Below are 60,948 nucleotides of genomic sequence, written 5' to 3' on the forward strand. Positions count from 1 at the left end.
GTAGGCACTTGGTTCAAGAGGCAGCAGTCCTCCTTGGCCATAGCTTTGCCCTGCGATTAACAATGGGGCTACTCACTTTACCACCAACCAAAAGGTCAGCGGTAAGGAAAAGGCATTTGTGTAGGGCGCGCAGCCCTCCACGAGCACCCTGGATCCTGCAGATCCTCCTCCCACCCGCCCCCAGCACGCCTCCTCCCCGCCCTCTCTCCGCTCCTTCTGGCCTCCTCCAACCTGGAACGCCTCCTCCCCGCCCCCGTCCACACCCCCGCCTCCTGTTCCGCTGCTCTGCAGTCCGGGAGACCGCCCCGCACTAGCCCAGCACTGGCAGGAGCCCGGCGGTGAGCCCCTTACGGCAGGTTTGCGACTGTGGTCAGCAGCACGGCTCCATGCCGCTGACCACAGGATTGGGCTCTAAGGTCGGGATTGTTGAAGAGAGGAATGTGGTCAGCTGATTTGGTTGGGGCATAAGCGAGAAGGGAAAGAAGGAGGAGGGAACTTCATTGTTAGCCAGGAGGATGATCTTTCCTTGGTTTGGAACTGGCAGGTGAAAATGTGCTTCTCTTGTATTATTTTCAACTGCCTTTCTGTGAATTTGGAATGTGGGGGGATTTATTATTGGTTGAATAAATTGGGAGTTATTATGCAACCCTTATTGGTTGTTTTTTCATTTGTATGAAGGAACTGACCACTCCCTTCCCCATCCAGCCCTTCTCTCCCTTCTTTGTGAAGGGAGTTTAAGGTCCGTAACCTGGGAGATGGGTCTAGGACCATCACAAGTCCCCAGAACCTTCCGCAGACATGCAGGAGTCTTGAGAAATGTGCTTTGGGGCTTCTTAGTGGACAGGTCAATGTGGAGTATTGGCTGCATGTGCAAAGCCTGAACGATGCGGACACAGGACATCCAGAACTCCATACTGATAGAGGGTGCAGAGCTCAATGGAAATTGAAGGATTGCCTGGCTGCACTGTTTCCATCTGAGAATAACTGGGTGAGCAGTAAAAAAACCAATTGGAAAGGAATGGGATTGAAGTCCGTTGGTGACCTCCGCCAGACAGCTGCCTGACTGTAGAAGGGTTGATAGTCATATTTGTTATCATTTCTAAGTGACCTTGATATAATTAAGTTCCTCTTTCAACAGCAGGTTTTAATCTCCTGTGTTGGTATCAGTGCTTGCCTGGGTACGTGGCCTCTGCTGGAATTAAGATGAATAGCACCAGATGTGAAGCAGTCCTGAGCAGTGATACAGCCACTAATTTAGTTTTCTGTGGAATTTACAAAGCCAGGTGACTTTTGCCTGCTGCAAAGCAATTATGAGTAATATTTATGTAAGGTGGAGCGTAGTTTGCACACCCAATTTTGTTTTACAGGCCGAAATGTTCTGCTGGCAAGGAAGACTCTTTTCCTCCTTGCTGTGCTGAAAGGTAAATAATGTCTCTCTATGAACAATAAATGGCACTGCCAAGTTTTGTCCCACTGAGTGTCAACACTGATCTTTGTGGTCTTTGCGTCCTCCTCTGCCAGAAATAGAGCCACAGGACCCACATCAATTTTCAGCTGCAGTGCTCCATAGAGCACCTGCAGACCTTTCGCAGCACACTGGTGTGCCACATCAAACTGGTTGAAAATTGCTGCTTGCACGGCATCATTTGTGCACCTGATGGTGACAGTAAGTTAAACAGGCTGACAGTCCAATCCTAATCAGGTCTACTCCAAAGGAAATTCCATTGAGTTCAGTAGGAACTACTCCTAGATAAGTGTGCCAAGGATGTCAGCCTTGGGTTTTTAAACATCAGTGATTGAAAGTTGGTTGCCTTGAACTCATTGGTCCTTACTTCTGAGTCACAAGGGCAGGATCACATTGTTCATTTGAACTGAAGATACGAAAGCAGGGTGGGGGGAGGGGGCGAGAGAGAGAGAGAGAGAGAGAGAGAGAGTTAGTTGTAGGAAGGCCGTAGCCTTCGACCTGGGATTTCCGGGTTCAAATCTCCTCTCAATCACGGAAAGATTGGATGCTCTTAAGCCAGTTTCACTCCTTCTGCTCCTCATTTACAGGAGGACTGCAGTGCATATCTATCTCTGATAAGTTCTGAGGAATAAGCCCAGGCTCAGGCCTTGAAGTCCTCTGCACTCTGATTTAGGAGCTGCCTAGTTCTCTTCAACAGTTCAGATGTAACCAACAAGCCAAAACTGTCTGTGCCCAGCCAGAAGCTGCGATACTGAAACATTGTATTGCACTAAAGAAATGTCAGCCATCTGAGCCACCTGCCCATGTTTGTAGGGAGACATGAAACATGATTTTCTCCATAGTTGGACTCCTGCCTGCTTCACCTTCCCAGACACCACACTTCTTCTTGCTAGCCACTGATCAAAGCCACAACCAGTACAAGTGTGCTACCAGAACTCACGCCTTTTATTATTGTGGTTATATGTATCGGGCCATCATCCATTCTCACGACATGACCGAGCCAACGCAAGCGTCTCTGTTTAAGCAGTGCATACATGCTAGGGATTCCAGCACGTTCCAGGACTGTGTTGTTTGGAACCTTGTCCTGCCAGGTGATGCCGAGAATGCATCGGAGGCAGTGCATGTGGAAAGCGTTCAGTTTCCTCTCCTGTTGTGAGCGAAGAGTCCATGACTCGCTGCAGTAGAGAAGTGTACTCAGGACATAAGCTCTGTAGACCTGGATCTTGGTATATTCCGTCAGCTTCTTGTTGGACCAGACTCTCTTTGTGAGTCTGGAAAAAAATGGTAGCTGCTCCTTTACCCAAAGGATCTCCTCTATGGAGAACTCGTGCAAGGAAAGCACCCTACAGGTAGACCACAGCTGCGATACAAGGACATCTGCAAGAGGGATCTGAAGGCCTTAGGAGTGGACCTCAACAGGTGGGAAACCCTGGCCTTTGAGCGGCCCGCTTGGAGGCAGGCTGTGCAGCATGGCCTCTTCCAGTTTGAAAAGACACTTGCCCAACAGACTGAGGCAAAGAGGCAAAGAAGGAAGGCCCACAGCCAGGGAGACAGACCAGGGACAGACTGCACTTGCTCCCGGTGTGGAAGGGATTGTCACTCCTGAATCGGCCTTTTCAGCCACACTAGACGCTGTTTCAGAACCACCTTTCAGAGCGCGATACCAGAGTCTCTCGAGACTGAAGGTTGCCAACTGTAGGCTGTATTATATGTATATCGGGGAACAAAAGGGCCTGTCCTAAAATTAAAACAATACAAAAATTAAAAAGAAGATCAGGAGCTGGTCACAGCACGTACCAGTATTCTCACAAAAACACGTACGTACATACAGAAAACTGCACGTATGACCTCATGTATGAATACCTTGTTCCTGTTTTCCCTGTGCAACAGAATGGATTTTATTCTTTAGATGCCTTCCAGCTATAATGTCTCCTCCACTTTTTCCATTAATTGTCCTGTTTGTAGCGTGAGTTGTCCATTCTATGAAAGGAGCAAATTGTGGTAGCCATTTTTTATTTTTGGGAGAAAGCTCCTTTCTTCTTTAGTGCTTCAGGGGCTAATTAAAAAGGTGGTTGCTAAGAGATGACGATGGAGAGCACCCTTGAGGTGTACTCTTATGTGCTCTCTGTCTTTGATATGCAGTTTTGTGGCAGATCTGAAGACCACATGGGATGGCAGCCTCCCAAAATGGTTCTGTGCTTAGAGCTATGAAGGCGGACAAGCGGAAAAAGGGCCATGCTCTTCATGGGACTCAGGAGAGGGGCCCGGCAGCAGGTGAAGAAGACTCAGAAGTGCAGCTGGAGATGCTGAAGAAAGCGCAGGAGTTCTTCCAGCTCTGTGATGTGGAAGGCAGGGGCTTCATCGCTCGCCATGACATGCAGGTACAAGCTCCCCTTGTGGTTTGTCAGGAGTTTTGTGTTCTTCAGTGGATAAATTATGTGAGACAATTGGCATGCTTGAAATTTTTCCAGATACACTACAATAAGCAACAACATGCAAAGTCTCCCTTAGAAGTGTTGCAAGTTTTATGGGGACTCTTTTTATTTCCCTCAGAATCCCACAGTTGTTTCTCTTGAGCAAGAACATCCAAATTTGCTTCCAAATTCTAACTTGAGGAGAAAATGCTCCAGCCCAGATCTGATCCACTAGCCCACTGGGTGGAAATTTCTCCATCACCTCCAGGCAGCTAAGGAGAGACAGAGAACAGCACACATGGATTGAGTCAACCTGCATCATTTTTTCAGTGGCTCTTGGTGGGAACGTGCAAACAGAACTATTGCTTGCCTTATCAGGCCTCAGTTTTTGCTTCCCTTGAAATGTCTCCACTGTTTTGTGTGAGCAGGAATTGCTTTGAAGTTTTGCTTAAGGTGAAATTCAGCAGCAATTGAATAATGAGAGCTACTAATATAAAAGTACCTGCCATTGATACAAGGAATATTTGGTGGAAGTAGAAATGCAAAATAAGAGTTCAGGCTCAGAGTCCAAGGGAAAGTGTCAGTGTGTAAGGATTTGTTTGACACTGTCAAAAGTTTTCACTGCTTTCATATGGTGGGGAAGTTCAGATGGGCATTTGAATGGACTCTCCATGCTTTTTAATGCATGAATGGATTTCTAAGGGTGCAGTCCTGTAAATACTTGCGAGGGAGTAAGTGCAAGCATAGTCCCATGCAAATCTATTCAGGTGTAAGCACCACTGAATTTAATGGGACTTGCTCCCAGGTAAGTGTGCATAAGATTGCAGCCTGCATGACTTAACCCTTCTCTTGAATGGAAGAAGTTTTTTTAAAAAAATTCTTGTAAAATCAATAAATTCAGTCATGCGCTTCTGTTTGTCAAGTGGATCAAGTGACTCTGTCCTGCTACCAACATCCCGTTCCAACGATTCCCACCTCTTTTGTAAACCAGACTTTTATTCAAGTTGCTGCAAAAGTTCAGGGAACTGATGAGGATGACTTTTGGAGTCCACAGTAAACATGATGTTGCTTTCTTTCAGGTTAGTAGCAGATCCCCTGGTCAGGCGCTGCATCAGACTGGCTAGATTAACCCTGTCTTGTGTTTGAGCCAATAATTTCATGTAGATCTTCCTTATAGTATTCAAGTGATGCATGGAAAACATTGTCTAAAATGCACAAGTCAGTTCATTCTTACAAGCAAATTGTGAAAGTGTTGTGTCTATTGTAGAACAGCAATGCTCTGAAAACTTTAATCTGCTGAACTGTTGACACTTTCCATTTTTGATATTTTCTTCCATGTGCACTATTGTGATAACATTTCCATATATTACTGAAACTTTGGAAAACTTGTGGGGAGGGTTGATTGCCCCCCCCCCCAAAAAAAAACACCCAGGAATTCTGCACCAAAGTGATTTATTATTCACATTTTTTATACTACTCTTCCTCCAAGGAGTGCAGGGTGCTGTACATGGTTCCTTCCTTTCTTTTGCCCTCACAACAACCCTGTGAGGTAGGTGAAGCTGAGAGATGGTGACTGGCCCGAGGTCACCCAGGAAGCTTCGTGGCTGGGCAGGCATTTGAACCTGGATCTTCCAGGTCGAAGTTCAACCTCCCAACCACTACACCAATGTGGTTCTGGTGATGGGGCTGAGCAAGGATGGAAAATTCCTGTCTGTAATCTGTATACATTACTCCAGTGTGTTTCCCAAACTGTGGAAACTGATTGTTGGTGGTTCCTGAAGCTGACAAGCTTGATAGCTTACAAGGAAAATGTATTGAGCACGGAAGGCCCCTCTCCAAGCACTGACTGTTGGATGTTCACTGGAGACCTTGTTCAGCCCCCATTTGGAGTGCTGAGATTTCGGCACACGGTCCATGTCCTTTTTGGACATGGAGATGGACCTTATCCGCCATGAGGGGTAGAAATGGGCTCTCCCCTCATCTATTAATAGTGGGTGAACTGGGGATCCAGCAAAGAGCCAGGTCAGATATTTGACCTGCAGTGCAATGCACCATGATGGGACGCAGGCCTGTGCTTGGAAAGCTGTGCTCTCACCATTTCAGGAGTGGTGTCTCTTATGAGCTGGGCATTTCTGTACAAGTGTACGTCCACTAGGGCTGTGATCTCCCCTTCTGAGATACAGGATTGCAGAAGTCAGCCAGATCATACATATATTTGTTGACCCAAATGCTCAGCATACATGTGAGGTGAGCTATTCAAGAGTCATTCTCTATTGCTCCAGCCAGTCTAACCAGACATAATCATGGCTGGACCCGATCTGGTGGGGGGATGACAGTATCCTAGCATCAGCACCTCATAAAGTTCCAGCCCTTAGTGGGGAGATGAACTGGAGGGGGACTAACTTGAGGGGGGCAGATGCTCAATGCTTGTTTTTCGCCCAACCCAGCAATGGGGAGCACAGGAAAGAGCGTCAGCAGACAGCTGCGTGCTGGAGGCCTGGGCCCTGCCTCTCAAAGTGCAAAGCAAGCAGAGGGAAGCTTCCAGGATGAGTACAAAGACCACCTTTGGAAGGGTGCCTGGCAAATGATTTCTTCTTCTTCTTCTTCTTCGCTTCTGTCCCGTGTGGTGGCAGGGTCTGCTACACAGAAGACGACATCAGTAAACAAACACAGTGCTTGTTGCACGAGAGTTGGTCTTCCATCAGGGGAAATGGATATGTCTAGATTAGAAGATATTATTTTAGATCAACTGTGTACAAACCGAAAAAGCAGGCACTCTTCGATTAATCTGAATACTTAGACCTCCAGCCTGGTTCTCCAGGGTTTTAAATTGTCCTTATCATTTCCATGCTCGTTCATGTAGTAGATCATCTGTGTGACTGAAGAATGACTTGCTATTTCAGAGGCTTCATGGGGAGTTGCCCCTTAGCCTGGAAGAGCTGGAGAGAGTCTTCGATACTCTGGATGCTGACGGCAATGGTTCGCTGACCCCGGAGGAGTTCACCACGGGATTCAGTGAGTGCTGAAATGCAAATGGAGTGCAGCACCTTCTGGCTGACAGTCATGGTCCCTTCCTCTGGGCCCCTCACAGGCGCAGGGACCTTGCTTGATTTCTTATCACTTAACTCTGCGGTCTTCAAACTCTCCAGGAGTTTGAAACCCGCAGTAAGTTCTTGCAAGGGAGGGGAGGGAAGCAGCGGGGCGGGGGGGGGGAAGGCAGTGACGTGATCCCCAAGATCGTGCTGCTCAGGGGGGCTGCAGGGACTGGGGTGCACCCACCAGTCCCTGCAGCAGCCTTCCTGGGGTGCGGGGAGCCCTGTGTGAGCACCTGCAGGGCTCCCCAGGTCAGGGAAAGTGAAAGTGGCACGATCGCACTCTGCCTCTGCAAAACCAGAAGCGGAGCGCTCTGCAGTGCTCGCGCAGGGCTCCCCGCACCCCGGGAAGGCTGCTGCAGGGACTGGTGGGTGCACCCCAGTCCCTGCAACCCCGTCAGAAGGGAAAGTGGAGCGATCATGTGATCGCCCTGCTTTCACTTTGGAAGCATCGGAGGGAGTAACCAGGGAGTAAGCAGGGAGTAACCTCTCCCTGGACGCCATGATCCGGATCTCACACCAACACACACACACACATCCCCTGTGGCTATTTAGGTTTGGAGGGCCAGTGTTTAATATAACATTTGGTTTGGCCCTTTAGCACTACATTATAATGGTTTTCTGACAAGCATTATGGGAAATGCCTGGTCTATTTCCAGGGCATGTTATTCATTTGCTTGTTGCAGTTTGCCAGGGTGGTAAGTATTTAATTATGCGGGACATTGTATTTGCAGGACGGTTGTGTGCGTCATTAGTCTGTCTCTGCTGCTCCATCCCCTCCGTGTCCCACTCCAGAAATCCTGGGCTGATTAACACTTCTGAGAACCAGCTGCAGATTTGGAAGCTCACGGAACCCAAAGCCCAGTCTGAGGGCCACCCACAGCTAAATCCTGTTGATTTTGCAACTGGGATGAAAAGCCCTTTCTTGCATTTGTAAGAGAAAGTTAAGCAAATGTTAGTCGGGTGAACTGCAGAAGCTGGATTTTCAAAGTAGGTCGACCAAGTGGCTCCCAGTTCTGGGCCGCAGCTATCGCGTCCTCACCATGATTCGTAGATAGACTGTTCACTCCCGTCCATGTTGCTTAATCTTCTGAAAAGCTAAGCAGAGGCCCAGGTAACATGTGGCCTCTCACAGCATATCCATTTGCTGGTGTTTTTTTTTGTGGTCCAAGCAAGTTCCCCAATTGCTGAACAGAAGGGCGGCTTCCGAAAACAGGCAACAAGTTGACCCTTCTGGACACTTCCCACCACAGCAATTGTCAGTGTTTTTTCTTCCCGCTTTCTGGTCTTCTCTGTGGTCTCCGCCTCCTGTGAGGTCACTTCCAGCTTCCAGGAGACTCTGACTGCCTGTCCCTCAGGCAGAGCCTCCCTCAGCAGAGGAAGAGAGACAGACAATTTGTCGCTACAGACAGTTGCCCTTGAAACAGAGCCTCAGAGCCCAGAAGAGTTTTGTTTTCCAGCCATTTTCAACAGCAGTGCTCCAAACTTCTGCTGCGCACTGTGGACTTTTTGTGGCCCACTGGTTGAGAGGCCCTGGACCACAGTCACCACTCTTTCACCTGTGTCCTTGCTTTCCCCAAGATGCCACCAGTTCTGGCTCTGAAATCCACTTTCTTTTTGATTGGCACAAATGTTGTGCTAGGTGCACCAGTCAGTCTTTTCTTGTTGGCTCTGAGCCATCGTCACGCAACCTCAAGGACCATCTTCTCCCGTACGAACCTGCCTGGCAATGGCAGCGTCTGACTGGCCCTCCGAGAGGGAGGGGTGCTACTGGAAATGAAACATTCTCAGTGGTGGAGCTCACTTCCTAAACACACACACCTGGGCTGTCACCATCTTTATGCATTTTAGGAAGACGTGCAGAGGGGTCCTTTATGTGTCAACTCAAAAGTAAACGTTTTCATGCGAAAACTGGAAGTGTGCTTCAATCCCCAAACGGAATTATTCTTAGTGTCAGGGAGGCCCGCAGAGGGGCTATGAACTCTCCCCAAGGCCAGTGGGCCCCCCAGGGATAACCACTGGGTCCCTGCTGCGCTGCAATCGCTGTTGCACCATAGGGTCACCATTACTGGACCACTTCCCTTAAGGGAGAATGGCCCAGTTTTGGTTCCCAATGCTGGGCTGCAACTTACCACTTAACCACTGTCTTGGAGGATGAGTTGATCTATCTGAGAGAAGGCGGGCTTCAGATGCTGTTAAGGGCTTTGAAGTTTAGAACAGCACCTAGAATTGGGCCCAGGAATGAACTGGCAGCCAATGCAGTTACTGGAGCAACAGCCCAACAGAGTCAAATTGCCCAGCTCTTGTGACCATAAGAGGGCAGCAACTGTCACCCTGCACGTGCCTGATCTTGTCTGATCTCTGAAGCTAAGCAGGGTCAGGCCTGGTTAGTACTTGGATGGGAGACCGCCTGGGAATAGCGGGTGCTGTAGGCTTATACCAGAGTCTTTCGAGACTGAAGGTTGCCAATCAAGAGGGCCACTGTGTCTTGTACCAACTACAATTCCAGAATGCCTTCAGGGGCAGCCCCATTCAGAGTACATTTCAGTAGTCTAATTATGATATCACCAAGCCATGGGCCACAGTGGCCACGTCAGAATGATACTAGTATAGTTGCCACTGGTGCGCCAACTAAAGCTGGGCATAGACCTCCCCTTCTTAATTTTAATGCTGGTCTTAGTTTCTGGTTTTATTAGCTTTCTTTGTTGTTTTAGGGCCCAGTACTATCCAACTTGCCAGCACCGCAATGCAGCCCCATGGTAAGGGAACAAATGTTCCAAAACCTTGAAGAGGCCTCCAGGACTGTCCCCCCCACCACAGGATGCAGTGCATGCCCCATTGGCACAGCTGCACCGGCAATGGAAAATTGGATAGGATTGGGCCCTAAAGCTGCTTGCATTTATTGTTTTTCTATTTTATTTTATCTTTTGTGGTAAACTGCCTTGGGCCTAGTTTGTAAAAGATGAGCTTAAAAAAACCCTCTAAATTAATGAATTATAAGCAATGATCACATGCACAGCACATTTTTAATGTTATGCTAGATAGGTAGCAAAATATATATTTTTATATATAAAGCATAATGATATAAAGATAGCAATAGATTTATAATCATCAGTGAGGATCACCATAAATATTGGCAGCAACTGTTACCCTGCACATGCCTGATCTTGTCTGATCTCGGAAGCTAAGCAGGGTCAGGCCTGGTTAGTACTTGGATGGGAGACCACCTGGGAATACCGGGTGCTGTAGGCTTATACCATAGTCTTTCGAGACTGAAGGTTGCCAACCATCATCATAAACATTAAACAAAATAAATAAAAACACACCAATGAATATGTACAATTGTGCAGGATATAATTTGCAAGGTATTTGCTGTTAAATACAGATTATACAAAATACAGCCAACATGTAATTACATCATGTAGAGCAGTGATATACTAAATGGGCCCTTTGCATTCAGGCATTGCCTCAAGTTCATGCTTGTTTAACTTCAGTAATGCTTATAGCATCAGAGGCACCCAAGCCATACCTGGGACCGCATAAGGCATGTGCTCCAAAATCCTTCTTCATTTATCTTGAAAAGCATGAATGCCAAGAATTTCCTCCATTCCTTCTGGAAGGAATCACCGCAGACACTCGCCTATAAGTTGATCTCATAGATAAGTCAAGGGCAGGCTCTTATGCCAAAATCATGGAATTTTCTATGACCCTCAGCCTCAGATAAGTCAGGGGTTAAACTTGGGGGGTGTCTGAGTATAGTTTTGTCTGATTTTACCTGAGGTCAGATCCTGAAAAATGACCTACCAGTAATTGTTACCTAAGAACTGTACAGTTTCTAATTTATTAAAAAATATAGTAAAAGATCATAAGATACATTTTTATTCTTTAACTTTTAAAATTCTGATCTTCACAACCTTTTTGTCAGTGGTGTAGCTAAGGTGGTGCAGGGGGTAGCAGTTGCACCGGGCATCAAGCTTTAGGGGGGTAACAAGCTGAGCTTGACACTAGTGACTAAAATTGTGAAAAAATTTAGTATATATAATTAATACCATCATGTTATATATCATTGGAAAGGTAATTTAATGCAGAATGCAATGAAACAAGCTGCATTGGAATATCTGTATTCTATCAAAAGTTATGGTCAATTAACCAGAAAATGAAAACACAACTACCTTATGGAACAAAAAGTGGATTTTCTTAACTCAAAACCGACCTATGAGACTGATTGTTCTGAGAGCCAGTGACATATTATTATGTTATTGACACGTTGCAACGACATATTATCATGATACACAGCATGAAACCAATAAGTTGTTAATATGAGTCAGCTCTCATTTCCATGTACATTGTACATTTCCATGTACATTTCCATGTACCCCTGCTAACTGGGTAAAAGGCACTTTTTCAAGAGTGAAATATTTAGCAAGGGGAGAATAATCATCCTTCTTCACCCCAGCACAGTGTCTTGAACCTATCTGGGGCACACTTTTTATTTATTTACTTTATTAATTTGATTTTGCCGGGGGGGGGCAAATCTTCTTTGACTCCAGGTAGCAGATAGATGCCTTAGCTATGCCACTGACTGGGGGGAGGCAGCAGAACAAGTAGGTGGCAAGCTGCTGGGGGGAGGAGGTGGGTTCCTCCCAATTTTCACTTTTAAAAAAGCCCAGTTGTGATGTCACTTCCAGTTGTGACATCACTTCTGGGGCAACATTTTGAGCTTGGCACCAGGCTACATGATCATTAGCTATGCCACTGCTTTTTGTAAACACTGTCAGAATAAGTGCACTGTAAACAGCATACCAGTAGAACAGTGGCTCCCAACCTGGAGTACAAGTACCCCTGGGGCACACAACAGGACCTTCAGGAGTGCTTGAAAAAGAATTGAATAATGGCAGAAAAAGGCAGGTCCTGCTCCAGAATGCCTTGCAGGGCCAGCAAGGCATGAAGGGAGGTAGCTGGTTGGCTGTGAAAGCCCCACCAATAGCTAAGTTTTGGTGATCAATGCATGTATGAACCAGTGATTGAAAACCAGCACAGTAAAAAAGCTGAAACATAATATGGAAAGTGATCAGTCACCCAGAATTTCTCAGCACACTTCTGGTGCAAAACAGTGCAAAGGCAGAGTCGTCTGTTCTTCAAACAGATAAAAAGAGAAAACACTGTGATGAAAACATGAAGTCTGGGCTTTCATATAGAGAAGATGAGGGCTTGTATTATTACAGACATTTTGCTAATATGAAAGGTACAATTTATGGAAATGGGCTGCCTGCCAAGGGATATGCAAGTGAAAAAGGTTGGGAACCCCTGCCGGAGAACCAGGAATCAAATCCACCTTTAAGGTGTCTGGTGTGTTAAGCCAGAAGCTCTACGTACAACATACAACCCATAACTGGGAGTGTGCAATTCAATTCACAGCAGAGAGATGAGCAAGTGCAGCTGCATAGAATTGCAACCCTTTTTACTCAGAGGTAGACCCACTGCTTTCCATGATGTTATTCTGAAGTAAGGGTGCACTGAAATGTAGCCTGGAACTTTGTTTCAAATGAAAGTGAGGATGACTTCCTGGTGTTTAAAAAAACAACAGACCTCTGCCAAATGCCAGCATTTGTAAAAGGGCTGCAGCAGGCTCTGGAAACTTAAACTGAATTGGCTGGCTTCAATTCAGTGGAATTCAGGGGAAGTCTCAAGAGCAATGAAAAGGTTAACTTTGGCTGCAGCTTTCCAGCCTGGGAAATTAACTCCGCATAGCTGGTGCTGCTTGAAAAGCTGAGTTGAAAAGTTCTGCCCCCTGAATGACCTTAGAGATAAGGTGAGGTGATGATCTATGCTGGATTTCTTGGCAAAAATTTAGTATCTACAGGCTGATGTTGGGGAATAAGAATATTGGGAAGGGCCTTGGCTCACTGGTGGCGCACTTGCTTGTGTGCCTCTGAATTCAGTCCATGGCATCTCCAGGGCAGGGTGCAGACTCTTCTCTGCCTGAAATCATGGAGCTGGCAGTGTAGGCAATGCTGGGCAAGTTGAACCAATGCTTGCCTCATAACAAGGCAGCACCACTGAATGTTCAGGAATAAGAGGGGTTACAGTGTTCCTAGAGTAGCAAGCCCCTTTTTCACAAAGTGTGGGAAAGAAGCAGATTTTCCACTACAGAGCAGAGTTTTGTGCACTGCGAGTGTAGCCTTAGGGGCTCTTCAGTCTAGATACATGAGGGGGGGCATGATTGACAATATAATCCTTTGCATGTCTACTTAGAAGTAAGCTCCATTTTGCTTAATGGAGCTCAAGAAAGGGTGTATAGCAGTGGTTCTCAAACTTTTAGCACCGGGACCCACTTTTCAGATTAAGAATCTGCCAGGACCAGTTATGTCATGACCAAGTTTTAACAATCCTAGGCTGCAATCCTACCCTCACTTACCCAGGAATAAACCCCATTGACTATCATTGTTAAAAGCATACACATAGTAACTTGTTAAAAGAACAGATATGTTACATTTCCCCAAACGCAGTCACATATCATGGTAGCATCCAGCCTAATATATTAAAAATAAAATATTGAAAGGAATGGACACCTATCTGCAATTGGTTTGTGACCTACCTAGTGGGTCCTGACCCACAGTTTAAGAAACATTGGTGTATAGGATTACAGCCTGATAAATATACACTTATTCAAGGGACGGACAGAGGGATGCTCTTTTCTTTCTTGCACAATACCGGAACCAAGGGATAGCCACTAAAATTGATTGGCAGGAGAGTTAAAACAAAGAAAAGGAAACATTTCTTCACTTAGCAAGTAATTAATCTGCGGAACTCCTTGCCACAGGATGTGGCGATGGCATCTGGCCTAGATGCTTTTAAGAGGGGATTGGACAAATTTCTAGAAGAAAAGTCCATCAAAGGTTACAAGCAGTGACGGGTATGTGCAGCCTCCTGATTTTAGAAGTGGGCTGCCTCAGAATTCCAGAACTTGCAATGAACTTGAGTACAGACCGTGCCTCATCATCAGTGGATTTTGCATCCGTGGATTTATCCCATCCTCTGCTCTAAAGATTAAAGACCCACCCCCAGCGGTGCTGCTGTGAAGCGATTGGCTGAGACCAGCCGCTCTCTATAGCTGCTTGAGTAGGTAAAATAAAAGTCCCTTTAAGAACAGTTAAACAAGGAAAAAACGTTCCTGCTTCCTTGGTGTGGCAGCAGCAGCAGTGGCACTTATCAGTGTGTGTCATGGGGTCCAGGGAAGCTTTGTGGCTGCCTGCTTCCTCTTTCAGGACTGGAGGAACCAGATCCAGGCCCCTGGGTGGAGGCCACTGGGACAGCATGTGTCAAGATGAAGCAGCCAGCCTGGTGTTTGTACCATGTGTGGCGGACCCCATGAGGGGCGCAGAGCAGCAGTGGCGCGGGGGGAATGAGGCCGTAGCGCTTGAGAAAAGCGTGGACTGTTGTGTGTGTTTGTCCAGCAGAAACCAAGGCAGCTGCTCTGTGAAGGGTCAGGCAGCTCATTCGGTGGGGTAGCTTCCATGCAGGATCAAGGGAGGGGGGAGAGGGCTCAGTGCAATAGCTTCCTGAGAGCACCATAGACTGCACTGCACCCCCTGCTTGCTGCGCAAGGTCAGGGAAACGTTTTCTTTTTGTTTTATAGGCTTACATGTTCCCAAAGGGCCTTTTAAAACCATGGCTTTACATGACTTCTGGACAAACATCACTTCCAGTTCCAACTGGGCCACCCTGGATTCTTGCTACTGTGGGGATCAGGGGAACCAAACCCCTGCTGATAATGAGGCACAGCCTGTAATAATATATTTTCTTAGGCCAAAAACATTTGTTTTTAACTTCCAGGCCAGTTTTTGTTTGGGAAGAAGAGCTCCGTTTCTGAGACACAAGAGGGTGGAGCCAACAGCGCCTGTCCGTCCAGCTGGAAAGGCAGTGACGGGAAAGGTGACGTGGACGAGGAGGAGGATGAAGACAGCCAGTTCTCCACCTTCATGGAGAGGCTGGGAGCTGGCAAAGTCCTGGAAGAGTGAGTACTCCCAGAAGTTCCTGCAGGCAAACAGGGGGCTTGCACAGTGCAGCTCTTGCCGGCCTGCACCATCTCAGCCTGCAGCGGGTGCGGGGGTCTCGTGCTCTGTTGCAGAACAGCTGAACTGTGGAAAAGACAACTGGCTGCAGGGCTTGTGGAAAGGAGCCAGGGCAGCCGAGGGCAGCAGTAGTTTCGGCTTGCCAGTCGCTTCGCAACCCCGACTCCAGACAGATTTTGAAATCTTCCCAGGGTGGTGGCTCCGTTCGCCTGTCCTGGCCTGGCTCTTTGCCTCCTTTCTTCGCTGTATTTTTAAAAGCGGTCGGAACTGCTCTCAAGCATCAACTCTTCAATGCTACACTTTCCGTTGGCCTGTGAAAAAAGAATAAGTTGTACGTTACCCAGTAGATGAAAACAAGAAATTGAATAACACAATCATGTGAATTATTTCAACAAATAGCTCCCAGTTCCCAAAAATAATAATAGTTTCCATAATGAGTTTCAGTGAGAGGTATAGAATTCAGGTCCATGAATTCAATAATGACTCTTTTTCCTTCTGAATTCAGTCACTTGTGTCCAACAATCAGAAGAAAGTATTCATCACTTTATAATAATAATGATGTAATTATAGTAGTAATGCACTAGGCTCTCTCTTTTTTTGCTGTTTTACAACTTGTTTGCGCAGCCTTCTCAAAGTGTGTAGCTGAAATATGTTCACTGTGAACAAGGTTGTGCCTCTTGCAACTTAAATTCCATATCAGCATCTGAAACGGTACTTGAGGCAACGTCTGTGTCAGTCAAATGTGCTCAGATGAGCTCACTTTGCTTCTCTCAAGGATGCAGACAAGACACTTGGAGAAGTCCAGGCAGTTGAGTGTTGGGAGAGTTAGGACAGACAAAAGAGAATATTTCTTTACTCAGCATGTAGTTGGTCTGTGGAACTCCTTGCCACAGGATGTGGTGTTGGCACCTGACCTGGATGCCTTTCAAAAGGGGATTGGACAAGTTTCTGGAGGAAAAGTCACGGATTACAAGCCATGATGTGTATGTGCAACCTCCTGATTTTAGAAATGGGCTATGTCAGAATGCCAGCTGCAAGGGAGGGCACCAGGATGCAGGTCTCTTGCTGTCTTGTGTGCTCCCTGAGGCATTTGGTGGGCCGCTGTGAGACATGGGAAGCTGGACTAGAGGGGCCTTTGGCCTGATCCAGCGGGGCTGTTCTTAAAGGTATCCACACAACTGCTGGATCCTCACCCTACTCATCTTCCTTCTGTGTGGAATGATTTTATTCTCCCCATAAGGAGCAAATCCTGAGGTTCCTATAAAAAAAAAGAATCCAGAAACTTTTATTGGATCAAACCGATTTGGGGAATAATAAGCCAGTTGATTTATTTTAAGATGTAAACCACTTTCTGCACTACACCAGTTGAAAAGTGGTGTTAACGTTAATGTTAGTGTTATAATGTATAGGACTGTTGCCTGACGGGGAGCTGCAGCCAATGGTCAAGGGAGCCACCGGTCGAAAATGTTTGGGGACCTGCCTTTAGGAGTGAACATATTTTTGAAATGTGGGCAGCTCAAAGGCCTCATGGTTTAAATGCTCCATGCCAAATGTCATACTGATAGCACAAATTATCTTGATATTGTAAGACACAGAATTACCAGGCGTTATAATATTCTTCTTCTTCATCATCATCATCATCATCAATGGCAGAGCATCCCAGAAGCCAGAACTCCACAGCCGCTCTGACTGGTGGCTGTGAAATTACTGCCGTATCGAAAGCGCTTGCAGTCAACCAGGTTCGGGTCTGCTGCGGTGATCAGCTTTTTGCTTTGCGGCTGTTTCAAGGCTGTGTTGTAACGTTTGCCGCTGTTGCCACTTGGAATTCCGGGCACACAACAAGCATTTCCTTTTCTTTCCTCAGCGAGAGTGATGTCAAGAAACTCTGGTCGCAGCTGAGAAAAGATGAGCCCCAATTACTTTCCAATTTGGAAGAGTTCCTGGCCAGAGTTTTCTCCCAGCTCCAAGAAGCTGATAATGAAAAGAATGAGCTGGAATGTGCCCTGAGAAAGTGAGTGCTGCTTTTCTGCTTGCTTGCCTTCCGAGGGACAGCGGTTCTGACACCTCCTGTGCTCTTGAACCCACTGTGCTGCTGAACCCACAAATATGCTGTTAGTTGTGGAGCTTTCCTGGGCAACAGATCAATACCAGGTCCAGTGAATTGGTGTTTTAAGGGGAAAATTAACACAATGACGTAAAAAGAATTGCTTTGTTTGAAACAAGAATGAGCAGTGCAATGCTGCAAATATTGACTCAGAAGTAAATCCCCCTGTATTCAATGTAGATCACCACCCAGTAAGTGTGTTTAGGATTGCAGCATTCATTTACTACACTTATATTTCTCCATTATGACTGACAGTGCAATCTTACGCATGTCCACTCAGAAGGAGGTTCCATTGTGTTCAGCGATGCTTATTCCCTGGAAAGTGTGTATAGGATTGTAGTTTATGATTGGGATTTGACTATTTTTCCCATGCACACACACCCAACAACCCTGAAAGATGCAGGAGGCTGGACTGGATGGGCTCCTGGCCTAATCAGCAGGACTCTTTTGCTGTTGCTATGAGACCCAGCCTTAATGACCACCATACAATGGTTTTGTCCTGGGATCACTGGGATGGATACCTGAGGTGCAACAGAGAGGACCTCTCACTCAATCAGGCAGTTAAACAAACCCAGGTATCACATAACTTACCAAGTCCCCATGAAATACAGGTGTAAGTGAGCCCGGCTTCCAGTCTGGAAATGGGCATCCAAGACTTTCTCATGTATTCTTCACAGGTGGAATAAGTGCTCCTAGGTGGGGGGGCAGTGTTGTGTTAGCAAGCTCCATCCCTGTCCTCCACATGTTTGTTTCACTGTCTGAAGGCTCAGTTGTCAGTGGGTGACCCTACGTGAAATTTCCAAGACCCGAGGGATGAGAGCCCGGTGTCTCTGATCCTGGGGATGATGTGGCTGACACATCTGTCAGTGTTTAGAAACACAGCTGTGACTTGACCAGCCTCCCTCAGGCTTCCATCCTGTTCCCCATCAGGGAACACGGGACCCTAGAACAACCATTAGGTTCAGTGAGGATCCTGCCATCAGCAGCACCAGGGGTGGAAGAATCTTCCCAGCGCTGCCCCCTTTGTTGTTTCTCTGGTTTGCTCTGTGCCCCCCCCCCATCTCTCTGCTCCTGCATTTTGGCATAACAAAGGTAGTTTTTAAAACTGAGATTTATTTTCATCAGTTTCTAATGTGACTATTGTTTTGTTTTTTAAAAAACAAACCCATGCTTTGGGTGGCCATCAATTACAGTATTTCTTTGTTCTAAGAGGGATAATTGATTAGTATTAGAAGAATAGTATGCTCATTGCATATGGTGCTTAACAAAGTAACATGAGTGGTTCCTGCCCTAAGGAGCATACAGTCTAAATCTCAGTGGAGAAAGTGCGCAGCCCAACGCTAATGATCTGCTATACTGGTGGAATTGGTGTTCCACCAGCACTGGCTGTTGTAAGGCCGCTGTAAAGTGTGCTCTAGAACCATGTGCTGCTGAAGCACCAGCAGGAAGTCTGAAAACTTCCTGCCTGCTGGAATAGGTGAGCCAGGACAGGACAGGGCAGGGGGAGGGTGGAATGGGCTGAGGAGGGGCATAAATGGGCAGGGAGAGGAAAGTAATGGGGCAGGGAGGCTGTGGGAGGGGAGGGGAGGGGAGGGGTGGATCCAGTGATGATGACACATGCTGGATCCTATCCTCCATTTTGCTGTCTCCCTCCCTCCTCTCTCTCTTTGAACTTGTGCCAGCAATATCACTGGTGCAAATCCGAGGAGACCCATTGCAGGGCAGGAGGCTTACAGAGGGAAAAGGGGCCTTCTGAAGCTTCCTGTTCTGCCCCCATTGTATACATCATGTGCCTTTTGGCACGGCTGCACCAGTGGAGGGAGGGATTGTGCCATTAAGCTGCAATTCTCTGCACACTTTCCTGGACGTAAGCCCTCTTGAACATGATGGAGCTTACTTCTGAGTAGACATGCCTAGGATTGCATGGTTAGAGGAGATGGGGAGGGGAAGGAGAAAAGAGGAGCAGTGGAAAGAGAGGCGCAGGTGCAGCTGCAAATTAGTTAGACTTAGTTTCAGGAAAGCAATTATATGCAGTCAACCAGTTACATGTCAGTGGAGGAAGATATCAAAACACTTCAGAAATTGAGATGTAAAACAGAATTTTCAGCCTCATTTGCAGGAGACAGTTTGTGTCCCTGCAGGAACAAGATATGAAATTCAGTGCACCCCTTCGGACCCTCTCGGTCAGAACAAGGAACACGGAACAAATGCAGCATTCAAGACGCTTTCTGGAGTTCATAAAAGCAGGGAAATTCTGCTATGGTTCTCATGGCAACCTCCACCGCCAGCCTGTGCACCAGGGGACATATAGGACTGCCAAGACTCTTGTGTTGTCTGGTTAACCTATCCCCGGCCAGCATGACATGCTGTTCATCCTCGAGCCTGAGAAGTGCAACATGGTTTTGCAACCCCGTTCCTAATGTATTAAGAGAGCACTCCCACTTCCTACCCTTGTGGATTTTTAGATGAGAAATCATGGGGTCAGCTGAACACCTGACCATTCAGACATTCAAAAAGAAAAGGGAAGGCACTTTCTCACACCAGTGTTTGCAAAGTATCCTCAGAGATGGAGCTGGACACTGATCTTGCCAGAGAAAGATCAGCAGGGCGTAAAAGGGTGTTTTGGGACAAGACCTGCCACCAGCTCACACACATCTCCGTCCCTGGCCAAATGGGCGTGTTGTGCCTGCAATGCCCATTTCTAATCCAACAAGTAGCGTTGCAGGCACGTCCTGGGATTCTAAATGCTAAAATCTCATCCATCAGTTCTGGGTCAGGGAGTAGAAGGTTAGAGTAGGAGCCCAATCCTATTATTTTCCCCCACTGCCAATGCAGTGGCACAAAATGGTGACAGTGCATCCTATGGTGGGGGGGGGCAGCTGCAGAGTCTCCTCTGGGGAAGGGAACATTCATTCCTTTACCTGGGGGGCGGCATCCGCAGCATGAGGGGATCTACGCAGACTTTCGCTAGCTGAATAGCTGGGGCAGGTCCATGTGGACCCACTCCACAACATTGGGTCAGGGAAGGGGAACTGGACTTGGCGGGCACCACTACTGCAGAAGGGCCACTACTACCACCCCCTTTCTGAACCTGATCCAGCGTTCCCCGCCCTGTTACTGCCCTCCTCCACCCCGTTCTGCCTCCCCTTCCACTTTACTTCCATCAGTGGCATCTCCACGCTACTCTAGAGCACACAGGGAGGTTCCAACCTTCCCACTGGCACTCCAGCAGCACACAACTTTGCCACTGCAGAGTGCCTTTTACAACTGGTGCTAACTGCTTTATGGCCGTTGGTGCCAGTGGAAGAGGTGCTCTGACGGCAGCTGGCCCAGGAAGGACTGGGCCATTCATTTCTCTTTTTCCTCTTCTCCACCCAATGGCTAATCAGTGGAATTTTTCTTAAAAGCAAATTAACAGCTGTGCACAGCCACGACTGCTCTGCTTGCTCCCAGCTGGACTGGAGCCTGGGTGGGCTTAAAAAACACTCAGAGTAAAAAGTGTCTGATCCACTTGCAGGTATGATCACACTTGCACCTACTGCTGTGTGTTCTTCCTTCCTCAGGCTTTATGAAGGGCTCCACTAACAACACACAGCAAGCTACTTTCATATATTTTGCAGGAGCTTTTCAGATGCCAGCTGCTCAGTCTTCTCCTGATCACTGCTTTTACTGCTGGCGGCCCAGGAGGGACAGCTTTGCCTTTGATATGTAATGTTGACCTTCCCTCTCAGAAATCCTTTTCCTGCCCCCTCCCCCCAGTACTCAGAGGCAGAAATGCAGGTCAGGCCTCTTGTATTTGACTCCTGGCTCTCTTCACTGCCAGTTCCAGTGTCCCAGATGCAGTACTTTTCTCTTTCTGACTAGGAAAATTGCTGCCTATGATGAAGAAATCCAGCACCTCTACGAGGAGATGGAGCAGCAGATCAAAAACGAGAAGGAGAAATTTCTCTTGAAGGTGAGCATCCTGGGAATGTGATTCTTCCTTGCTGACAACATTTTGACATATGGTGGTAGTTAATCATGATTAGTAGCAAAGGGATAGCCCTAAGAGCAGTAGTAGAAAGAGAGCTGGAGTAGCGCAGAATTTCATCCCTGCCATGGATTCTTCTCACTGGTGATCTCTGGCAAGCCGCTGCATCTCAGCGTCAGCTGCAGTCTGTGGAGAAGACTGGCTTAGTGTACAAGGTTGTTGGAAGGATAACATCAAGAATTACACGCATGAAGCACTTTGCACATTTGGAAAGGACCAGATAAACGCCAAGTATATTATTAAAAATAAACCCTTATAGCTCTTGAGCATTCAAAAGAAGGGAAAAACTGTGCATTACTTTAAACATGTGGTTGTTGCTGAAAATCACAGTCACACACATCTCATTGTCCCTTTGTAGCTTGTTGTTCAACTTACCTTGTGTCACTGTTGTTGGCATCCTTCAGTCTCAGAAGACTCTGGTGTCGTGCTCTGAATGGTGGTTCTGGAACAGCGTCTAGTGTGGCTGGAAAGGCCCATTCAGGAGTGACAATCCCTTCCACACTGAGAGCATCCCTCTTGCAGATATCCTTGAATTGCAGCTATGGTCTACCTGTAGGGCTCTTTCCCTGCACTAGTTCTCCATAATCCTTTGGGATCTGGCCATCGTCCATTCTCACGACATGACCAAGTCAATGAAGGCGCCTCTGTTTCAGTTCTTGTGTCCTTGTCCAAGCCAATGCAGGTATCCTTGTGTCACAATAACACCAGAACCAGGGGACATCCACTAAAATTGAGTGTTGGGAGAGTTAGAACAGACAAAAGAAAATATTTCTTTACTCAGCGTGTGGTTGGTCTGTGGAACTCCTTGCCACAGGATGTGGTGATGGTGTCTGGCCTGGACGCCTTTAAAAGGGGATTGAACAAGTTTCTGGAGGAAAAGTCCATTATGGGTTACAGGCCATGATGTATATGTGCAGCCTCCTGATTTTAGAAATGGGTTATGTCAGATTCCAGATGCAAGGGAGGGCACCAGGATGAGGTCTCTTGTTATCTGGTGTGCTCCCTGGGGCATTTGGTGGGCCGCTGTGAGATGCAGGAAGCTGGACTAGATGGGCCTATGGCCCGATCCAGTGGGGCTGTTCTTATATTCTTATGTTCTTAATTATTGGCAAATAGGTACAATGCCACCTACAGTACACGGGGGGGGGGGCAGAGTAGCTCAGACACTTAGTCCACAGGACTAAGAAGCCATCTGTCCCAAATGCCTTGCCATCTTTAACCTGTGGGGCTGTATCAGTGGCATAGCTAAAGGGGGGGCAAAGCACTAAGTTTTGCAGAGAGCCTTACTGCAGTGTGCAAGGGGTCCCTTCCCCTCCCCTTCAAAGCCATTCTAGGCAGTGGGAAAAAAACAGGGGCATATGCCTTCTCGGAGTGTTCCAAGGAGGCCTTCTGGACATACATCTCTGTTTTGCCCCCACTGCTGGAATGGCTTTGAAGGGGAGGGGGAGGGGCCCCTTGCACACTACAGTGAGCTCCCTGCAAAACTTAGTGCTTTGCACACCCTCCAGCTATGCCACTGGGCTCTCTACTGGATTTCTTCCCCTCCTCTCTCTCTCCTTCTGATCCTTCTCCAAGCATGCAGTCTTCTTTCCATGAGTTCTGACCAGTTGTATGGAGGCCACCATCCAACAAGTTCTCACATAGCTGTGGTCTTGGATACAGTTTGTAGTACTGCACAGATCAGTCCATGACTGATGTTAGGAGGTGCTTAGTGAGAAAAACTGGATTTCTGTCACTCCTGTAATGATCAAGGAAATCTACTGTGTAACTGGGGGGGAAGAAAAACCCTGCAAAAATTTCTGTAGTCACAGAAATGGAGATGTCAAAGGTTGAAAAAATAGCGCTACGTCAATGACAAGGTGATTCTGCACAGTGCTGGCTTCTCTGCAAATTTAGATGTCATCCAGCAGCTGCATCCTGTGCATGTCTTCTTGAAAGGGAGTCCCTCTGGGTTCAGTGGGGTTTGCTGGCAGGTAATGGTGCCCAGGATTGCAGCCTCCCTTCCACATTTCCAAACCCTGAAACATTCAGGGTCCAAGGCTCAGTTTATACCAGCTGCAGCCCTTAAGAATTTAACATCAGTCCCAGGGGACAGCAGTGCATGATTGCAGCAAAATATATGCCTGTTCAGGTGGCCCCAGGAATAGATGGAGATCAGAGCAACCCCAGAAAACACAAATGTTGCCCATTTTTTATTACCAGTGTAGGTCTCAATCAAAATTGATAAGACTTGCCTAGAAAATACAATGCAGTATTTATGTTAGCATATTACCACAGTACTTTTTATAAAAGCAACTGAACCAAGGCAGGGAGAAGAGAATTCAGATCAGGACCATGGTGTGAACAGAGTGTTGCCTTTGACTCGCCTAAAGGCAGCATGAGGTTCATTTCCCGGAGTACTACATCCCAATTTAACACTCCGAGGGAAGGCATAGCGGAAAACAGCTTGTTTATTGCTGGTAACAAAGCAAGGCAGCAAGGAGGCCACGGCCTCAGATCATGCGCAAGTGTAGCTAAACACAGCTAGCTTTTTACACTCAGTTCAAACACAGACAAGCATAGGTCTTGTAAAATTCCATCCCTGCCACACTCAAACACCCCCTTTACCCCTCCTATTAGTTGTTGCTTTGGCAAGATAACGCAGACCAGCTCTGCCTGGTCTTCAAGGACTAGGGCACTAGAGAGCCAGGCACCGGGTCAGGGGTGGCTCACAGTTTCTTGCTAACGAGCATTTTAGGCTCACAAGCATTTTAGGACCAGAGTCAGAACTGATGTTAAAATGGTGTTACTTTGGTCAGAGTCTAGTGAGAGTTCTAGAGAGTTCTAGTGTCTAGCATCAGGAGGGTTTTTTTTATTTGAATCATGCCCCCAAACTGCCACTTATCCTGGGAAGAAAGCTGCTAAGGATCCAAACAGCAGATTCTTCTTTGGGGGCAAATAACAGGTTTAGGCGCTCAGTTTGGATGAAGACAATGGAGAGGGGAGAGGTTTAAACACTCCCTACCCCTGTGCTGTGCTCCCACTCTAGATCAGCCCCCCCCCCACAAGGCTGCCTTTTTAAAGTAAAAAAATTGATGCATTTAATGACACATCTAATTTATTCCCCCAATTAGTTAGGATGCGGACTTGAAAATGTTTTCTTGCTTGCTGTAACTAATTTGGTTTTGTTTGTTTTATGCACACTTGACTTTAGATCCTCTCCTTAATGAACAGCTCACTAAAAGCACAAACTAATGATACCATGTGGGACGGGGGCGGCGCACTTAAACAAATCTTTCAGAGCACTGCAGCACATGAAAGCAAGAGTTTTAAAGACTATTTTGATAGCCTATTGGCAGAGCACCAGATTAAAGGAATGGTGATGATGCTGATTTGCTGGACTATAATAATACTGTATTATGCATAACACTAAAGAAGAAGAAGGATGGTATTATGCATGGCAAGGTGTGTGTGTGTGTGGGGGGGGAATTAACCTTCTCCATTAAATATATATACAGAGAAGATGGAACACTATGCACAGCTATGTTTGTACCAATGCTTTGGTCATTGTAACTGAAGTTTTCTTCCCAAGGGGTTAAGGACTTGCTCCTGAAGAGGAGGAAAACAGCAGTGGGAGGTTATTCTGGGTTAAGATCCTATTAATGCCTCTGTCTACAAAGCAGTTGTGTGGACCCAGAAATCACCAGAAGGCTGAAAATGCCAGCATGCTAAAGGAAGGGTAATGGGTGCATTTGCACCACCAGTTCCTTGACGAACGGGAACTGCAGTCCAGCCCTGCAATCCCCACCTCCTTGTCCCAGAATGCTCAGCTGCTCTTCTTTGTGTGTCTAGAATTTGTCTGCAGAAAGCAGCGTCAGGACACTCAGGAGTCATTCTGGCCCGGGCTGCTGCTCCTGTGCAGGTCTCCCGCTGGGCTTTTGCATGACAAACATGCTACCCCACCTGGGCTTCAGCCTTTGCAAGGCTCCTGGCTGCTATCCTCATAGGAACCATCATGTCAAGGGTCAGGCTCTCCTTCTACCACTTGGAACTAGTCAGATTTGCCAGTACTGTATGCAGCAGATCTCACTGCTAGGCTGTGCTACAAAGAGCCAACTTGTCTCGCCTGGATCAAGATTCTTTCCCCTGTTGCAACTCCACTAGACCTGGACTCTTTTGGAAAGTGCACCACACGTCCTGATGAGCTGGTTTGTGGCGTTGTGTCTGTGTGGCTGACAGGAGACTCCCCCAACAGTTTCGCTGCTCTCTTTCTTGGCTTTTGTGCTGCTCACCTGATGCTCTCCTGATCTTGTCAATGTCCTTCGGCTCCTTTTGCAGGACACAGAGAGATTTCAGTCCTGGAATCAAGACCTGGAGCGTAAACTGGTTGCGAAGGAGCAGGAACTGGAGCAACTGGCTCAGAAGCAGAAAAACGTAAGTGAGCCCCGTGATGCGGCAAGGGCTGGAACTCCTGTGGGAAATGGGACGTTGTGGGGGGTGCAGCAAGGATTTGGGCCAGGGCAGGGGACTTCATGGAAGTGCAAATGTCCCTTGGCCGGCCCAGTTCATGCACCGGGACTTGCAGGTGTTCTAAGTGAATGAGCATCTCTTAATGGGGATTGCTGGCAAAATCTCCCAAGCAGCCGTGCCTGCTTCCTCCTCTGCGTTCCCTTCAGCCTTGGAGCCCCCAGAAACCTGCCTTAGAGGAAATGCGGAAGTTGTGGTGTTGGTGGCAGCAGCAGGCCTGGGCACTCCGAGGCCCTCTGCCGCTTTCCTGCCCCCTTTTCCCTTCCCAAAAGTGCCCAGAAACCCACCTTGGATTGGGGGCGGGGATGCAGCATTAGCGGAGCCGGAGCCCGCCGTGGGTGGGTGCCCCAGTCCTTCACCCAGGAGCTGACAGGGAAGACGTCCAGTCCCAGGGTTCCTGGAAGAACATTGAGCTCTGCGTATGAAATTGATGAGAAGAAGGTGACAAAAATCTTTGCACTGAGCACGTTGGGGGCTGAGTGCCCCCATTACTGCTGCTGCTGCAGCAAAGTCTGACTTGGGAAAAGAGAGGAGGGATGAGTTTCCAGCTGCAGGGAAGGCCAGAGAGGGCTGACGAGGAATCCTCTGGAGAGGGACTGGCCTTTCTGAGCCAACTCTGAACTTTTCCCAAATATGCTCTGGAAAGTTGAGGAGGAAGGATCATCTTCTGAATGGAAAGGGCGGAGTTTGCCTGCCTGCAAGCACCAACTGTCTTCATCAGGGCTGCCTGAGCAAGTGCTGCAGGTCTGGAATGGAGCCACTTGCTTTAATACAGATGGATCCCTAAATTGAAACAGGCAGGCTGCACAGAGTACAATTTCATTCTTCCCAGCAATGTGTTCTCCAGTGCGGGATGGAGCAATGTGGAACTCGCCAAATCAAAGTCAGTCCTCCAGCCATGCAGTCTGACTTGTCAGGTGCTTGGCAGTCTTTGCAAAGAACTGTTCTGTGCATGCAGGGGTAAAAACCAACCCATTCTTCAGGGCCAACATGACAATAATTCTTGTCATGCCTATGTGGCAGACAAGCCAAATGCAGCCCCTCGGTCAGAGAGGACAGATTCCAAAGCTTGACAGCTCCATCCCCTTCTCTTGGCAGACTGGGGCAGGAGGCCAAAAAAGGAGGGTTCTTGAGCCTCTGGTGTGTCACCATCCATGCCTGGTGGGCTGAGTTGTGACAACTTGTAAGTTCTCTAGCAATGGTTGCAGATGGTTTAGAAGCCTCAGTTTGCGATCCCTCCTCCCTCCCGGGGCCTTAGAACCACAGAGGAGCATGTGATGAACACGCTGTATGTTGGAGGGTTGTGCTGCAGATGAGGAGGTCAGCTTAGTGGACTTTAAAAATGACTGCTCCTGTTTTTCCCAACCAGTTGGAGGGACAGTATAAGGAGCTGCACAATGACAAGCAGGAGACCAAAGTTGAAAATGCCCAGTTGAAGCTCACCAACCAGGAGCTGCACAAGGAACTGGAGAGGACCTCCCAGGAGTTGCACCTGGCCCAGCAGCAGTTACAGATGCTGCAGGACGAGGCCAAAATGCTGCAGGAGGAAAAGGAAATGTGAGTGGCCTCTGAAGTTTCCTCACAGTGGGCATGAGGGGGGCTCCCGACTGCCACGATGTCACCTGCAGTCTTCTCTTTTCAAGGCCTTCAGTGTTTGGGCAGATGATCTTCTGGAGAACAGGCCATTGCTTTTTTCAAAGGTGTTTGCAGAGGCCTTGTTTCCTGCAGTTAGCTGCGCACCCAGCCTCAGTATGGGTTTTGCAGTGCTTTTGGTAGTAATGGTGAAACCCACAAGAAGTGTTTTCATTTTTATCAGAGAGGACAGGAGGATGAAATAACTGAGCACACATTGCAGATAACAGCAGCCCCCTTGTACCACCATCAGTACTCTCTCTCTCTCTCTCTCTCTCTCTCTCTCTCTCTCTCTCTCGCCTGAGGGGTTTATATGGGCCTCTACCCCAAGATGTAGCCAGAGGAAATGAAAGAGAAAATTGCATCAAAGCAGCAGAGGATATGGGGGGGGGGGATGGTAGTGAATATGTTCAAAACAAGGCGACTATTCTCATGATGAAGAGGTTGGGATGAGGAACGTTTATACATCTGACAAGCCCTCTGGACTCTGGAACCAAAGCACGTCCAGTGCAGCTCACACTGACCCAGTTTTGAGGATACTTTTAATATTCTACATTTGAATTTGGCTTTCTGTAGAGGAAATGGAATATTATTATTCTTGTGTTTCAACCAGAGTTGTTCACAAAGTGGTTTACATAGTAAAACAAATCACTCATTGGCTCCCTCTCCCAAAGGGCTCACAGTTCACAAAATACAAAAATGACACTGGCAACAGCCACTAGAAAAGATGCCCTGCTGGGCTGAAGAGGGACAGTTGCTCTCCCCCTGCTAAATGTAAGAGGAGCCCCATTTTCAAAGGTCCCTCTTGGCCCAAGTAGGAGAAACGTCATTTTGGCACCCACTGCAACCACTAATATGTTAAGCACTTTGAAACCAAAGGTATCCCATCAATGGTCCCTCAAAACAGCCACAGTGCCAGAGGATTGGAGGATAGCAAATGTCACACCGATCTTTGCAAAGGGAAAGAGGGGGGACCTGGGAAACTATAGGAGAGTCAGCTTAACATCTATACTGGGTAAGATTATTATTATTATTATTATTAACAGTATTTATATACCGCTTTTCAACTAAAAGTTCACAAAGCGGTTTACAGAGAAAAATCAAATAACTAAATGGCTCCCTGTCCCAAAAGGGCTCACAGTCTAAAAAGATGCAAATGAATACCAGCAGACAGCCACTAGAACAGACAGTGCTGGGGTGAGGTGGGCCAGTTACTCTCCCCCTGCTAAAAAAAGGAGCACCCACTTGAAAAAGTGCCTCTTACCCAATTAGCAGGGGTAAGATGGTGGAATGCCTCATCAAGGATAGGATCTCAAAACACATAGACGAACAGGCCTTGCTGAGGGAGAGTCAGCATGGCTTCTGTAAGGGTAAGTCTTGCCTCACGAACCTTATAGAATTCTTTGAAAAGGTCAACAGGCATGTGGATGTGGGAGAACCCGTGGACATTATATATTTGGACTTTCAGAAGGCGTTCGACACGGTCCCTCACCAAAGGCTATTGAAAAAATTCCACAGTCAGGGAATTAGAGGACAGGTCCTCTCCTGGATTGAGACCTGGTTAAAGACCAGGAAACACAGAGTGGGTGTCAATGGGCAATTTTCACAATGGAGAGAGGTGAAAAGCGGTGTGCCCCAAGGATCTGTCCTGGGACTGGTGCTCTTCAACCTCTTCATAAATGACCAGGAGACAGGGTTGAGCAGTGAGGTGGCTAAGTTTGCAGACGACACCAAACTTTTCAAAGTGGTGAAGACCAGAAGTGATTGTGAGGAGCTCCAGAAGGATCTCTCCAAACTGGCAGAATGGGCAGCAAAATGGCAGATTCTTTTCAATGTCAGTAAGTGTAAAGTCATGCACATTGGGACCAAAAATCAAAACTTCACATGTAGGCTAATGAGTTCTGAGCTATCTGTGACAGATCAGGAGAGAGATCTTGGGGTGGTGGTGGACGGGTCAATGAAAGTGTCGACCCAATGTGTGGCGGTAGTAAAGAAGGCTAATTCTATGCTGGGGATCATTAGAAAGGTATTGAGAACAAAATGGCTAGTATTATAATGCTGTTGTACAAATCGATGCTGAGGCCACACCTGGAGTATTGTGTCCAGTTCTGGTTGCCGCATCTCGAAAAGGATATAGTGGAAATAGAAAAGGCACAAAAGAGGGCAACTAAGATGATTGCTGGGCTGGGGCATCTTATGAGGAATGGCTACGGCATTTGGGTCTCTTCAGCCTAGAAAAGAGACGCCTGAGGGGGACATGATTGAGACATACAAAATTATGCATGGGAAGGATAAAGTAGATAAAGAGATGCTCTTTACACTCTCACATAACACCAGAACCAGGGGACATCCACTAAAATTGAGTGTTGGGAGGGTTAGGACTGACAAAAGAAAATATTTCTTTACTCAGCGTGTGGTCAGTCTGTGGAACTCCTTGCCACAGGATGTGGTGACGGCGTCTGGCCTGGATGCCTTTAAAAGGGGATTGGACAAGTTTCTGGAGGAAAAATCCATTATGGGTTACAAGCCATGATGTGTATGTGCAACCTCCTGATTTTAGAAATGGGTTATGTCAGAATGCCAGATTTAAGGGAGGGCACCAGGATGAGGTCTCTTGTTATCTGGTGTGCTCCCTGGGGCATTTGGTGGGCAGCTGTGAGATACAGGAAGCTGGACTAGATGGGCCTATGGCCTGATCCAGTGGGGCTGTTCTTATGTTCTTATGTCAGTGTAGTTGCTGCAGCAAAAGCTCCTGTAGTAGGTACCAGCACAGATTCTGGTGAAGTTTTCTCTGTACAAAAAGGAAAAAAGGTGCCTGTTGGTCATTGTATTATGTTTCTCATCTAGTGAGGTGTACAGAGTGACAGAAACTTTGCAGAGGGAGAAGTCTGGACTCTTGAAGCAGCTGGATTTCTTGAGGTAAGAAGGCATGGTTGGCTTTGAGTCGTGATTTGGAAGGGTTCCAAATCACCCTTGGAACCATGGGTTGCACCATGTCCTGAGAGGCAGTTCCGTGACTCTGGGACAGGAGGATGAGCATCACATGAAAGACAATATTGTGTCGTGTGCCATGGTGGTGGTGGGGAATTGGCAGCCTGCCAGCAGAGGAATGCGGTAAGCTCCAGCCCAGCACAATGTCCAGTCTCCAAACATGCTATTGACACAATTTCACATACCGTGTCTGTCTTGATGCTGCTGCCAGATGTTTGGTGCCACGTCAGCATAAAAGATGAGGCGCCCACCACAGGTGCTTGAAACTGGTGCTGGCAAGCAAAGGTTGCAGTCATGCCCTTGATGCTGGAAGCAGAAACCTTTGGAAAAGACCTGGGGGGAGGTATGAAGTGTGCATGCGGGCAGGGAAGATGCCCACATGCGGAGCCTGTCCCTGGCAGATGATGTCATTCTCTTCTCTTCTCATTTGTAATCTTCCTATTCCAGAGAAAGAAACAAATACCTGAGAGATGAACGGGACATCTGTTTGCAGGTAAACAAGTTCCGCTTCGTTTGTAGCTGAGCAGGCTTTTCTCCCCATTGTTCTTTGCCCTCCTCATTGCGCAAAGCCCCTTTGACTTTGGTTTACCATCTGGGCACACGCCAAGATTAGGCAAATGGAGGGGGCTGCCTGTGGAATATCCTTGGGGTCAGCTGGGGGGGAGCATTGACTTGCGTGTCAAACAAAGCAGAAACTGATAGCTGTGTCCTGCTTGGTCTGTCCTGGTGAGCCTGACCTCCACTTGTTTGGTTGGCCATCAGCAGCAGCAGCACTTTTGTATTGGGGCTTTTAATTTTCTGGCCAGTGTTGACCTGATTGTTTCGTATATAGACGACTTCACTGCATTGCGCTGTGGGCTGCAAACCAGTCGTCTGCCACCTGAGTCACTGCTCTCCCCCCACCCCTCCCCTCATGCTAAAGTGTGCTCAGTTCTGTGTGTGCATAATCTACACTGCAGTCCTGTACACACTGACCTTGGAGTAAAGTCTAGTACATTTAGCGGGGTTTATTTTTAAGTAGATATGCACAGGATTGTGCCGCTAGTCTCTCCAAAGCCAGCTTCAGATTTGGGGGTGGGGGTGCAAACTGCCCTCCATGGTTCTCTTCAGTTGTGGACCCACCAATAGGTCCGATGGGGCAAATGCCTCAGGCATGAGCCTCTAGGACCCCACGGAAGCCTCTCTGAGGCTCCCGACGGGGTCGGAAACGGTGCTTCTGGTTTTCCAGCAGCACAATTTGTAGTGTTGGAGAACCTCAGAAAGGCTTTCCCGACGTGGGCTAAGGTCGCATGAGGCTCCGTGAGCCTCAGATGAGTAGGGGGGCGGTGACAGCCTGCGGGGGCGGGGTGCCATCACAGACCTTTGCCCCAGGGGTGGGGCTGGGGAGGTCCGCTGCTGGTTCTCTTGCTCTCCGAGTGGGCCCTGAGAGAGCTATCTGGCCATTTTACAACAGGCTGCAGGCATGGAGGTCGTTTCGCAGAGCGGCAGCAGACCCTGGTGCCAGCGCTGGGCCCTGCTGATGTACCTGAGTCACCCTCACCAAGTGCCTGCATGGCTCAAGTGTGCGAAATACAGTAGAAAGGGATGCGTGTGAGTCTGGCTCCGAGACCCACCACCACCTCAAAAACCAGTGATGCCAAAGGCTGGTATCTCAGAGCCTCTCTGGCCAGGCAGTTTGGCCCCCAGCTGCACAGCTAACAGAACCCGTGTGATCTGCCCTCCAAGGTGTGAACCAAGGGGAAGCTTCCTTGCAGACGCAGAGAGAGCTGGTCGTGCCCTGGGCACAGTTCTTGGGCAGTTTTCCTGCACGAGGATCCTTGTTACGAATGGCAGCTCTGCCAAAGTGCCACCGTGCTCTCACAGGGCCTCTCCTACCCTCTTGCACCATTTAAATGGCACTTGCACAGATGTGAATTGTTTTGAAATGTTGGCACTTGTCTGCTGTTTGGTGAACTGGAAGAGTGACTTAAAAATGTCTTTCCAGAAAACGAGGAGTGTTCCAGGTGCCAGCTGGAAGCAGAGGTCAGGCTCCATCATTGGCAAATACGTGGAGGCAAAAGGTCCGCTGAAGAGGTGAGGCTTCCATCTAGCCTTTGGGCAAGCACTGCCTTCGTTGTTCATAGGAGTGCTGGAAATGATTTGTTTCCTGCAACACTTGAAGAGTCTTCACTAGGTTTGTATCAGCAGTGCCACCCTCTTCAGTTGTGACTCAAGTAAGTCCTGGCAGGTCCTTTTCTCTTGGAGTCACAGGCTGCCATGCTGTGAGGGCAGAAAAGTGACCGTCTCAGGTGGTGGATGTGGAGTCCCTTTGAGAGCAGCAGCACAGGAGACAGGCAGGTCTGACCCATTAGCCAGAATCCACCAGTGGTTTTCTTGTGCTGCAAGGAAGGGAATCCTCGAATGAATGAGGCTGGCTGGCTTAGACCGTGGTATCCAGCCTGAGCTTCTAAAATGATTAAGGATTAAGGATGATTTAAATAATAAGTGCCATAACGTGGAATCATTGGTAACAGAGGTTTGATGGAACCTGTCCTGACTTAAGCTTATGAATCCTCTGAGGGAAAGTGCAAGAGCATATTAGGCCAGCTGCAGAAGGCTGAACCAGTGAATTTAGAAAACAGTGGCCACATTATAGCAAGGACAGGGGTGACGAACTTCACTCCACAAAAATTCAAAAGCAAACATGGCAACATGGAGGTGCAACATTTTTGCTTGTTTCGGTTTCTTCATTTCACTCTTATGCCCTTCATTCATTTAAGTCTGCCTCCATCAAAATTATTTCCATTTTTGTTTACTTTCCTTTTCTTTAAGGAGGGGCTTGTAACATAGTGAAGTGGCAGCAGTGCTTCTCCCCCCCCCTACTTGTTTTATATTGCTTTGGTAAGAACATAAGAAGAGCTCTGCTGGATCAAGCCAAAGGCCCATCCAGTCCATCCCACAGCAGTCCACCAAATGCCCAGGGAGCACACAAGACAACAGGCACAACCTGCGTCCCGGTGCCCTTCCCTGCAACTGGCAATCAGAGGCAGCCTGCCTCTAAAACCAAGAGCTTGCACAGACCCACCATGACTTGTAACCCATAATGAACTTTTCCTCCAGAAATTTGTCCAATCCCCACTTAAAGGCATCCAGGCAAGATGCCATCACTACTTCTTGTGGCAAAGAGTTCCACAAACTAATTTCCCAAGAGCGGTCTTCTTGCTCTCCTGCTGGCACTCCAGATCGAGGGCCCTGTGGGGAAAATGAATCCACAGGCGGCTGCCATTTTCCTCACAGTGCACCAGTACATAGTGTCAAAAGCAAAATGGTGGCCAGAACCAGAACTCTGCTGCCTGCTCAAGGGCAGAAAGAAGTTGAAAAAGGGGGAGCTGGCCGCAGTGGCCTCGCTAGACACTGTCCCCTCTGCTGAACGGAAATGAACAGCGTTGTGTGTGTGGCAGGCGCCAGGCCTTTCATTTGGACTGCCACCTGTTACTAGAGGCATTCCTTTCAGAATTAATAAAGTGTTAATTGAAAGGGCCAATTTGGTTTGTTTTTAATTGGTTCCAGCGCAGATATCCAGCCCTACTGGCAACTTGATTCAGGTTTACTGAAACGGGAGAAAGTGAAAACTTCTGCAGAAACCAACAGACAGTGCAGGGCTCTGCCTGCCTACAGAAGGCAGTCCCAGGGCATGCAGTGATGCTTTCTTCCAGGAAAGTATGCTTGGAATTGCAGCCATGAATGCCTCTGCAGTCTGAAATTCCTCTGCATGTCCCATTCTCAGTGTGGAATATTCTCAGAATGCTGCAGTACTGGCAAATAATGTTCACCTAATATTTGAGTTTGTGTTAAAATGTGAGCCCAAAGGTCAAAACCCACTGCTTGCGTTCAGAGTGGAGACCACATTCCACTGTTATGTTGAAACCTGAGCTGTGTGGCCTTTTGGTTCATGGGGATGTTTTTCCTAATACTTTTCTAGCCAGTCTTCAGAAGACGACGACCCACTTAACTCCTCAAGGAGAAGAAATTCCCTGGGTTGGAATGGACTGGATTCTGACTCTGCTGCTGGTGCAGGACTGACTCCAAAGAAGCGTCTCCAAAGAATCATATCCATTGAAGAAGATCATCTGCCCCAACTCCTCGACAGGCCAGGAGACGGGCAGCTGAGCAGGTGTTCTGAAGAAGATGAAAGTGTATCCCCAGAAATGGAACACCATGAGACCCAAATTGCATCACTGTCAGAAAAGACACCTTCCTCTCCCAGAGGGCAGCCAGTAGGGAAGGAAACGCTGGCAAATGTAAGGAACAAAATCATGTCATTTCCCCCCCCTTTTTTATTCTGGAGGTGAGTTTTGGCAAAATCGACTGGTATATTTCAGAAATGCTGGGGATTGTATTTTCCCCCCAGAAAATTCTATCTTGGACAGGTGGCTCCCTGTATCCGTGGAACCAGTTTCCGCAGTTTGACTTATCTGCAGATGGGGGGACTGGGTTAATTACCTTTGTTTTTATTCTTACCGCTAGAGCCAAGGCTAAATATCTCTTGCTTTTACTAATTGCCATGAGCATAAAACTTAAAGACATACAAGAGGGAAGGAAGTCTGCACATTAGAGGGGATGATTAGAGACTGTTAACAGGAAGCAGAAGCTCCTGCTAGATGTTTGGGCTGCTGTTTCTGCTTCTTAGAACAGAATCAGGTCTACTGTAAATGCTCACACTTGCCCACTGGCCACCAGGTACCTGAGGATGGAGGGGACAGAGCTTCTTTGGTAGGCTGTCGACGTTGGAGTGTATAAGTTAGTACACGAAGTTGCATGTATATATTTATGACACTTGAAATAGAAATGTCTTAACTGCATTCAAAGAACAGTTACAAATATTTCCAGAATCAGAGATGGAACAATAAGTTTCTGCACACAAAATCCCTAAGGCCTCAGGAGTGTGCAGAATTTTCTGAGAGTAAGTCCCACTGAATACAGTGGGGCTTATTTCTGAACAGTACCACTGTAAGTATTTTCATGATTTGGAAAAACAGGGAAAAAGTGGAAAGTGGAATCAATCAACCTTTTAATAACCAAAAAGAACCTTTTATTAGCTTGACTTAAAAGCCATTTCTTCTTCTTCCTGTCAGCATTAGCCTGAAACAAAAGGAAAAGACCAAACTCTGCCACCCGTTTCCCATACAGATGTGACTGAGATTCCTTCCAGGTCACTGAGAGTGATCCTGGCCGGGCAAACAGCTGCTGTGTCCTAACTGCTTAGCCAGTCTGAGGCCACAAGGAGGAAGGCAGGGTGACCAGGCTTTTTTCCAGGACACATCCTCTTTTTTTAGCCTTATGTCCTGGAAAATAACTTAAATGCAGCTAGTGCTTAGCCTTCTTACAATTAAAAAATTATACGTAATAAATGAAATATAGTTTTAAATGTCATAATAAGTAATCTAGTGTTTAAATTAACCACATGAAATCAATATAGAAGTGTTTTTAGCTTTTATTTTGTTGTGTCCTGCATTTTTCTTGGATGTCCTACATTTGGAGATGCCTTGTCTTCTTTTGCGGTTATGCTGAGGAAACAATCAGGGAATTAGAGGGCAGGTCCTCTCCTGGATTAGGAACTGGTGGAGGACCAGGAAACAGAGTGGGTGTCAATGGGCATAAGAACCTAAGAGCTCCAGAAGGATCTCTCCAGACTGGCAGAATGGGCAGCAAAATGGCAGATGCCTTTCAATGTAAGTGTAAAGTAAAGCACATTGGGGCAAAAAATCAAAATTTCACATATAGGCTGATGGGTTCTGAGCTGTCTGTGTCAGAGCAGGAGAGCGATCTTGGGGTGGTGGTGGACAGGTCGATGAAAGTGTCGACCCAGTGTGTGGCGGCAGTAAAGAAGGCCAATTCTATGCTTGGGATCATTAGAAAAGGTATTGAGAATAAAATGCCTAATATTATAATGCTGTTGTACAAATGGATGATAAGGCCACACCTGGAGTATTGTGTCCAGTTCTGGTTGCCACATCTCAAAAAGGATATTGTGGAAATGGGAAAGGTGCAAAAAAGAGCAACTAAAATGATTACTGGGCTGGGGCACGTCCCTTATGAGGAATGACTACAGCATTTGGGGCTCTTCAGCCTAGAAAAGAGGCGCCTGAGGGGGGACATGATTGAGACATTCACAATTATGTAGGGGATAGATTGAGTGGATAGAGAGATGCTCTTTTCCCTTTTACATAACACCAGAACCGGGGACATCCGCTAAAACTGAGTGTTGGGAGAGTTAGGACAGACAAAAGAAAATATTTATTTACTCAGCGTGTGGTTAGTCTGTGGAACTCCTTGCCACATAACGTGGTGACGGCATCTGGCCTGGATGCCTTTAAAAGGGAATTGGACAAATTTCTCAAGGAAAAGTCCATCACAGGTTACAAGCCGGGTATGTGCAACGTACAAGATGGGTATGTGCAACGTTCTGATTGTAGAAGCAAGCTACCTCAGAATGCCAGATGCAAGGGATGGCACCAGGATGTGGGTCTCTTGTTGTCTTGATTACTCCCTGGGGCATTTGGTGGGCCACTGTGAGATACAGGATGCTGGACTAGATGGGCCTTTAACCTGATCCAGTGGGGCTGTTCTTATTCTTACAACATCTGGTCACCCTGGATGAAGGAAGCCTTCGATCCTCTGGGAATTAGGCTGGAAGTCAACACCTGCACTGTGATTAATGTTGTGTCTGCCTCCAGTTTTCAAGTCAAATCAAGATAGGGCACGTTACATTGATCTTGCCGTCCAAAGAGCAAGACTCTCTAATTACAGCCTGTTCATTGTGCCCAGGCAGCCTCAATCTTCTCTCCACCTGAAGGTCAGGCAAACCCTCTGCTGAAAAACTCTTGAATGTCCTTGTTTCTTAATTGGCAGCTAAATGTCCTGGCATCAGATAAGCTGACTGGAGATCTCAGACCAGGCTGTTCTGCAACACAGATTGGAATCAGCAGTTTGACCTGATCCAGCAGGCAGAGACAACTGGAGCACTCTCCTAAAACAAATGGAAAGCTGAAAATTACTGATCTGTGCATTTTTGTGCGTTAGGTAGAAACGTGAGAGTGCGCTGGCACAATGAGCCATGCAATTTGGATGCAGAGGATTCCAGCCTCTACTGCAATCTTTGTTATTAAATGGACTGTGGGGCTGAGAAATGTTCCTGCTTGAAGCCCTGCAGAGATCAATTCTGACTTGTGGGGAGACAGTCCATGGCTAGATATTGGCCGGATGAGCCACCTATGGAAAGCACGTCCTTTTCCCAGGCTGTGTTCTCTGCACAACGCAGGAAGACAGAAGAAGGCTGCAATTCTATTGATACTTCCCTGGGAGTAAGCTCCATTGATTACAATGGGACTTATTTCTGAGTAGACATGCATAGGATTGGGCTCTAAAACAGGTTCGACATCAAGCTAATTGGAAAAAGGTGAAGCCATATTTATCTTGAAAATCTAGAAAAATGGGGAAATCTCTAAAACAGCCATGTTAAGATGGCTGCCCCTTTGACGTGGCGCAGGATTGAACCTTGACAAGTGCCTGGCTGACAGGCACCACTCACACATCTCCCACCTGATTTGTGGCATTCAGTGTTTCTTTCAGAGTCCCCACAAGAGATGGCTTCAAAAAGATGTGTGTTCTGGTAAATCCCTGCCCCCTGTTTTGCCTTGGGGGAGATTTGGAGGTGCCTTTTAAAAATATTGGAAGTGTGTGTTTCTAGAGCTGCCATCGCTAAGGTTTCAGGTCTGGAGAACTTGGAGGGATGGGGAGGCCTGCCTCTGGCCCCAGTACGTGAATGCAGAAGCGTCTCCGTGGTCTGCACAGGCTGCTGGTTCAGCAACCGCCACATGTGTGGATCATTTTGACCTGTTCTGATCCGAGTTGAGGAGCTAAAAGGACGAATTGGTGTTAACAAAGGTCCCAGAGAAAGGCTCTGAAGTGGATCTCAAGACTATTTGAACAGGGGGTGTTGAGTCCCAGTGGGCTTGAGCGAGGACACTCGATTTTGCAAATGTCCAGAGCATTTGGGGAAATGGACTCCTCAGCACTCCCGCTCTTTAGGAAGAAACTGACCTGAACAAACCTGTTTTGTACCTGACTTTGACTTCTTAGGGGATGATATTCCACATTGTTCTTAACAGGGAAATTAAAGTTTTGTGCCTCACTGCTCAGGCTTCGTATGAAGGAAGACGATAAACTTTCATCTGACTGCTCTTTGGCTGGAAAATGGTGTGGTGGGGCATGTCAATTCCCCCTCCACGAATGCTCTGGTCCTCGTATGCATCCTCTTGAGCCAGGTTTTTTTTTTTTTTTTTAAAAGAAACGTATTCAGTTTTAAGCCTGTCACTTACAACCCAGTTCTACAGAAAGGCAAGGAAAGCAAAACGTGTTCTGTCAGTGCTGGCGGCCACAAAAGCGCCACAAAGCACTTTTCAGCAGCACAAGCCCCCAGTGAACTGGTGGGAAGGCCAGTGTCTTCCTCCCTGTGCCAGTGGTCACTGGGAGGTCCCCCAGAGCAGGTGAGCCTGGCACGGGGCGGGTGGAGGAGGTGGGATTGGCAGCAGTGGCACACATCAAATCCTGGGCCCCTTCCTGGGCCTGATCCACCTGTATAGATCAATGCAGACTTGCACCAGCAGTTGCAGCTGCTGGGACTGACCCCAAGGGGACCTCCAGTAGCCAAAAATTCCCTGTGGGATGCAGCATAGCCAGGGTGACCAGATGTCATAACTGCTAAAGAGAAAAAGGCACCCCAAAATGTAGGACATCCAAGAAAAATGTAGGGCATGACATAATAAAAGCTAAAAATACTCATGTATTAATTTCATGTGGTTTAAATTTCATTTAAACACTAGCTTACTTATAATTTGGCAGTTACAAGAAGGCTATGCACTGCCTGCAGGGCCCGCTCACTGGGTAAAAGAGGACATTCATGTTTTTCCAGGGCATGAGGGCAAAAAAGAGGACATGCCCTGGAAAAAGAGGCCATCTGGTCACCCTGAACATAACCCACACTGGGGCCGCTGCAGCACCACACGGGAATTTAAGTTGGATTGGGCTGTTAATGACAGGCTTAACAGAATGGAATTCATAATTTATCCCTTACGGTTCCATGATGAAGAATGTGGCATCCCAAGAAGCAAAGCTGTTCACCTGCCTCGTACAATGAGTAAGCAGCTGATTTTGTGCTTGCAGCGGGAGGAGAGCTTGCACTTTGCCCCAGACCGTCTGTTCAAGATTGTCCTCGTGGGCAACTCAAGTGTGGGGAAGACGTCCTTTCTAAGGCAGTTCTGTGAAAACCGTTTTTCTCCCAGCACTGCTGCTACTGTTGGTAAGTCGAAGCAGGAACGAGACAAACACAAGATGCTCACCCCACTCATCGACTTGTGTTGTGTGCCTGTGTGTGCATGCGAGGAAGGTCTGCAGTGTGCTCATCTGGTGCCATCGTCCATGAAAGTCAGCAAACCCAGAGACGTTTTGTGGATGTCTGAAAACACAGACACTCACTGCGGAATGCGGACCGCCCCCCCCCCACATTTGATGGTAAGCCTTCACTTATGCTTTGCCCCAAAGTCAGGAAATGTGCTTGTTTTTAGACATCCATGAAATCCACCCGGGATTCTGACTGTTCACATGGGAATGCCAACTGTCACCAAATTTTGGGCTCTCAAGGCAACGCAGACATGACAGCTTTGCTGCACATAGTAATCCACTCTCCTGGTTTCCTCTTCTCTCCCCCAGTATTTTGCAACTGTGTTTGCCTGGTTATGTAGAGTTTGAATTGGTTGAGTTGGCAGATTAAGCAACAGAAGCTTTGCAGGCAGCTAATTGTAATTGGGGCAGACAAGTTTGTTAACTGCAAATTAAGGGGGTAGCTGCTTAATGTTTAATTATTTTTACTGTGGTGAAAATCATAAAGATGGCAAATATTGTTACTGAGTGTGCTTTCTAAGCGTGTGTCCCATGTGTACGTGAGAGAATATTGATTTGTGTGCAGGGAACTATGCAATCTGGCAGGGAAGACAAGGGAGGCAGGAGGAAACAAAAAGAAACCCTCATGAAGTGTGGGAGAGTGCGCCAGAATGGAGAAGAGGGAACCAGGAAAGGAAGCAATGCCTCCTGATCTGCTGATCGTTATCCTGCTCCTGGGCAATATGGTTTTGTTTAATATTGTTTTTATATTATATGATGCATGTTGTATTGCATGTGTGGGCGAGTGTCCAGGGTGTGACTGATGTGAGTGATTGTTGTATATCATTTTTTTATGTCCGTATCTCATTGGTGCATCAGATTTCGCTGTGCATTAAGCACAGTGACAATAAAGTCATCTAATCTAAATCTGTGGCTTGAATAGGGGGAGGCTTGAGGCAGGCTTGGAAATTGCTGAGCCCCCTGTTACGGTGGGGAGCTTGTTTCTCCCACTGGATAGCCTCTCTGATCTGTCACTGCAGCCACTCGAAAGGGTTCATTCCACTCAGCTGAACAGCCTGAATTCAGGCAACTGCTGTGACTCCTGAGTAAAGTCTCAAAGGCAGGGAAAGGGCTACGAAGCAAGTCCCCAAAATCCAGGCAGAAGCCTTAATCAAGGTGAGCAACAGAACAAGAGAGACAGAGCTATCTGACAGACCTCCCCAACTCAGTGGCTGAACTCAATTGAAGAGGCACATGGCTGAGCCAACAGACCTTCTCAACTGGCGGGTGGTGCTCAACTGCTCACCCAGCTGTTCTTAATCAGGCTTCCATAAACTCAAAATCTTGCCTGCTTGCTTATTTATTCATTTAAATAATTTATACCCTGCCTTTCCCTTGCCAAAGCAAATGTCCAAGACGGCTTACAAAATGCTCATAAAACCATTTAAAAACCAATTAAAACATGGCACAGGCCAACATACATTTTGTCTAAAAATAGCACAGGCCAACACACATTTTGCTTCCTTAAACGTTACACCAATTCCTGGGTATATTTGGGGTGCCGATTCAAACAAATGGCATCCGTTTTGCCCTATCACCTCTAGTTTTGGAGATATAGTATCGCCTCTTTAGTGAATAGTTCAAGCAGCTTCCTCATGAGGAAGCTGCTTGAACCATTCACTAATGAGGCTATACTGTATCTCCAAAGCTAGACGTGATAGGGCAAAACGGGTGCCATTTTTGGAATCGGCACCCCAAATTCATATCAAACCACCATAAAGTTTGGGAAAAACTTTTCTGACCCTCCATTTTGTAGACCTGTGTAGTTAGGGGTCTGAATAATCAATTTAGCCAATGTAAGCAGGAGTTAAACAATGAATAGCATTAGTGGAATATGCAAAGACATGACTTTCACTGCATTTCCTTTGCAGGTGTGGATTACAGTGTGAAAACAGTGCCAGTGGAGAACAGCCAGGTGGCTCTGCAGCTCTGGGACACTGCCGGGCAAGAACGGTGAGGAAATGCTAGCGTTGGTCCTGCAGTCGTACAACTCATGCAGAAAGTGGCAGCTGCAGAGCCAGTGCTGGCGCCTTGATGCCCAGAGTCCGAAACGCGAACTGGGTTCACTCAGAATACGATCATCGCTTTAAACTTTTCACTAATTCTGGATGCTTGGTGTGCAGCAGTAGCTCTACCCACATCAGAGCCAGGGGAGCAGCAGCTTGACCGGATCAGGGCCAAGGCAGGAGCATCGGCTCTGGACACAGACTAGATAAGGGTTCTGGATGGGATGTAATTGCTGGGGGGCCAGGCTGCTTAGCAGAGAGGAGCCTGGGGATCTACCCATATTGTGTAGAGCCAGAGTCCAAGCTGAACAGTGAAGCAATGAGGTCCCAGACCAAGGCAAGGAAGGTCGGGGTGAGATGCTGGTGCACAGTTCCCATTCAGTCCCTCAGCCTTTTGGTGCATGATGTCTGAAGTAATCAAATCCCCTCTGTGCTATGCTGTGCTGTGCCGTGCCGCTGGCTAGATTTTGGATGGTTTAGAGGTGCCCGAAGGGGTGCAATTCTCCATTTTGTAATAGGCCAGTCCCTCTGGTATCTCTTCTGCTACATTGTTTTGGTGTTTTGAAGATCTCTAAAGAGAATGTCTTGCAGGTACCACAGCATCACCAAGCAGTTCTTCCGGAAAGCAGACGGGATCATTGTGATGTATGACATCACAGCAAGAGACACGTTCACGGCTGTGAAGCACTGGCTAGTGAGCATCGAGGTGAGACTGATTAAGTGCAATGCAGTCTGGCTGTATATTGGTGCACCTCGTGAGAAAAACACAGAAGAAAACAGCTTGTGCTACTTACCAGGAATAGATAAAGAGATAAGTATTTGCACACCTTCAAATTGCCTTATTAGAAAACTGGCATTTATAGTGAAACCAATTAGGGTCATACCAGTAGAGTTAGGGTGCATTGGCCTGGGGTTTCAAGTCCTCTCCCTATTATAATACTTTTCTTGCCCTTGTATCTCTCACTCCATTGCATAAGAACAGCCCCACTGGATCAGGCCACAGGCCCATCTAGCCCAGCTTCCTGTATCTCACAGCAGCCCACCAAATGCCCCAGGGAGCACACCAGATAACAAGAGACCTCATCCTGGTGCCCACCCCTGCATCTGGCATTCTGACATAGCCCATTTCTAAAATCAGGAGGTTCCGCATACACATCATGGCTTGTACCCCATAATGGATTTTTCCTCCAGAAACTTGTCCAATCCCCTTTTAAAGGCATCCAGGCCAGATGCCATCACCACATCCTGTGGCAAGGAGTTCCACAGACCAACCACACGCTGAGTAAATAAATATTTTCTTTTGTCTGTCCTAACTTTCCCAACACTCAATTTTAGCGGATGTCCCCTGGTTCTGGTATTATGTGAGAGTGTAAAGAGCATCTCCCTATCAACTCTGTCCATCCCCTGCATAATTTTGTATGTCTCAATCATCCCCCCCTCAGGCGTCTCTTTTCTAGGCTGAAGAGGCCCAAACGCCATAGCCTTTCCTCATAAGGAAGGTGCCCCAGCCCAGCAATCATCTTAGTTGCTCTCTTTTGCACCTTTTCCATTTCTACAATATTCTTTTTGAGATGTGGCAACCAGAACTGGACACAATACTCCAGGTTTGACCTTACTATCGATTTGTACAACGGCATTATAATATTAGCCATTTTGTTCTCAATATCTTTTCTAATGTTTCCAAGCATAGAATAGGCCTTCTTCACTGCCGCCGCACATTGGGTCGACACTTTCATCGACCTGTCCACCACCACCCCAAGATCTCTCTCCTGATCTGTCACAGACAGCTCAAATCCCATTAGCCTATATGTGAAGTTTTGATTTTTTGCCCCAATGTGCATGACTTTACACTTACTGACATTGAAAAGAATCTGCCATTTTGCTCCCCATTCTGCCAGTCTGGAGAGGTCCTGGAGACTATCTTCACCACTCTGAAAAGTTTGGTGTCGTCCACAAACATAGCCACCTCACTGCTCACCCCTGTCTCCAGGTCATTTATGAAGAGGTTGAAAAGCACCTGTCCCAGGACAGATCCTTGGGGCACACTGCTTTTCACTTCTGTCCATTGTGAAAATTGCCCATTGACACCCACTCTGTTTCCTGGCCTTCAGCCAATTCTCAATCCATGAGAGGACCTGCCCTCTAATTCCCTAACTGTGGAGTTTTTTCAGTAGCCTTTGGTGAGGGACCGTGTCAAACGCCTTCTGAAAGTCCAGATATATAATGTCCACGGGTTGTCCCACATCCACATGCCTGTTGACCTTTTCAAAGAATTCTATAAGGTTCGTGAGGCAAGACTTACCCTTACAGAAGCCATGCTGACTCTCCCTCAGCAAGGCCTGTTCGTCTATGTGTTTTGAGATCCTATCTTTGATGAGGCATTCCACCAACTTACCTGGTATGGATGTTAGGCTGACCGGCCTATAGTTTCCCGGGTCCCCCCTCTTTCCCTTTTTAAAGATGGGCGTGACATTTGCTATCCTCCAATCTTCTGGCACCGTGGCCGTTTTGAGGGACAAGTTGCATATGTTAGTCAAGAGATCAGCAACTTCATTCTTCAATTCCTTAATAACTCTTGGATGGATGCCATCAGGGCCCGGTGATTTATTGATCTTTAATTTATCAATGAGGTCTGAAAGATAGAGGTCTGAGGTCTTCTCTTTTAACCTCTATCTGACTTAATTCCTCGGTCAGGAGGGGCCGTTCGGGCAGCGATATCTGCCTGAGGTCTTCTTCCATGAAGACAGATGCAAAGAACTCATTTAATTTCTCTGCCATCTCTAAGTCTCCTTTTATCTCCCCTTTCCCTCCCTCACCATCCAGAGGGCCAACTGCTTCTCTGGCAGGTTTCCTGCTTCTAACATATTTGAAGAAGCTTTTATTATTCCCCTTAATGTTGCGGGCCATGCGTTCCTCATAGTCTCACTTGGCCTCCCGTATCACCTTCTTACATTTCTTTTGCCACAGTTTATGTTCCTTTTTATTCTCCTCATTAGGGCAAGACTTCCATTTATGGAAGGAAGCTTCCTTGCCCTTTATGGCCTCTCTAACTTGGCTCGTTAGCTATGCGGGCACCTCCTGGACTTAGTGGAGCCCTTCTTTCTTTGCGGTATACACCTCTGCTGGGCCTCTATTACTGTTGTTTTAAGCAGCCTCCTTGCACTCTGGAGAGATTGGACTCTTTTTACCTTCCCTTTCAACCTCCTTCTAACTAGCCTCCTCATTTGAGAGAAGTCCGCCTGTCGGAAGTCAAGCGTTTTTGTGAGAGATTTGCCTGGTATTCTTCCCCCGATGGGCATGTCAAGACGGATCGCAGCACGATCACTGTTCCCCAACGGCTCAGTAACATTGACATCTCTAACCAGGTCCTGAGTACCGCACAATATCAAATCCAGAGTCACCTGTCCTCTGGTGGGCTCCATGACTAGCTGCTCTAAGGCACAGTCATTTAGCATCAAGGAATCTGGTCTCCTTTTCGTGACCAGAACACAAATTGACCCAGTCAATATGAGGATAATTGAAGTCCCCCATGATTACAACCCTGTCCCTCCTTGTCACCTCCCTGATCTGTTTCCTCATTTCAAGGTCCCCTTCCAATTTCTGGTCTGGGGGACGATAGCACACCCCCAGTATTACATCGCTCCACAGGCCTGGTAATTTAACCCACAGAGATTCTACGATGGAGTCGGACCCGCCTTCAATCTCTACTTTGCTGGATTCTATTCCTTTCTTAACATAAACAGCCACCCCACCACCAACACGCCCCTGCCTGTCCCTCCTGTAGAGTTTATAGCCTGGGATTGCGGTATCCCACTGATTCTCCGCATTCCATCAGGTTTCCGTTATGCCCACTATGTCAATATTTTCCCTTGTCACCAGACATTCCAGTTCTCCCACCTTTGCTCGTAGACTTCGGGCATTCGCATAAAAGCATTTGTACACGGAATGCCCCAGGATGGGCTGCTTATTCGCTCCTTTGTCCCTGCATCCTCTCACTGTGCCAAACCGTCTATCACATCCCATCACGCTACCATTCCCAATTTCTTCTGCTACTCTGCCTTTACCTTGTTGTTCTCTAGCATCCCCATCCTCGTCCCATAGGGATGAGGAGTCCCGAACCGGATGCCCCTCGGCTCCTGTCGGCCTTCCCCCAGGGATCAGTTTAAAAGCTGCTCTGCCACCTTTTTAATGTTATGCGCCAGCATCCATCCCTTGCTTCCCCCCACACTCAGAACTCTGTGAGTTAATTCATAAAAGGCCCATTCCCATCCAGTTTTCCTGTGCCAATGCAACTGCAATGCAAATGTTCCCTTACCTTGAGGAAGCGTCTTTGACTACCCCCTCACTGCAGAATGCAGCATCTCTCCAAACTGGCAGAATGGGCAGCAAAATGGCAGATTCTTTTCAATGTCAGTAAGTGTAAAGTCATGCACATTGGGGCAAAAAATCAAAACTTCACATATAGGCTAATGGGATTTGAGCTGTCTGTGACAGATCAGGAGAGAGATCTTGGGGTGGTGGTGGACAGGTCGATGAAAGTGTCGACCCAATGTGCGGCGGCAGTGAAGAAGGCCAATTCTATGCTTGGAAACATTAGAAAAGATATTGAGAACAAAATGGCTAATATTATAATGCCGTTGTACAAATCGATAGTAAGGTCAAACCTGGAGTATTGTGTCCAGTTCTGGTTGCCACATCTCAAAAAGAATATTGTAGAAATGGAAAAGGTGCAAAAGAGAGCGACTAAGATGATTACGGGCTGTGGCACCTCCCTTATGTAGGAATGACTACAGCGTTTGGGCCTCTTCAGTCTAGAAAAGAGACGCCTGAGGGAGGACATGATTGAGACGTTCAAAATTATGTAGGAAATAGAGTGAGTGGATAGAGAGATTCTCTTTTCCCTCTCACATAACGCCAGAACCGGGACATCCGCTAAAACTGAGTGTTGGGAGAGTTAGGACAGACAGAACAAAATATTTCTTTACTCGGTGTGTAATTCGTCTGTGGAACTCCTTGCCACAGGATGTAGTGATTGCATCTGGCCTAGATGCCTTTAAAAGGGTTTTGGACAAATTTCTGGAGGAAAAGTTCATTACGGGTTACAAGTCATGATAGGTATGTGCAAGCTCCTGGTTTTAGAGGTAGGCTACCTCAGATTGCCAGACGCAGGGGAGGGCACCAGGGCACAGATTATGGCATGGCTGCATCAGCACTGGAAAGCTGGATAGGATTAGGCCCCAACTTACATAGCTTTCCTGACAGTCAAGGAATAAATTTGCAATATTTGCAATAAATTAAAACATAAGAAGTTAAAACAAGTACTAACGAATAATATAAAACAAGCCTAAAAACCAGTAGGGAAAACAGCTGAGAACAGCAGCATTGCCCCAGGATAAAAGAGGCACATCACATATGCCTAGGAAAAGAGGAGGTTTTTAGGGGCACATCTAAAAGGAAGCAATGGGGCTGTTGTCTGCTGCCCCTCCCTGGGGGGATGTTCCATAAAGATGATGCTACCATTGCCACTGGAACCTCCCCTGCCTTTGTAGGTGCCAGAGAAAGGCCTTTTTCAGCCATGGGTTACATTCTGAATTGACAATAGTATCAAGTTCCTGGTGTTTGGCCTGGAAACATCCAGCCCAGTCTAGGCAAGCAAGAACTGCTGTCCTCTCTGTGGCAAAAACCCACAAGAAATGGGCAGAAGAGCTGCAACAGCTGAACTGTCCAGGCCATCTTCAAAGGCAGCCCCATGCAAAGCACATTGTAGTTTTCTATCTCTGAGGTTACTTGAGGATTAAAGCTAGGTCTTTGACAGGGGACAGGGGACATGTCTGAGTTGTATTAACCTGCCTCTAGGCTAGGTGCTGGGTCTACAGGCGACAAAACATCTCTGTTGTGTTGCGTCCCCATGTTTGTGCCCTTGTGACAAATGAATGGAGATAGCCTGATGTGTGGCTTCCTCTCCAGCCTCCTTCCATCTTCTGCTTCCTCGCTTGCTTGTTTGATGAACAAGACTTTTTCATTATGTACTTCTCTGGTTTTGGTCTCAGCCTGTCCTTTATTAAAGGTCACTTAGCTGAAGCTGCCGCGTCGCCCCTGCAATGCTGCCCTTGATATTTCTCAGAAACAATTTTGGAACTTCATTATTAGGCTGCTTAAGTTCTGTTGACTCAAGTGAGAATGATGCCGCCCTAACTGTGTGCCGAGCTGCTGCCTGCATTATCTGCAGCAAATGCCATGCTACTCTGGGATTGCGTTCTTTAGATCAGAAACGGGCTTAGAGGATCAGCTGTTTTTTCCTGCTTCCTGGCCCTCACCCCACTTTGCAGAACCACCAAGTCTCCCCTTTAGAAGTGTCTGTGAGTCCTCAGTGCTCTAATCCACTCAAATGTTCTCACACTGCGACTCAATGCATGGGTAAGCACAGTGAGCTAATATGGGAAATGCTTGCAGTTGACCTCTAGGTGGCACTACTCCTTGGCCTTTCGGCCTTGGTCTGATACTTGCCATGGCCTGTCAGAATTATTCCCCACAATTATTTCTGAGAGACGCTTGACACCTGGTGATCTCAGCAACGCAGTGTGTTTAAAAAAAATGGTCCGTGGAGCAGAAGAGCTGTAATGAGAATAACAAGAGCTGTCTGGCACTGGGAAATAAATGTTGAGTTGGACATGAAAACAGGCCCATGGGGGAGGCAGGTGAAGTGGCTGTTAAAACACATGGTAGCTGCTGCTGACCGGATTTCATTCCAAGTCCCACTCAGTTCCAAAACCGTTTTCCAGAGGTGGCCACAGCTCCACCACAGGGCAAAGTCCCCAGCTCAGTCACGGCGCCTGTTCACTCAAGGATCTCGCACAGCAGGGCTGGAAACATCAACTGCCCTTTATTGGCACATTCCAGGACTGGAATGGGTGGAGCCGTCTCTGCTGGCATTCAGCTGTAGGAGGTTCTGTTCTTGATGCCTCTGGGTGAAAGGATCTTGGGGAAAGTCACCAAGACGTGCGTGTGTGTGTGTTTTGTTCATTAAAAGAGCAGCGTGTGGGGTGTGTGAAGGACTGGGACTATGGCATACGGGGCTGGGGCATCCCCCACTGCCATTATGAGCCCAAGAAGGGAAGCTTCCATGGGTGCCAGGGGGCATTTCCACTTTCACAAAACCGACAGAAGGGAGACGCTTGAGCAACTGTTGGATTTATAACTTGATTGAAATTAAGTTAAAATCAGGGCTGGTGACAAAGGCCAGCCAGGTGAGGCTCGGCCCAAGGATCCAGATACATCAGAGTGGCTTGGCCAGGGTGACCTTAGATCTTCAGTGCTGGTGGCAGTGGCTGTGACCATAGGAACAGCCCCGCTGGATCAGGCCATAGGCCCATCTCGTCCAGCTTCCTGTATCTCACAGCGGCCCACCAAATGCCCCAGGGAGCACACCAGATAGCAAGAGACCTGCAAGGCCTCCTGGGAATTGTAGTTAAGAACATAAGAACAGCCCCACCGGATCAGGCCATAGGCCCATCTAGTCCAGCTTCCTGCATCTCACAGCGGCCCACCAAATGCCCCAGGGAGCACCTCGGACTCGCACCACCTCTTGAGGTAGTGCATGTCCGAGGAGAGCGAAGTGGCTTGAAGCTGCCCATTCTCCCCAGGAACAGGGGTTGGGATCCAGCATAACTGCTGGATTCCTGACCCTGGGGCCACCCACTACCCCCTCCCCTACCCAGGCCCCCCTTCCTGTCTCTTCCCTGCCCCTCCCCACCAACCTCAGAGGCTTGCTTTGGCCCACCTGGGCCGACACAAGCCTCGATGCCTCTGTTGGAGCAGAGGCTTGTTCCAGCCTCCGCAGGCCGGTGCACCACTGCGCAATGGCCTAGCCAACTCCTGAGGAGGCACAAACGTGCCACCAGCGCAGGGGACTTGCAGCAGCCCAGGTCAAGGGCTGGATTGCGCCCTATTTGAAGAAGATCTCTGTTTGGCATAAGTACCGATTGAATTCAATCCATATGCATTTAAATAAAGGTTATGCTAGAACATGTACTTTGAGGCTGTTTTGCAATTCTGTGTTTAGTGATTTGTAAATGACTTCTGAAGTAATAAAGTAAAAAACAAAAACAAAAACCAAAGGAATATATATTATCTAAACCACTCAAAGGAGAAAAATAACATGTCTAGTCAGAAGTACTATTGAATTCCATGGGACTTACTCCTAAGTAAGTGTGCATAGGACTACTACAGCCTTCAAGCATGTTTTGGGTGAGCAAAAAATAGTCCCAGGCAGGGGATCGTCACAGCTTAGTACTGTAAAAACTTGGCTAAGTCAGCCAAACTTCATCAAGCCTGAATTGGCATTTGGCAGCACATCCGATTCTTGAGGTGGTTCCCTGTGCCAAATTGCAGCGAGATAAGCAAGCCAGGTTGCTGGATTGTATGATGAACAGGATCCTTAGGCTTCATTAAGCTGGAATGCTGAAAAATGGGTGTCTTTGGTCTCCAGCCACTGCCTCTGCAGTAAAATAGAAACCAGCTTCCAAGGTTCTGTTGTCGTCTGTCCCATCACAGACGGATGTGACCAAGAAACACAGCCCAGGGTGGAGCTAGACAGAGAGAAGCAGGCTTGATTCTGCACATCTGGGGTTGTCAGGAAGTGGTTTAACCCTGGTCTCAGTGGTGCATCTTGTTACTTCCATGGATGTCACTGGTTACACGAAAAAAGTCAAAGGCTGCACTTGAGAGAAAACAACGTTTTGATGGAGGCAACACTTACTCTCCACCCCAAAGGCTGGGTGGCAGGAGTTTCTGTGCCTGCACTGCGTCTCTGTGTGAAGCACATACATGATCTACCCCCCCCCCCGGGTGGGTTGTCTGCAGTATACAGGCAGACTCTACCCACAGATTTCCTGTCGTAATCAGGGCCGCATTGCTAGCCTTGTAGTATCTTTCAAAATAACATTTGAAACCATTCATTAATTTTCTTTCCTATTACAACGTATTTTTCCATGCTGTAAATAGAATACCCAGCCTGGGAGAAAGTGATGTCCTTTTACAGATCTGATTAGAAAAGCTGCTAGATTCTAAAAGACTTCAGATCACTGAATACCTTGTTAATTTTGCTTATCGCCAAAGATTGGGAAAAAAAATATATTTCCAAGGTGGTTTTCCAAGACAGTGCGCACTGTGATGTTCATAATTGGAACAGAATGTCTCTTTCATTGCTTTTCCTTGATCTAAGGCACAATCTCCTTTCCTCAGACATTAATTTATTGCCTGTTGGGGTCCCATGGAAGATGCTCACTTTGTGTCAGTTTGCTGGCTCTCCTATCGGCTTCTTCAGGAAAAATGTTCCCTATAGTAACGGCCATTTGTTTTTCCGCAGGAGGCCACAGGGGAGAACATTCCTGTCCTTTTACTGGGTAATAAAACAGACAACGAACACGAACGGGAAGTCCCCAAAGGACTCGGAGAGCATTTAGCCAAGGTAAGGGCGGTGCGAAGGAAGTGCCCAGTGCACACACTGTGGTCACACAGCCAGCAGAAAGTGGCACCCGGTGCTTGGAAGCGGCTTGCTCAGCCATGTGGTCAGTGAGCAGTGCCCTTGTGTGACCTCGAGTTCCTGATGCCCTCAGAGAGCGGAAGCGCTGCAGTCAAAAGCAGATGCTCTGACACGACTGCCTCATTGCCTGGGAAGGCTTCTTTTCCGGTGTGCTCAAAAGGCACAGAACCTTCCCTGTTCCAACAGGGCTCCTTCACAGACTGTCGTGCTGGTGAGGGCAGGTGCGCACCTGAGCATTAGACGTGCTGGGGAAGGGAGGCGCTTCTCCTCTTGTCAGCAACTGCTGCAGCTGCCTGTGAATCTGTGAATCTTATGCAGCAGCATAAGCCGCTCTTTCGGCGGGCTGTAGTGCTTCTCCTTTCATTATCAGTCCCGTCCCCCGGGCACATCTGGGACTGTGGGCGCTGCAGCAGTGCTTGCCTGGCGTGCCCTGCTGTGCTTCTTGAGTGGGGGAGGAGCACCCCCCTGCTCTGCTCGTTCTTGGGACAAGCAGCTGCGGCCCCTGACTCTGCTTTGAAGTGGCAGGCGAACGGGGCAGCAGCTGCTCCCTGCAGGAGGCCAAGCTGGGGCTGCCAGATCGAGGGGTGTTAACATCAGAGGACGCCGCAGCAGTCCCACTTCTGGCAGGAACAGAGCAGTTTGCTGCGTTGGAACCAGAAGCAGCACAAGGAAAGGGGTTCATGTGCCCTGCCCCTGATACTTTAAGGACAGAGAAGGGGTGCAGGCCCCAGACTGCCTCTCCCTGCCTGCTCACTGCTTTGTAAGCACCACGTAGTGGGGGGGGGGGGCGAAAGCTGGAACCAGGGCAGCTCTTTGTTTCCCTTCCTCCAGTACTGCTGCAGCGAGGGGGGGCTGCTACTGCTGCAGTCCTCTTCCGACTGACCTTCTGATGCACTGGAAGGGCTTTGGAGCCCCACTGGAGCAGCAGGGCTGGAGAGGGGGCAAGGCTGACAGGTCAGGTTGGGCCCCTCCCAAGTGCCGCTCCAAGGAACTGTTTCAGGCTGCTTCATGGTGTAGCCATCTCTGCACGTGCCGGCTTCTGAATCTGCTGCAGAGAACCTTCTTATGAGAAGAGAGGAGAGAGGTGCCCTGCCCTTCTTCTTTCCTCTGCTCTTCTGCTTCTAACCCACAACTGCCTTCTGGCGCGCCGGGGGATCTTTACCTGTGTTTGTACAAAAGAAAACTCTTTGCTGACTCCTGTAGAAGGATGATCGTTCTTCTCCTTCCTCTCAGAAAGTTTCTGCTGAATTTCTTTATTTTTAATGCACTGGCATCTTCTCAGGCTCCAGGGATTTCTCACTCAGAATGAATTCAGGTGATTCTTTCTTATAAAAGCATGTTTTCAAAGAAGCCTAAAATCAAGTCACAGCTCAAGGTATGAGTAAATGGAGAGAGTGGGTGTCCTCTGTGTCATCCAGCCCTTTTCAGAAACGTGCAACAAGTGAAGCTAAAAATGAATCCTGCTGAGATCCAGGATGATCGTAGCCTGCAGCCTACAAGTGCCTTAATTGTAAGATGGCAGGCAAGGGAAAGAAATGGTTCTGCTACCGCTTTTTTTTTTTTTTTTTAAACCAAACTAAAATAAAATAGCAAGAAAAAATGGTCACATTCAGATGAACGATGCTCCACTAACAAGGCTCTGTGAAGGAGGAAATGCGAGCTCTTACAAATGTCATTGGCTAGAAATAGCAGAAGCATAATTAAATGATTGCAGTTTGCTTGCTGATCTTATTATTATGATTTAGACTAATGGAATATTAATTATTGCTAAATTGCAGTGTGATGCCTGTAAAGGCAAATTTGACATTTCTTATTAACTGATGGGCTGCTTCCTTTTTGTGATCCATCAGCTGTGTTCAGTCTGTTAGATGTGTTCTTCTCCTCTTCCTCCTCCTCACTAATCCCACAGTCCCTTGGTGTCTGAATACTGGTTGGGAAGCAAAAGGGGGTCTGCCAAAAAGAAGAATGTGGTTTCGCAATACTTTGGGGCCCGCTAGGGAAGCAGAAGTCTAGATATTTTTCCTTTAAATATTGCTTTTAATGCCTCAGCCGGGACATCTTTGCTGTGCCTTCCAGGACCTACAGAAAAAGACAGTCAGAGCACTTAGTGCCCTTTTGGGAGAAAGATCAAGGGGAGGAGACGGGTCTCCTCGAGCCCCTTGAAGCTTATAGAGGAACAGAGGAGGGATTCATGTCAAAGGTTGAAACCCCTCCCTCCCTACAACATATGAGGAGGTTTGGAGAGCAGAGCCGGCCTTAGTAGCTGTGGGGCCCAATGCAAAATGTCTTTGTGGGGCCATGCGGAGCCCCTTACTCACCAAGATGGACGGCAGTGGCTGGGCACACTCCAGCGGCATCACCACCAACTGCTTCCAGGACAGCAATTTCAAGCCAGTTAGAGCCGGGCTGGGAGAGAGGGCTGACCAGCGAAAATGCTCCACTTGCCGTGCTTTCCTTGTGATGCCTCGGCATGGAAAATTCCATGCCAGAGCGGGCGCAAGGCCCAAATTGGTCCAGTTGCCCTGAAGCTGGCCTTGTTGTGGAGGGGACAGTGTTGTGGAGGGGCCTTGTTGTGGAGGGGACAGTTAACCCCTGCTAACTGGTTAAGAGGCACTTTTTCAAGTGGGTGCTCCTCTTTTATTTAGCAGGGGGAGAGCAACTGGCCCACCTCACCCCAACAGTGTCTTTTCTAGTGGCTATCTGCTGGTGTTGCATTTTTTTAGATTGTGAGCCCTTTTGGGACAGGGAGCCATTAGATATTTGATTTTCTCTGTAAACCGCTTTGTGAACTTTTTGTTGAAAAGCGGTATATAAATACTGTTGTTGTTGTTGTTGTTCCCCAGAATGCCTCCCCAACATAGAGCATGAAAATGCTCAGACTGGGGCTGAAGTCAGCCCCGCACCAGAGCTCTGCAATGCTGCAGTGCACAGCAGGACAATGGGAAGGGGGAAAGATCCCCTCGCGTTTCCTTCTCCTGCAATCTCTTTCCCTCTTGGCAAACCCCAGGCGGCACCACCGCTCTCCTGCTGCAAGCTGGCTGGAGCCCTGAGCAGAAGCACTCCTGCAAGGCAAGAGGGGCACTCTGCACATGCTTTGTTTCGTATTGCTCTAGCCTTGGGCATCTTTGCCCATCAGCTTGGTACCGAAGCAGGACAAACTGTAGTCAAGGTAGTGATCTCTGTCTACTTAGGAGATTTCCCAGGCAGGCAGAAACATATCAGTTAATAAATTTAAAAAAGGGGGAGGGAGACAGTAGAGAAATTAAAACCTAGCCCATCAGTGATGAAGCCAGCTCAGTGGCCTGCAGGAGCCACAGGCCGATCGTGGCCTGCTGGGGAAAATATTTTGAACTCTGAATTTATTTATTTATTTATTTATTCAGACAGACAGACAGACAGACCCCAACAACAAAGCTCTTCAGGCCAGCGCTGGTCTCCATGGGAGCAGGAGTTGTGGGGCCCCCTCTCCTTTCCTCCCTTCGGGCACGCAGAGCTCAAGCTGACCCTGAGAAGGTGGGGGTGGGGGGGTATCGACAGTCCTCTTGGGCCAGCGCTGCTTTCCATGGGAGCCGGTGCTGCAACTGAATTGGCCTCATGCAGGGAAGAATTCCCATCTGGGGGAATCCAGGGCATGGTCTTTAATCACATGGGGAAGGGGAGTTATCCCAGCTGCCTTTCCCTGTGAGTGAGTGGAGGGGTGAGGGTGTGCGTGGGTCACCTGTGTCCCCTTCCTGTGCCACATGGGGCTGGTTGGTCTTTTGGTCCAAAACAACCCATTGTCAGTTGGAGAAGCATGGTGAAATGGGGAGGGGGGGGAGATAGGCCAGCAACCAAACTGCTCTAGCAGCCATTTTCAACCACTGTGCCGGAGATGGTCTGCAGGTGTGCCACAGGAGTTTGGGGGAGGATCATTTGTTAGTGGAGCCACTGGGGAATGTGAGCCCTGCTGTCAGTGTGGTGTGCTTTGACAATCGTCAAAAAATGGTGTGCCTTGACAACTGTAGTGCCTCGTCAGTGTGGCATGAGATGAAAAATTGAAAATTGCTGTGCTATAAGATGCTGGAGGTTCAGGTTAGAATTGGGGGGATGCATGACATGTGCTGAAGGTTCCAGAGGGAGGAAAAAAGCAAGAGGACACCTTTTCCTTTGTCACATGGCAGACACCTCCCCCAATGGATATTTAGCTATGCAACTCTTGCATTTAGGGAACTCTAAGCCTCTGCCTGATCTTTTGAGGGCTGCATGGAAGAGCGAGAGAAAGTTGCAGAGGAGGGGAAAAGCAGAACCCCTTCTGCGGCTCTGCTCACCAGTGCATCCTCATGCAGGCCGCAAAATGGGACTCCTGTTCCTCCAGCTCTGTGTCTGCGCATATCCACTCTGGGGCCCGTGAACTCCTCATCACTGAGAAGGACAGTTGACTGACAGGGTGAGTTCTCAAGGAGAATTCGGAGAGGAAGGCCCAGGAGGCCGGAGGCACCTCAGGCACAAAACTGGATAATCAGCTCTCCAGGGGCCTCCTGAGCAGGAAAGTGGCGCTGAGGTTTGGGGTCAGTGGAAAAAGTAAAGAACTGTCATTGTGCTACAGTTAGTGCCACCCTCGCACCCCCGGGAGCAGAAACGTGCGGCGGCAGCGAAGAAGGCCAATTCTATGCTGGGGATGATTAGAAAAGGTATTGAGAACAAAACGGCTAATATTATAATGCCGTTGTACAAATCTATGGTAAGGCCACACCTGGAGTATTGTGTCCAGTTCTGGTCGCCACATCTCAAAAAGGACATAGTGGAGATGGAAAAGGTGCAAAAGAGAGCGACTAAGATGATTACGGGGCTGGGGCACCTTCCTTATGAGGAAAGGCTACGGCGTTTGGGCCTCTTCAGCCTAGAAAAGAGACGCTTGAGGGGGGACATGATTGAGACATACAAAATTATGCAGGGGATGGTCAGAGTGGATAGGGAGATGCTCTTTACACTCTCACAGAACACCAGAACCAGGGGGCATCCACTAAAATTGAGTGTTGGGCGGGTTAGGACAGACAAAAGAAATATATTTCTTTACTCAGCGTGTGGTCGGTCTGTGGAACTCTTTGCCACAGGATGTGGTGCTGGCGTCTAGCCTAGTCGCCTTTAAAAGGGGATTGGACAAGTTTCTGGAGGAAAAATCCATTATGGGGTACAAGCCATGATGTGCATGCGCAACCTCCTGATTTTAGAAATGAGCTATGTGAGATGCAAGGGAGGGCACCAGGATGAGGTCACTTGTTATCTGGTGTACTCCTTGGGGCATTTGGTGGGCCACTGTGAGATACAGGAAGCTGGACTAGATGGACCTATGGCCTGATCCAGTGGGGCTGTTCTTATGTTCTTAACTACAATTCCCAGGAGGCCTTGCAGGTCTCTTGTTGTCTGTTGTGCTCCCTGGGGCATTTGGTGGGCTGCTGTGAGATGCAGGAAGCTGGACTAGATGGGCCTATGGCCTGATCCAGTGGGGCTGTTCTTATGTTCTTATGTAAAGCAAAGAAATCTGCTCCACTCCTGCTTCCAACCAGAGTGTCCTGTCTGCAGCAAGTTATGAAAGTCCAAGCTGTATTCCCTTTTCTTAATGCCATAATCCCCATGAGTGTGAGCTGTTCAGGTAATTCAGATGAGGACTGAAACACCAGGAGAGCTGCCTGGTTTGGCCAGACATTGGAGGAGCCGCCTGTCTGCCTGAAAGGAGGAGGGGTTGCACCTCTTCCCGTCTAGTTCTCTGCTGTGGCCATTCAGGCAGACCTGACTGAGCCATGCTGGTGCACAGGGCAGCCTCCTGGGAGTGTTCCAATTAATAGGCAGGGCCTGCTAAGCCAGAAGGAGCCTGTGAGTCTGGCCCTCAGCTGCCCTCTCCCCCAAACTAGGAGTTTGCTTCCAAATCCAGATTTGAGCCAGTCCTGGAGGACACGGCAAAACTGAATCCGCAGGGTCCACTTTGGGGGTTGACCTCCATGGTACGTCCACAGCGACAATGTGGGGAACTTTGGGTGAAGGCCAGTCCTGTCACGTGCACTGGCCTTCTGGCTAGCAATGTGAGCCACAAGGATGACTACAAGATTAGCACAGGTTCCCCCTGATGAATTGGGGTGTGTGTGAAAAGCTCTCCTTTTCCAGCAGGTGTGCTTTCTTGTACACAGCAATGCTCAACCAATGGGCTTTTCCAAAAGTCCTCCTTCCGGGCAATCCTGTCCAGATTGACACGTCTGCTAAGGCAGGTACTTCTCCAAGTGTGATCCACAGACAGTTGCTGCTCCAAAACCATTGGCGGCAGCTGCCCAGTGTCGCTCCTGAGGCTTCTGGCTTCTCCTGAGGCTGGCTGTGGGACTTGGACATGGTCTCTCATTGGCAGGATTGGCAGGCCAAGCATGGCAAAGGTCTTTGAGGATGAGATCTGGAGACCAGGGGGTGGGGGACCAATGAAAGCTGGGAGGATTTAAGCTGGCAAGAAGAAAAAAGATGGGGTGGAGGAAGGAGTGGAGAGGAGGACAGCAGGATGGGAAAGATGGTCCTTCTGCTCAGCGCACAAGACTTGGTAATGTGGACTTTGGGAGAGCATGGACATACTCTGAAGCGAGGGTCACACAATGCAGCTGCAGATGACAGAAGATGAAGGTCAGAGCATGGACGTCAGCCGGAGGGTTTCCTGGGCAGACATCCATCCGGCACTGACCAAACTGAGATAAGGTGACCAGGTGCATGAGGAGACTACTTGGTGAGGGACTAAAGCCTGCCTTTTCGAGCCTGAAGCCAGCATTCCGCCTGTCAGACCCGGGAAGGTAAAAACTGGCAGCGGAAGGCTCCTGTCTCAAGCACGGAACAGGCGGCAGGGCAGATTGTCAGGACCACGCGGCCTTCAGTGGGATGTGGTCAGAAAGGTCTGCACATCCCATTGAGTTAGCAGGAAGGCTTATTTGGGAGCTTTACATGAGAGAAATGCAACTTCTTAACTGAACATTTGCAAAACTTCCTGGAAGTTTAATTTAACTGAAACACCCCCCCCCCCCAATGTGACTTGGTGCAATAAAATCTGGAGACCCTCTAAAGGAGATCAGTTGAATTCATGGCCTGAAATGTCTCTTTCAAAAATACCATAATAAACAAAAACTATGAACAAACCAATAACCCCAAACCAAAATACTGTGATCTGAGGAACCAACTCAAGAAACAGGAAAACAGGGTTTGTTGATAGTTTTGTTTGTATTTTTACAGCTCAAGCCGACCTCCCCTTGCAGCAATGCAGCGGTGGCAGCATGGCTCCTGCTGTACCCCATGAGGGAGTTTTGGCGGCTGGAGGTCTCCTCAGAGTAAGGGGACGTTTGCCCCCTTGCCCCAGGGTAAGCTTGAGCAGCTGCCCTTGGACTGTCCCAACAGTATTGCTGGTGCAAGGCCACGTTGGTCCGTGAAGGCAGATCAGGCCCTAGAAGGGGGAAGTTCTGATCTCCAGAGTCCTTCCTGGGGAAAGGGAACATTTGTTCTCTTGCCCCACGGAAGGTCTCTGCTGGCCTGGTGGGTCTACTTAGACCTGTTCCAGCTTACAAGTCTGAGTGGACCTGTGAAGGTGGAATGGGCACAGAAAAGGGGTTAGGATTTGGCAGACACCGCTGCTGACTCTGCCCCTTCCTGGTCCTAATTCACCCTCCTCCTTACTCCCATCGCTACCCCATTCCATTGCATCTCTGCCCCCCATGCAATCCTACCTGGGGCATCTGGTGTCCATTGCCACATGAAGCTGGCCACTTGCTACTCCCAGTGGTGGGCAGTTCATGTGCTCCGGCTCGTCGCCTTCCGTGAGAGCCAAAAGGGGGTTACAGCACCAGTGTGCTAGGCATACATGCCTACATTTCAACGTTTTTATCAGCTTCATCCAAATGGTGCATCTCTTACTCAGCTATTGGGCTGCCTCCCCCCAGCCATGGTTTCTGCCATTTTCCTCAGGCGCTTGGTGCAAAACTAACGCAAGCGTTCCTTTCTTCTGTCTGTTCCAGGATTACAGTTTAACCTTCTATGAATGCAGTGCCTTATCTGGCCACAACACCAGTGAATCTGTGCTGCACTTAGCTAGGTAAGAAAAATGGCTCCTGTTAAGAATGCAGCACGAACTGTGGGCCTCCCAGCTCTCATCTGCAGAGAACGCAGCAGAAAGCATCCCAGAGGCTCCTGGCTGACAGCTCTTGGGCAGAGGCGGCTGGTCGATGGCCCCCTGATCAGAGGCTGCAAGTCCCTGCTTCGGTCTCTCTGTCTTCCCCCTTTTCAATCTTTCCTTTGTTATTTTTGGTAGAATTTTAAAAGAACAAGAAGACAAAGTGAAAGAGAAGACTATTCAGCTGCATCAGGACTCCAAGAAGAAGGCTTGCTGTTCCAGGCAGTAGGAGGGGGCGCGACGCACTCTTCCCTTTCAGAAGGGCATCCAGGCTGCAAGCTGGAACATTGGTCCTAGGAGTCATTCCTATTCAACACAAGGATACTTGCTGGTGAGCAAACCTGCCCAGGATGGTGCTTCGTGATTTCACCTTTACCTCCAGTGTCCCATCTGGCTTACACTACAGCATATACTGCATCATGTTTACAGGTCTCAGGCTCATGCTGGTAATTTTAGGTAATGTTAGCGAATGCGCAATCTCAGTCGCTCTTATTCCTCTCTCTTTGCAAAGTTGCAAAGCTCTTCTTGAGGACCACTTACACCAGTTAAATTCCACTAAAGTCACTGGGAAGATACAAATGCCCAAGAATTGTCCTCAGTAAAATCCCTTTTGATCAGGGGTATCAAACTCGTTTCATATAATGGGCTGAATAGCATTCGAGGTGTCTGCTGAGCACCAGAAGTGATGTCATTAAGCAGGAACTGATGTCATTAAACAGATCATGGCCAGGAATAAGCACTTTTTCCTCACATAGGAACTCATTAGCTGCAAAGGGTAGAAGATGAAATATGCAAATCTTGATCAGATTTTCAATATATGGGAGAGCCCAATTATCACGCGGGCCACCTTTCAGGAGCGCCACGTAGCTAATGATCGTGTAGCCCTGTGCCAAGTTCAAAATGTTGCCCAGAAGTGATGTCACAACTGGAAGTGACATCACATCCAGGCTTTTTAAAAAGTGAAAATTGGGAGGAACCTCCTTGCTCCCCCCATCAGCTCACCACCCACTTGCTCTGTGGCCTCCCCCAGTCAGTGGCAGAGCTAAGGCATCTACCTGCTTCCTGGGGTTGACAAAGATTGACCCCTCTCCATGACAAAATCAAATTTAATTAATACAGGTCCAGCCTTGTTATACACGGATTTTTTATACACGGATTTGACTCAACACGAATGGCCCCTGCAAATGAGAAGGAATGTGCTGATCCCTGGAGAAGGGGAAAATGCACCCCTTTAAAATCAGTTTAAAAAACTGCTTTTTACTGTTGCAGAAAGACAGTCATACAAGTGATTACAGGTATAACCTAAGTATCCACAGTTTTTTCTATCTCAAAGCTGATGAGAAGGGCCCTTTAAATTAGAGGAAAATAATGCCAGAGAGGGCAGCTGGCTGACAATCCATCAGTCATTCTTTCTGCAGGCTTCTCCTTCCCCCTGAGCACAT

General features: G+C 48.0%; 1 protein-coding gene and 1 pseudogene across 1 annotated transcript; both read left to right on the plus strand.

Moving 5' to 3' along the window:
• The first annotated feature begins 3,672 nt into the window (after positions 1-3,672).
• Positions 3,673-59,735, plus strand: CRACR2A (calcium release activated channel regulator 2A). Its single transcript, XM_066632956.1, has 17 exons — positions 3,673-3,846; positions 6,783-6,894; positions 14,808-14,988; positions 16,911-17,057; positions 21,015-21,105; positions 25,498-25,593; positions 27,056-27,243; positions 30,166-30,237; positions 30,757-30,802; positions 32,294-32,382; positions 34,271-34,589; positions 39,514-39,649; positions 41,661-41,742; positions 42,387-42,501; positions 51,163-51,264; positions 59,352-59,428; positions 59,645-59,735. Exons 1-17 carry the CDS (start codon positions 3,673-3,675, stop codon positions 59,733-59,735), a joined length of 2,118 nt encoding a protein of 705 aa, XP_066489053.1.
• On the plus strand, positions 10,107-10,223 carry LOC136656530 (5S ribosomal RNA; annotated as a pseudogene).
• Positions 59,736-60,948: the final 1,213 nt, after the last annotated feature.

Source organism: Tiliqua scincoides, chromosome 6 (genome assembly GCF_035046505.1).
Source record: "Tiliqua scincoides isolate rTilSci1 chromosome 6, rTilSci1.hap2, whole genome shotgun sequence".
In the NCBI taxonomy this organism is placed as follows: Eukaryota; Metazoa; Chordata; class Lepidosauria; order Squamata; family Scincidae; genus Tiliqua; species Tiliqua scincoides.

What these genes read in the sequence shown, in the direction of transcription:
- CRACR2A (XM_066632956.1), top strand. Translation starts at nt 3,673, where the DNA reads ATGAAGGCGGACAAGCGGAAAAAGGGCCATGCTCTTCATGGGACTCAG. An exon ending in GGAAGGAAACGCTGGCAAAT is followed by an intron (nt 34,590 to 39,513) that starts GTAAGGAACAAA and finishes TTGTGCTTGCAG; the next exon opens with CGGGAGGAGAGCTTGCACTT. An exon ending in CAGCACTGCTGCTACTGTTG is followed by an intron (nt 39,650 to 41,660) that starts GTAAGTCGAAGC and finishes TTTCCTTTGCAG; the next exon opens with GTGTGGATTACAGTGTGAAA.